Source organism: Mytilus californianus, unplaced genomic scaffold (genome assembly GCF_021869535.1).
Source record: "Mytilus californianus isolate M0D057914Y unplaced genomic scaffold, xbMytCali1.0.p SCAF_3, whole genome shotgun sequence".
Taxonomy (NCBI): domain Eukaryota; kingdom Metazoa; phylum Mollusca; class Bivalvia; order Mytilida; family Mytilidae; genus Mytilus; species Mytilus californianus.
The window spans coordinates 109,160,196-109,220,738 of NW_026262679.1; the positions used below are offsets into that span (position 1 = coordinate 109,160,196).

Below are 60,543 nucleotides of genomic sequence, written 5' to 3' on the forward strand. Positions count from 1 at the left end.
TGTAAAAATGTATGGTTGACTATCAACTTAATTGCCAAAAAATATATCTAGACAAATCAGAGCAAAAAGTTTGGTTTTTATCATGTATATTTTAAAAGGTCTGATGTTTAATTGTACATGCAAAGGTGTTACCAACTTTATAAACTGATAAATAAATTGATGATGCTGTACAAAAGCAATAATACATCTGAACAAAATTTATTTATTTATAATATTACCAAATAAATTGTAAGTACATATTTTATGTATTTTTTACATCACATTTTTATCTTTCTTAGGGTGTAGATATTTAAACACATTTAAAACCTTTTTTTTTAGTACAACTATAGTGATGCTTTTCCAAGGAACCTGCCTTCATCAATATTTATTTAATAAGCTATACAGTATGTACTCTCACTGAAGTCCTCATTTTTAATAGATTAACTGCAATTTGTCAATATGATTCAATTAAGAGAATTTAGGACATCCATACAAAATATGATGCAATCACAGAAATCATACATTAAATATCACAGTCAACAGGTGACGGTTCTTATGTTTTTTTACTTTATTAGGAGAAACATAAACATTTAGATAAAATAGTTTAAGTTTTTTTAAGTAATGGTTTGAGAAAAAGATTGGAAAAATGAGTGACTTGTATGAAATGGTTGAATCTTTTTTTCACGTGTTGTTGAAAAGCCATAACTGGTAAATCTCATATAAGTTTAACTATGCTCTGGGAACATCATAAATTTACTTTTTATAAATTAAGTTAAGATTTTTGAATCCTATAATATTCCAATAAATCATCAACTTCTTCTGTTTCATTAGCTGCTCCATCATTGGTCAGATGCAAACCATCCATTGATTGGTTCAATTCTTCCTCACTTGTACCTCCCTGTGGAGAATCAGGAGAAATATGCTTGGACTTGAAAGCATTTTCATTTTTATCATAGTGTAGGTATTCATTGACTTTCAGTTCACAGCCATCTTCAGCAAGTCTAATGGCAATTCTTGCAATATTTCTAGAGTCGTCCAGTCCTGAATGTAAATGTCCTTCAAATGTCATTCCCAAATTTTCAAGCATATCATTCAGTTTCGTTCTTCTACACTGGTAAAAATTAGAATAGGCTTTACGTAGATTTATCCATTTTCCTCCCCATCGTGGATATGTTATCTTGTTTTGACGACACTGATGGTACATAAATCTACTCATGTCCCATGGCCTGTAATAAGCAGTAATTCTTTACAGAGAGTAATAAAACAGGCTGATGAAGTGTGTTTTAAAGTCTACAAAAGACTTTGAAAGGCTGTTGATTGCTAACCTAAAAATAACTTTAATAAACTGTTAACACAGAGATAGGTCTCGCCTATTTGTCATTTTGATAATGCAAATGTTGAAATTAAAATAGCAATACTTTAACATGTAAGTTATGCAAATATTCAAAGTCAATGAACCATGACTGAAGGTACAGGGCTAAACAATCTCCATGGAAATGAGATGTGCCAATGCTAATACAACTGCAAACCAAATACCATTGACTTTTCATAAGTCGTTCCCTTTAAACAAACCTAAACACAAACAGTAACTTGTAAACTATGTAAAAGTTTCAAAGCCAATGAACCATAATTAGGGGGTGGGGTTATATAATCTCCATGGAAATGAAACTTGCAAATGCCAATACATTTGCATACTGAATATTATTGACTTAACGTTAGTGGTTCATCTTAAACTAACCTAATCACCAACTAATACATGTCAACTAAGCAAAAGTTTCAAAGTCAATAAACCATGACTGAGGGGTAAGGACCAAATATTCTCCATGGAAATGAGATGTGCTAATGCTTATACAACTGCATACCAATTATCATTGACCTACCACTAACAGTTCCCCTTAAACTGACCTAATCACAAACTTATACATGAAAACTAAGCAAAAGTTTCAAAGTCAATAGACCATGAATGAGGGGGCGGGGCCAAATAATCTCCATGGAAATGAGATATACCAATGCTTATACAACTGCATACCAAATATCATTGACCTACCACTAGTGGTTCCCCATAAACTGACCTAATCACAAACTAATACATGTAAACTAAGCAAAAGTTTCAAAGTCAATAGACCATGAATGAGGGGGCGGGGCCAAATAATCTCCATGGTATTCAGATGTGCCAATGCTTATACAACTGCATACCAAATATCATTGACCCCCACTAGTGGTTCCCCATAAACTGATCTAATCACGAACTAATACATGTAAACTAAGCAAAGTTTCAAAGTCAATAGACCTTGACTGAGGGGGTGGGGCCAAATAATCTCCATGGTAATGAGATGTGCCAATGCTAATACAACTGCATACCAAATATCATTGAACTACCACTAGTGGTTCACAATGAACTAGACCTAATCACAAACTAATACATTGTTGATGCCGTCGCCATTGGAAACAGCATACCTATGTCTCGCTTTTTGACTCCGTCAAGGCGAGACAAAAACTGATTTACTGCCATGCATTTCACAAGTCTATGTAAATTAAAGTAGGTCTTAAAAAAAGAGTCAGAGGAACCAAAGGGACAACAAACCAGAGGCTCTAAAGAGCCTGTGATGCTCACCTAGGTTTTATGTGCATCTTCAACAACGGATTCTCTCCAACATTGCGGATAACAATAGAACTGATGAGGGCTATTCCAGAAATAAATATATGGGAGGGTTGGACGGCAGTTGATCTTTTTTTGTATGGGTGGTGGTGGTTGGAGAAAATGTATTAAATTGTGTAGGTAGTTGTTCTTCTCCACAACTTAATAAGTTGGGTGGTTGTACATTAACATATTACGATTTAGAAGCTTTTGCATATTAATAACATTAAATATGTATGACTTTACAAAAGGTGATGAAACAGGAATGAATCTTGGAAAAAAAAATGATGTTTTTTTTATTTTATTATATGGAGTTATTTCCCCTTAAAGTGGATTTTCTTTAAATATGTTTTTACTGATTATTGAAATACACAATAATTTATTTTAATTTTTAACTGCAAAAGAATGTCATTTTAATGAAAGAAGTACAGCTTGATTTTTTTTTGCTTTAAAAAAGTTCATTTTATTAAAAAAAAAAAATAATTTCTTAGTAGACCATTATTTTAGATTTGAACATTGTACTTATAATCAAGTTGTCACATCATTATTCTCATGCTGATGGCTAAAAGCACTCCTATATCATTTGCAGTCTCTTAATTGTTCTTGCTGAAAGCTTAAATCATCTGCAAGTGCTAATTAGCTCTTTTCAATAAATTCTGTTTGCCTAACAACTGGCTGTCTTTATGTGAAGACAAGAAATGAAGCCTGAATGAAGTCAAGTTGAGAATAATGGGCCTATCTATATTTGTCAATTGAAAAGAAAAATCTGTTGTAAAAGTGATAGCCACTCTAAAGTGCCCTTTTTATAGGAATGTGCCCATCTGTCCTCAGTTTCTAGCAGAACACTGTACTACATGTACCTCTGCATCAATCTATACAATGTAGATTCAATATAAAGTATAATATAACATTCATATATTATTGTTGGTCTCATCACTGTTTTGCGTATGGCATCAATAACATTTAAGTTGACAATGGAAATGCACCCTTCACAGCGAGCTGAGATGAGCCCATATCTCACGCTAGCAGAGTGAGATTGATGAATATAAAGGAAAAATGAACAATATAGAAAAAAGGAGGTTTATTATACACATATTTTTATTGGAATTGTATATATAATGATTGACACATACTGTTCCTGCAGTGCCTTTGTAAACTACTTGTTGGATTTTTGTTAATTTGGTGGAGGGGAATTTTTACTTGAAAGTGGAGATTTCTGGATTTCTGGCTTGGAATTTCCTGACCCTATTTACAAAGTTGGAACAGCCATACCCCATTTGGAATTTACCCTTTATATTTTGATATAAATTATATAAAAGTACAAAAGGAGATTAGAAGATTGAAAGTTTTCAGGCTAAGTATCCTAATTCTACAATACATTTATGTGTTGAAAGTCATTAAACATACATACTTAAAAGATATACTAGTATTTAAGTAGATCATATCAATTTCTTACACTGCTTTTATATTGACTTTCATTTTTTTTTTTAATTAGACGGGTGGTGGTATCAAACCTCTATTTAATTGTATGGGTTATGGATCGCCGAAAAATCTAATTGTATGGGTCATGGGCATTAAAAAAGTGCCTTCCAACACCCCCATATATTTATTTCTGAAATAGCCTTGACAAAAAGCTCTTTTTTGTTGATCTTTTATTGCTGATCATTTTTAGTGTTTACAGTTTCTATCTATCTTCTTAGTTTTTGCCCAAAACACAAAAGAGGGTTAAAAAAAATATCAATTAAAAGCAATCACTCCTATAAAAAGAGAGGCGAAGGATACCAAAGGGAATTCAAACTCATAAGTAAAAAAAAAACTGACAATGCCATGGCTAAAAAAGAAAAAGACAAAGAGATAAACAACAGTACACAAAACAACATAGAAAACCAAAGACTGAGCAACAAGAACCATAAACCAAACAAGAGTGCACACGCTGAAATGTCTAGCCTTCGTTACTAACCATTGATTTTATGTTAATAGTCCTAAATATAAAGCTTTACTACAAGTAACACATAAACTTAACATGATCCAAGAAAATGAGGTCAAGCTCAGATAAACCAAACGAGAAATACATGTACACCTTACAATCATTCAATAAAACAAACATAGTTGAGTCAATGACCTATTGCTTATAGTTTCTAAGAAACAGTCTTAGCCAAGAAAACATAACACTGACCAATGAACCATGAAAATGAGGCCAAGGTCAGATGAACCATGCCAGACAGACATGTACACCTTACAATCAATTTATGCATTAAATATAGTTGACCTATTGCTTATAGTATCTAAGAAACAAACTTAACCAGGCGGGGTCATCGAAATTTTTTTTTTAAACTAGATAACCTAATGACTATTGTGGTCAGGTTTCGTTAAATTTTGCCCAGCAGTTTCAGAGAAGAAAATTCTGACAAAGGTTAAGAAAGACAACAATGGATGCCAAGTGATGAGAAAAGCTCATTTGGCACTTTTGGCCAGGTGAGCTAAAAATCAGAAGTCAAAGAAAAAATCATCAATACAATGGGGAAAAATGAACTACAACAAAAAGACAAAAACCAGACTACAAAATACTTAAGACTGATCAACACAAATGCTATCAAAAACCTGGTGATCTATCGTGCTCTGGAAGGGTCGGTTGAATCTGCTGCACATGTGGCACCCGTCAAGTTGCTAATGGCAAGTACATATTAAGTAATGTCACGATTGATATAAATTTCCACAATTCAATCTTATAGATTAATTAATAAATATGATGACTGAATTTAACTTATGATATTGTTATCCAAGGTTATTTACCCATCAGTGAGAACTGCAAATTTATTTTTTGCCCCTAGATCATGTGATTTCATCCAATCCTCCATCCTTTTCAAAACTTTTGGAAATTCCTCAGCACTGTCAACTTTATCCTGAAGAAAGAAAGTATAGACTAGAATGCTGATTATTTTGTCACTCTATTCCAATACAAATTCATGATATGATTGACATTTATTCAAATAGAAACAGCTAGAATTCAGTGATCTAGTGATTACAGATACAACTGTCTTCAAGTATGAAAATTGTAAGGATGCTCCACATCTAATTATAACTAAATGGCATAACTTTTATCAGTCAATGTTAGATCACATAAAATTGTATTTGGAAATCTCATAGACAATCCTACCATATTGCCTTATTTCATATTGACTTACTCTTTATTGTCAATGGGTTTATGTGAAACAAAGATATGGTACATAAAAAATTACACAAATCTAAATTTTTGTACATTAAAGGAGAATAATTATTGATTAGTTAATGTCCAATTAGCCAAAATCTGATTTATTAACCTGTAACTTCTGATAATGCATTAAAAAGCATTTACTATCTGCAAACTGAAAATTCATAGCTCATCCAAACAAGTATTTCTAAAATAGCAAGAAATTAATAGTCACCTGGGTTATACCAGTGAGCTGAACACAGAATTCTGATAACTGTGGATTTATCCTTGGTTTGCAGTATGAATGGAACTCATCAACCTAATATGTATTGTGGAAAAATATTGTTATTATCATTATGTACATGTAATAAATAAATTTGGCAAAAGAATGAAATCAAAGGATGAGAGCACACAATGTATACATTTTGCAAGTCATCTTCAATTATATGGATTTTATTTTGAGTTCCTGTGCAGTTTTTCAATTATATTGTTGATATGCAAAATCATTTCTCCCCCCTCCTAAATATAAAGTTATCTTTTGAAATTACAGAAATTATAACTGGTTTCTGCTTCAAACTCAATTTTAATTTTTTCTCAAGGTTTGAACACCTACTTATCTAAAAAATAATTTTAGGTGAAATTGTTTTGAAGGATCAATATTTCTAAGCAATCTTTACTATGACTAATTTAAATTTATGAAACTTTTTCACAGAATAAGATTTCACATGCTGATGTTTTCCTAAATGAAGTTTAAATAAACAATAATGCATTTCCATTGGACATCAAGAAATCTGGATCAATATCCCTATTTGGCTAACCCTTATTAACATGATCAATTTTCAAGTTCTGATAGAGTAATTGATTGTTGTATAATGCCACTTTCAGCACTGTTGTTCTATTTCGTGGCTGTCATTTTTTTTTGGTGGAGGAAGCCAGAGTGCCAGGAGAGAACCACAACCTTCAGTAGGAAAACTGACAATGCTAGACAAATAAGATTGGTCTCAGCGCACCAGCCATGTGCGGGATTTGAACTCACAACCTCAGTGTTGACTACTTAGATCACTCAGCCACTGAGGCCCCATTTCAAGTTGTGACCACAACTTCATGGTAAAATACTCTAATAATTTGATGAAGCATTGAAGTTAGAAAAGTAAAGGTGAAAAACAAATTTATTGAAATCAAAAGCTGAAAATGTTTTCTTTTGGGTGTTAATGACTTTCTTCTTAATTTTTTGTCTTAAGACTCACCACTTGTTTGCTTTGTAAGCTGACTAGGATGACAGGAAATTCTATAATTTCATGGTCATAGTTATCATTATTCTCCTCACAGGTTGCCTCAAAATCTATTACCATTAAAAATTCTGGTAAACTCTTTTTAGGTGTTGGAACATGGGCTTTTGTCAGCTTCTTCTCTCGATAATGAGTCTTCAATCTTTTCTTTAAAACATCAGTAACACCTCTGAAAACAATATTCTAAATTACAAAATTAGCAGCTTTAACATCAATAACTGGAACATAATATAAAAAAGAAGATGTGGTATGATTGCCAATGAGACAACTCTCCACAAGAGACCAAATGACACAGAAATTAACAACTATAGGTCACCGTACGGCCTTCAACAATGAGCAAAGCCCATACCGCACAGTCAGCTATAAAAGGCCCCGAAATGACAATGTAAAACAATTCAAACGAGAAAACTAACGGTCTAATTTATGTACAAAAAATGAACGAAAAACAAATATTTAACACATAAACAAACGACAACCACTGAATAACAGGCTCCTGACTTGGGACAGGCACATACATACAGAATGTCTGCATTGTATTTCAAAACCATTTTCAGGAGGTTAACATTTCAGAGAAAAATAAGTTTCGTAATAGGCCTATTATTGTGTTATTGTAACAACAGGATGTTGTTATACTGCAGTAATTTTAGGCAGAATCGCAAGAATATCTTTTTGTGTTGTTTATTACAAAATAAAGAGTCATCCCAAGCTTGCTTCTCAAATTATATTTTGTTTGTCAACACTGCAAATATGTCAACATAGAGTTGTGGCATGAGCATGATGAGTATTTTTGTGGAGCAAGTGGGGGTTGACAAAAATAAATTGTTAATTATGATGATTTAATTCACAAATTTACCAACAGTTACAAAAAAAACTTAAGCAGAAAGCTACTGACCTTAAATTCTAATCAATTTAATAATGACATTAAATTGTAAATATGCTAAAAAAAATTAAATCTTTAGAACACGAGGCCTAATACAGAGCTTTTAATCCCTAGCCCCCCCCCATGACAATTGTAAATAGACAGAATTTTTTAAGATAACAAACCAATGAGATTTTCATTATCAATGAAATTGTTATTTAATGAACAGTAAGGAATAATTTGAAAGCTAGACAATCAAACTCTCTATCATGTCTATTAGAGTAATATAGTAAAAGAAATTCAAGAAGAGTTATGACTTTTTTGGTTCAAAAACTTTAAAAGTTTTAAAAAATCTGAAAGACCAAGGGAGATAACTCCACCTCCAAAATTATTTACCTGTACCAGTAAATAAAACATTACCTGTATAAGTATTACCCTTGACTGCATGACGTGAATGTAATTGATTAAATATGTATCATGCTTTTTTGCTTTGTGTTTTGTCAAATGGTTAGAAGTTTTGCTTCATGAAAGAAATACACCATGTCTCTTCATTTCAATTATCCCAATGTATGAAGACCATAGCAATAAACATTATCTCAATGCAAAGAATTGACATGAGTCTTTTTATAAATTCTCCCAATTCTAATATTACTTTACCTTGAATCAAGCTTTAATTTTCCCAATTTTAAAATTAGTTTACCTTGTTCTAAGTTAAATCAAGCTTTAATTTCCAAATTTAACAATACTTTACCTTGAATCTAGCTTTAATTCTCCTAATTTTGATACAAGTTCTTCTCTAGGCATTCTGTTGATTTCTCCATTGATGACAGATAACTTTTTGAATACAGGGTTACTGTACTGGCCGTCTTTGATCCCTTTTAAGCGATGAACTTTGACTGATGTCAACGAGGAGCTTGATCCCTCTGGCTCAACACCCTCATCTACTGACACTCTAGATCCTGATGACATCCTTACATAAATTATTTTTTCTAAAATAAAAATCATAATCATACTTTAAAGAATCATATACAGCATATAATATATATGTCAGTACATACAAAACATGTATCTCATAAACATGATAAAGACATATCTAGCGTTTTGATTCTGTTCATTTTTTCATCTCTTAAATGATGAGGCCTATCCTTTCAATTAAAAGATGCTGATGCAATAGCATTTTTGTTCATTGTTATGATTACCTGAAGGAAACTTTATGGCCAGCCTGAACTGAAAAGCTTAAGTTCAGTTGTTTCAGAAATTCAATGACTGACTTGTTAATTTCAAGACCTTACAGGAAATGCTTATAAACAAATCTTTCTTGACATCTGATTCTATTTCAGAGCTCTTTGTCATTTTTACAGTGCTTGAATCCAGAAATAAATTCAAAGTTAATAATATTTTGATTTCATATGAATAAAATAAGATGCAGTGTATACATCAATGAGACTTTCATATCCCATCAGGTCCCTAATGTGAAATCCTGTTCTAAGTGCACTAAGGAGGTCCTTTGCATTTTACAGACCCCAAAATAATCTTGTATTTGTTTTTCTTTTTGGTATTGCAGCAGATTTCACATTTTCAATATTGTCATAATTTCACTTGTAAATTTTATTCGGCACTTGTTAATTAAAGCAATTTTGTCATATATGACAACTTAATTGAGTTTTCTTTAATTGTAATAATAATGGAAAACAGACGAACCTGGACCTTGAAGAAAACAGCAGTAACAAGACAACTATCATACCATGTGGACAGTAAAGCAGTCTTATTTTTCTGTGTAATAAGTTTACAAATTGATTAGAATATTTTAAGGTTTACAGGCCCTAACCTAGGATTTTGGAGAGGGAGAAGTGATTTTCCTTCCAGGAGAGAGTAGGGGGGAGTGGTCAACTGCTTGGAGAAGTGAAATTCCATTATTGTTTCGGTTGCATTGTGTTTTCATGCTTATCTATGACATATATACATTAAGAAAATTGTTTATTATATGCAATAAAAATATACCTGCAGTGTTTTTATATGATTCTGTATATATATTGAAAACTCTTAATAAAATAGTAATGAAAATGCAGTTGTTATTTATTGAGTCATATCATTTGTACTGTCAATTTGAATTCAAGTTTAAATAAAATTTGTTGCTAGTATCTCACAGTGGAGGATCCAAAAATTTTCATAAGTGGGGGCCCACTGACTGCCTAAGAGGGGGCCCGCTCCGGTCATGCTTCTTGTTGAAGCTACATATATAATCAACCAAAATTTTCCCAGAAAAAGGGGGGCCAGGGCCCCCCTCTAAATCCGCCTCTGTATCATGCATTAGTTTCATGTACATCTACCTCAGTTTATTTCAAAAACTACTTTCAATTTGTATCTGATATCTTTTTTTTTTATCAAGAACTTCTTAAGAATGATTGGGCAATTTAATTTATATCACCACTTGTCATAATTTTGTAAAACATTATTGAATGTCCAGGACATCTTGTCAGTCAGTCAGTTTAATATGAGATTCTCGGGAATGATTGTAGCCCTATAAATGAAGATATCTGCCAATCACATATTAATTAAATGAGCTTATTTTTTTTATTTTTTTTGTTAAATGATATCTCTCTTATTAACAAGTTGGTCATGGAAATAAAACATGCTACTGACCACACGTCATATGTTTGCAAACAAATTATCCATCATCTGTTATTTTTTACTCTTTACATTTCAATTTTTATTCAATGAATAGCAAAAAATCTCCTGTTAATTCTCTGACACCCTTAACCTACCGAATAGTAAAACTAGTCGGCTCGTAATATACAAATATAAAACAAATCAGCAGAGTGCTTACGAACATCCTCATGGTGAAAATAATCATAAAATGATAACTCAATCAGTTGCTCGGATTCCCTTTTAAATAGTTGTGAATGTTAAATCCAAAGATGTTCAAAGTCACGTTGTATTTATTTCATTTAATAATAGACAGCTTACTATTAGTCCTTGGTTGTTTCAAAAATCTTGATTTTCCTTGTCAGTCACCATTTTTGTTTACCTGTGCGACTTGTAAATCACAAGTCGTCTCCCTTGTATAGATTTAGATAGCTACTTCACATTGCTATGAAGTCAGTGGGCTCATGAGTTTAAGCAATTTGCAAAATTTTTTGGGGACTTAAATCAGCATTTCGCCAGCAAATTATGGCCTGGGTTTTAAATTTCTTCCTGTACAAACCCAGTGGTAGGGTGGTGAAAGTACTGGTTACCGTCTCTTACTAAAACCCCTGATCATTTCCAACTTTTGTATTTTAAGCCGATGATTTAATAAGAAAGAATTTAAATTAGTTCATGCTCAAAATAATACAGCACCTTTTACTGAAACATACAATTCACTCGACAAACATTCCAACAAGTCAAGAGACTGATTCCTGACTTCCCATATGACACTTAACATTAAACCTCAATGTTCAATATCTCCTTCTTCCAACGACTGTTTCAATCTTTCTTACCAACTTGTTTAAATGCACTGAAAATGGTGTTAAATGTACAATAAACAAGATATATCTAAATTTAACAGAATAACTCATATGAGTCTGTAATAAACTGCTTCGCTGAGCGCAGCTGGATACAACCACAGAAGTCCAACCCTGAACAGTTGGGGCAAAAATGGACACAATATTCAAGCTTGATACAGGTCTGAATTTGGATTGTAATTAAATTTTTGACACATTAAAGGTTTTTGACACAGAATAAATGTAGTCAAAAAACTTGAAATTAGTTGTATGATTTGAATTTATATTCAATTGAAGATTTCTTGCTGTTGTGCAATACACTGTGCTGTTGCGCAATACTTAGTACATCTGTTTTCAGACTATATACAAAAAATTAGCAAAATAAATTGTGACCCCCAATTTTTTCCTTTGAAAAATTGACAATTTCTTAAATCTTGAGGAAAAAAAAAATTGACCACCCCCTTCCAAAACAAATATTTGAAGAGAATTTTCTTTTGAGGAAAAAAATTGCCCCCCCCCCCCCCAAAAAAAAAACTAGAAAAATGCTTGTTTTAGACCCTTTTTGCCCCTAATTCCTGAACAGTTTGGGCAATTACCCCCAAAATGAATCCCAACCTTCTACTTGTGGTATTGAACCTTGTGGTACAATTTCAGAGCAATCAAAATACTTATACACAAGTTATTATCCTTAAACTAGAAAAATGCTTGTTTTAGCCCCTTTTTGGCCCCTAATTCCTAAACGATAGGGACCATGACCCCCTAAAACAATCCCAACCTTCCTTTTGTGGTATTGAACCTTTTGATTAAATTTCATAGAGATCCATACACTTCAACTAAAGTTATTTTCCGGAAACCAAATGTCTTCGGACGACGCTTACGCCGACATGTGGTACATGTTGACATGGTTAGAGTTTGCAATGGTACCAGTTGACTTGCTTCTGATCTAGGCATGCTTAAGGAAGCTGATGATGAGGGTGGTTTTTAACGACCTTGACTACCCATGAGGGTCTTGCACGGTCAGCCCTGGCTTGAGCCTTTTTGGGCATTTAAATAATTTATTTTTACCATAAGGTAATTGATATAATTTTGAGTAACAAAAATAACTTACTTATATGAATAAATAGTAAAAATGAGCAAAAATTTGAAAAATAAATTAAATGAATAAATAAAAAAAATGATGAATAAAAACAAAAGATGAAAATAAAATTGAACTTAAATTAAATAAAAGAATATAAAAATGATTTTTTTTTATAAGAAATAAAAGAAAATAAAAAATATAAATCAATTGTTTTTAAAACAATTGTTAACGGTCTTTCCCCTCCGATACATAATTGATTAATTAATTGATTGATTGATTGATTGATTGGTTGGTTGGTTGACTGATATAGTAATTAAACACATGCATGGGATAGGGTCTCTTGAAACAAACGAAAAAGAAAAAAATGAGATCTTGGACCTCGTATTTAACAGATTGATTAATTGATTGGTTGGTTGGTTGATTGATTGATTGATTGAAAGTTTGCATTGCATTCTCTCTATCTATGCGAGGCATCAGACTTAACGTTAATATTCTGAGCCAACGTGGCTGCGTATTTGTACATCCCGGACAGCCAAACGGATGGCCAGGATTTCCTTATGAATAAAAATCCTTACATCTTCATTTTTTAAATGTTCTCTTTTTTCGACGGGAACTCTAACTTCATGTTTTTGAAATAGCAGATAACAAACGGTCTAGATCTTTAATGAAATGTGCAAATTTCTAAGAGTAATGTAACTCATGTGTAAGACTTTTCATGTTAACATAGAAAATTAAGTGTTTTATCATATCTTACGGCTGTATTTTAAAAAAACAGAATATTATTGTTTGATTCAATTTTTTTCAACTTTACCACATAAGGGGAGATAACTCAGATATAGTAACTTTTATACTATACAAATAAGGAGATGTGGTATGATTGCCAATGAGACAACTATCCACCAAAGTTCAAAAGAAGTGGATGTAAGCAATTATAGGCAACAGTACAGCCTTCAACAATGAGAAAAACCCATACCATATGGTTGGCTATAAAAGGCCCCGACATGAAAAATATGAAACAATTCAATTGAGAAAAGTAACGGCCTAGTTTATAACGAAACAATTTCAAAAAAACAAATATGACAGACATGAACCAACGACATCCATTGAACTACAGGCTCCTGACTTGGGACAGGCACATAAAGAATTTGGCGGGGTAAAACATGTTTGTGAGCTAGTGTTGTTCTGGTGATCGGAATAAATCGGAAATCAGTTGGTTGGGCTTAGCGATGTCGATAATTGATTGGAATTTTGTTCAATCGATTGTCGTTATACTTTCCAGACTTTTAGCATATCAACTTCCGGTCCGTTTCCGGTTTGCATTTTACATGCATTTTACATGCGCAGTCAAACAAATTGTAAAGAAAAATATCAGTAGATGACAATAACAATGTCAAACATCCTATAATCAAAGCCATAAGCAATTTCTTTCTGTACAAACGTGGTAAAAGCATTGACTTTGCAGATTGGCAATATGTTATTTAAAATAAATAACTTTTTATGAAATACTTTCTTTCACTTCCGGTACTTGAGTGTGAACTTCAAATCATTCTGATTTTCGATAAAATAAATTTTCGATAAAATATATTTGTTGCTACAGTAGAACGTGGTGCAAATTGCCTTTTATTAATGTTTCATCCATTTGTTGTGTTAAAAACGTCATATTCCTTTTCAAATTGCTTGTCAAACATCGTTAATTTTTGTAAATTTTCCCGGTTTGTTCGCCATTGAAATATATACGAATCATGGATCAAATACGGACCAACTATGAAAGAATTCCGTATTCTTACAATTGTATGTACAGACGCACGAATGACACAGCTGACATAAGAATAAAGATCACAAAAGTGAAAAATAGGCATTCCACATGAATTAACAGACATTGGTTGGATCCCCTTAGTTAAATGTATATATTTCAATGCAAATGCATTGTTTTATTTATTGATTAATTTTAAATTGCTCAAAGTTAAATACTTTATATATATATATATCTTTTTTTGAATGAGAAGCATTCAAATTTTGATGAAGCTATGTATTTGAAATTATAATGTGAGTGATACCATTGAAATTTAGAAATTTTAGTGTCATTGTTGGTAATAAAAGTTGTTATCATCAGACAAAATATGTTTAATCTGAATCTATATTCTAATTGATTCACTGTTTTAATTGCTTGATAAAATATGAAAAGGAAACTAAAGATCAAACATGAACATTTAAGACTGCTGAAATGGAATATATGCATTAGACATGTACAATGTGGCTGAATGCATGATTTCATATACAAAAAGAGCAAGGTATAATGATGCGATTATAACCGATAGTCGGTTGGTTGCTGTCAACGGATAATCAGTTGGTAATTTCAACTGATTATCCAACACTATTGTGAGTGCTCAACCCTCCCCCTAACCTAGAATGTATAATGAATTTACCAATTTTATTATGTAGCAAGAAAATGACTCAGGTGACCCCATTTTTTCTTTTTCTTATCTGAAAGCATATTATTAGAGCTATCTTCTCATATTTTATCTTAAAATTCTATGGTTTAGTTTTCTTTTTATCACACAAAATTGGGGTTTCCATGCATAATCTGACAATTTTGCACTACTTGTGGTGTGAAAAAAAGCCTTGTGACCCGAACTTTTTATTATATGAAAAAAGCATGATATAAAATACATTTTGACAATTTAATAAAAAATTCTATGGATTTTAATTTAGACCCCCACCCCCATCTACCTCAAGTTAAGGGGGGATAAAATCAAAAAATGGCTTTTGATTATTTAATTATGGAAAGGGGCATGACAATACTATTTGTATCTTGTTAATAGGGTAAAAGAAAAATGGTAATCACTTTTTGTAAGAGTTGACATGGAGTCGTTTCATTTTATGACAAAATGGACATGACAAATTATGCATGAACCATGCACCATTCCGGTATTCGTTGAATTTGTTTTACACTGTTTAGCTTTTTTTCAACATGATGATTACCATAGTAAAAAGCTGTTTGATACAATTTAAGAACAAAAATATATTATCTGTCTTCAAATATATAAATCAAGACAGAGTTATAATGTAAGTTCAACGTCTTATTGTTTTTGTGATCTTCTGTCTGCTGCTTCTCTTACCGCTTAGCTTCTGGAAAATAATATAATGTCTTCAGAACTTTAGTTTTCAGACATATTTCTAAAATTTAAAAGTCGATTATATAAACATAATAAAACCAGTTATCGAAAAATATAAATTTTTAAAAATATGATGAGAACTTTACATAAAATTTCGCGCTTTATTTTATACCGCTTACAACATTTTCTACTTTCATTTTCAACAGGATGTGATATTAAAAACCACTTGGTAGAACCGAATCAGCATGCTTATTTATCTCACATTAACAGCGTCTCTGTTGGTTGCAGAAGCACTTGCACTAGGGTATGCAAAACACTACATTTGTCTATATATCTAGAATTCGAATAAGAGTAATATTGTACGTGTGTAATTATTCATGTTGTTTGTTTTTCAGAAAATTAACAATTTCAACAATGTTCAAGTAACCTGGAGCTTGGTGTGCATTTTTTTCGAGTCTGCAGAATATATAGCAAAAAAAAATTAACTCATGAGTTTCATTTGGTAGGTCCACTCAGTTACACAGTTTAAATCACCTATTGTTTGCAGATGTCTATTGTCCATTTAAATCAATACAACTCTCAACATTTATTATATGAGGGGAGCTTCTCAAACCTCTTTCCCAACTTAAAAATTAGTTTATTTTGGCACCTTCTGCAGGAATGAAAAAAAATGAAAAACAAAATCCAGTTAAGGTTCATGTGGACCCTTTGGCTAAAATGGCTGCATTTTCACCTCAAAATTTACTCTGAGTACAGACAAACCTGCGCATCTGGAAAAGTTTTAAGGCATAGCATGCCCTAGATAAATAAACTTCTAATGCATTGTATGTTTTAGAAAATTTAAAACTTAACTGGATTTAGCAGTGCACTTTTTTTCGTTCCTGCAGAAGATGATAAAATTAACAAACAGTTGAGTTTCACTTGATATGGTCCACTCAGGTACACAGTTTAAATCACCAATTATTGTCAGGTATCTATTGTCCATCTATTGTCCATGTCAATCAAAACAGTTCACTTCAATTATTACCTGTGGGGAAGTTCTCAAACCACTTTCCCAACTTAGTTTATTTTGGCACCTTCTGGAGGAATGAAAAAAAGTGCACTGCAAAATCCGGTTAAGTTTTTAATTTTCTAAAACATAAAATATATTTGAATTTTATTTATCTAGGGCATGCTATGCCTTAAAACTTTTCCAGATGCACAGGTTTGTCTGTACTCAGAGTAAATTTTGAGGTGAAAATGCAGCCATTTTAGACGAAGGGTCCACATGAACCTTAAGTTTTTAATATTCTAACACTAAAAATGCATTTAATTTTTTTATATCAAGGTCCAGCCATGCTCCAAAACTTTTCCAGGTGCAGAGGTTTGTCTGTACTGTGATGTAAATATGGCCATATTTGCTAAAAGGTTATGATGAACCTTAAGTCTGTCTTTTAAATTTGAATGAATGGTTAATATTGTTTTCAAAAGCTGGAAACATCTGAATGAGTTCCATTATGAAAAAAATAGAAATGGGGAGTAATCTGTTTTGGGGAGGAAATTAAAAAAATTCCAATAATTACACACTATATTAATATTTAAGAATTGAATGCTTCATTTTGTAACTTCATTGGGGTGTAAAAGCGTTGACCGAAGTACATTTTGTATGAAGCGCAAAAGCGCTTCATTCTAAAAATGTGCGCACGGTCAACGCTTTTACAACCCTATAAGGTTACAAAAAGAAGCATTCAATACTTATAATTACATTTTTTAACTAGGATCATGAAAACACGATTTTTATCAAGTTTTTATTTAATTTACCTGTGCACTTTATTGTGGGACCTTGTGTCATCATGAATGATAAATTTCATTGTGTAATGAAGTTGATTAAGGAATAACGCGAGATTGCAGTTAGCCAATCAGAATAACGTATTATAATGAAACATACATCTAATGTAATTATTCTTGACATACCCTTCAAATTTGAATGGCTATTTTACTGATATCAAAACCTTGATTGAATTTGACTATCAGCAAAATAAGAAATGTGAAAAAATTTGTTTTAAGGGGATTTGTTTCTTTTGTTTGATGTGGGGAGGGTGTGTAGTGCTGCAGGGAGTATGTGATCTTTCTTTCTTATAATGCAGATTATTTCATTTTTTAGAAAATCAACAGAATTTGTGTCATCATGTTTTACTGGAAACGATTTAACTAACTTAAAGAATGAGTCTTGTGGTGAAAATGTAACTGATTGTTACTATACAGTGACCATACCCGAAAAGAGTTTAACATACAACATGAAACACAGTAAACCTGATTTAGTCTACAATATGTCGTGTGACTTTTCAAGTATTTGTAACAATACATTTGTAAATCAGTATGTTGAGGTAATCTATTATAATGAAAATTTATATTAAGTTAGTATACTGTGTATAATGTACATGTATTTCAAATGATAGAAGAGGGTCTTGAAAGGGGTTGTTCATTCTGTATTCTTTAATTTTTTAGGCCATTTTTCTCTATTCTTTATACTTTTTGTCCATTATTCTCTATTCTTTATATTTAGCACCTCATTATTCTCTATTCTTTATTTTCTGGGTCTTTTTTTCTCTATTCTTTATATTTTTTGCCCAATATTCTCTATTCTGTAAACCCAAATCCACACCCTCATAGAAGTCAGATTTCGGGAAGATAAAATGATTTCTAACGTTCTCTTTCCTTTTCAATCGGGCTATTAAGTTTAGGATCATTTTTATATGCCCATCTTCAGAGACAGAATGCATTATGGTATACCGTTTTCCGTCCGTCCTTCCTTTGTCAACACTTGTGACAATAACTCCAAAACACTTTCACCAATTTTCATGAAACTTTGATGAATTGTTTATATCTATTGACGTAAGCTCCCTTTCGATTTTTATAATTTTAGATTTTACGTTTCCGAGTTAAGGGATTTAATTCATAAAAAATGGGTGATTTTCCATTTTTGTGACTAGAAATCAAAAATGTCTTCAGCAATTTTAATGAAACTTTGGTGATTTGTTTATATATCATGTATATATTTACATAAGTTCCTGTTCGATTTTGAAAATTTTATGTTTTCGAGTATTAGGACTTTATTCATAAAAAAGGGAGGATTTTCAGTTTTTCAGACAAGAACTTAAAAACACTTTGAGTTGTTTTCTTGCAACTTAATTTGGTGACTTGTTTATATCTATGGAAATATGCTCTATTTCATATTTTTATAAATTTCTGATATGACATTGCAGAGTTATGGAACTTTTATAATGTATATATAAAAGTAAGAAGATGTGGTATGATTGCCAATGAGACAACTCCACCAGAGACTAAATGACATAGAAGTTAACAACTGCAGGTCACCTTACGGCCTTCAACAATGAGCAAAACCCATACTGCATAGCTATAACAGGCCCAAAATGACAAATGTAAAACAATTCAAACGGGAAAACTACGTTACGGCCTGATTTATGTACAAAACAATGAACGAAAAACAAATATGATATACAGCAACAAACAACAACAACCATTGAATTACAGACACATACAGAATGTGGCGTGGTTAAACATGTTTGCAGGTGCCCAACCCTCCCCTAACCTGGGACAGTGGTGTAACAGCATAAGAAAATGCCTTGATAAACATTGAAGATACTTGGTAACATTGTCTTTGATTTTCATAACCAGCAAGTGTGTTGTGAACAAGATCTATTTGAGCAGTGCTCACAGTGTTTCTAGTTGATCACTTAAATTCATTTAAAGCATAAAGACTAGCTAAAAGGGTGACGGGTGTATCATGCAATCATGGCGCAGCTTTTTATTAAACTGTTCTGACCAGATATTGCAATCTTGCCATAAATTTTGCATCTTTTTTTACAGTTGAAAAGCTACTGTATAAGGGTTAAAAGTGGCCAAAACAGCACATTTATATGGTACATGGAAGTAAAAAAAAATGTGTGTTCATCCCATTACTGTATCGACAGTTGATTTTGGTAATCATTTAATCAAAGTTGTATCATGCTGCACTTAGTGATACATTAAGTTTTATTAGGGCCCCTGATTGATTGGTGGAATCAGCTTGTCTGTGTGTGTTTCCGTCACAAATCTTTCCACTCTCTATCTTTTAAACCTCTTGGAGTATAAAATGAAACTTCATGATTATTCATCACTACTAGAAGGTGTGTTGCATACAATGAAGAAAACCTTACAATATAGGTTATGGTCAAAAGTTCAACTTAGTGACCCCTAGGCATATGTAGAAAAATCATTTCTGCTTCACTATTACATAAAGGTGTATTGGGTACAATGATGAAAACTATACATTAAAAGTCATGAACAAAAAATTATAAAAAATATGTAAGGTATTGATAATATATATATATGTGTGTTAACTTTGCCTTATATACATACTTATCCCTGAAATTCACATCTTTTTATTGATGAGCCTGCTACTTCTGTCGCAGAAAGTGAGACATAGGTATAATGATCCAGCTGCAGTGTTTACTAACTACTTTAAAGCTTCATATTTCAGAAGATAGAAGACCTGGATGCTTCATACTTTGTATAAAGATGCCTTATGTTATGAAGTTTCTGTCTGTTATATGTCCTTTGTCCTTCACCTCATTTTCATAGTTCAGTGACTACTTGAAAAAAAGTTAATATTTTTTGCAATGTTTATTTCTGTCTTATTATGAGTAATAGGATAACTATATTTTGTATGTGTGTACCTTGCAAGGGTCCTCATGCCTGTCAGACAGTTTTTCGCTTGACTTCAACCTCATTTCATGGATCAGTGAACAAGGCTAAGTTTTCATGGTCAAGTCCATATCTCAGATACTATAAGCAATAGGTCTACTAGATTTGGTGTATGGAATGATTGTAAGGTGTACATGTCCAACTGGCAGGTGTCATCTGACCTTGACCTCATTTTCATGGTTCAGTGGTTAAAGTTAAGTTTTTGTGATTTAGTCTTTTTTTCTTATACCGTATGCAATAGGTCAACACTATTTGGTGTATGGAAATATTTTTACAATGAACATGTCAGTCTGGCAGGTCTTATTTGACCTTGACCTCATTTTCAGTTCATTGCTCAATGTTAAGTTTTTGTGTTTTGGTCTGTTTCTTGTATATTATAAGCAATAGGTCAACTATATTTGGTGTATGGAATGATTGTAAGGTTTCCATGTATTTCTGGCTTGGTTTATCTGACCTTGACCTCATTTTCTTGTATCATGTTAAGTTTATGTGATAATTGCAGTAAAACTTGATATTTAGGACTATCAACATAAAATCAATGGTCAGTAAAACAGGCGAGGCATTTTAGCGTGTGTGCACTCTTGTTTAGAAAAAATTCTAGAATGGAACATCTATAAATGAGTATTAAAGCGACACAAAATGTGTACTCTTAAGGTCAAGGAACAGTAAATGGGCTATGTCACAGATTTTGTTATAATTTTGCATACAACTTTGGCTCGTTGAACTATAACTGAAAATGGAAAAAATAATGCACTTATCTCTTTTATTGTCTGAAATATTACTGATTGTATTCTTTCAAAATAGGTGAATATTTGTATAGAAAGCACATAAAATAAGCGAAAAACGTTCTTAAATATGTATTAAATCATAAAACCTGAAATTTCTACTCCATAGATTTTTCTTAAAAAACTATATATTGTTGGTACATGAGTTTCCGTTTTTTGATGTAAAATAATCATGGGGTCACCGACTTGGTTTTTATGGTACTTACCAATCCGTTATGTAGTTGGTAGTGAAAAACGTCAAAAATCGACGTTTTACGGCCTATAACGTGATGACGTTACTCTTATTTCGATGTTTTGTGATATTTTTTCACCTAGAACAATACTCTGTAAAAACGAAGTCGGTGACCCCATGATTATTTTACATCATTAAAACAGAAATTCATGTACCAACAACATATAGTTTTTTTAAGAAAAATCTATGGAGTAGAAATTTGAGATTTTATAATTTTAAGACAAATTTAAGAACGTTTTTGCTTATTTTATGTGCTTTCTATACAAATATTCACCTATTTTGAAAGAGTTCAATCAGTTGTATTTCAGAAATTAAAAAAGATAAATGCATTATCTTTTCGATTTTCAGTTATAGTTCAAAGATCCACAGATGTATGCAAAATTTTACCAAAATCTGTGGCATAGCCCATTTACTGTAACTTGACCTTAAATAGTAAAAAACATTTCTCTAATTCTTAGCAGATTTATACTTTCCCCAACCAGTCGATAATCTTTTTATAAACAACTTGTGTTTCATCAGATCTCTGTTTTTCATTGGTCATAATTCAATTATGACATCAAATCATTTTCCTTTCCTATAATTTTGCTATTGTGACATCACAAGAAAAGGCAACCATACCTGCTGATGTCACATAGAAAAAACTTATCATTTTGCAGATCATTGAAAGAGATAGATAAATTTTGCCTGCATATCATCTAAAAATCATTAGAGAAACAGATTCATCTATGGAATCTCGTGTAATACAATATTTCTCCACTCTCGATAGTTAAGCATTAAATATTTCAAACGCAAAGCAAGCCTCTTGTTTAAAATTTGAGATATGATTGGCACTTTTTGTTTTTAGAATGATCTGTTAGCCTCCATTTATTAAAAGGAAAACTGTCAGAGCAAACACATGGGGACTGAAGATTTTGTTCAGATTAAAAAAATGTTCAGTTTACACAGGTTTATGTAGGTACATATTATAAGAGGATTGATTGATTGTTGGTTGCTTAACATCCAGTGGCAAATTACATATTATAAGATACTCACTGTATGTCCTGATATAATTGTTCAGTTTAAACAGGTATAAGTAGGTACATTTTATAAGATACTCACTGTATGTCCTGATATAATTGTTCAGTTTAAACAGGTTTCAGGTTTGTACATGGTTCAATAAAGACAGTTTTCACAAAATTCTGAATTGATATTGGGGCAATTTTATGCATAGCTTTACTGAGATTCTAGTTTGTGCAATGTTTGTACTGGTAGTTTTCCTAGGAATCTGTTAAACAATTAAATGTATAGGAGGGCAAATGTTTACTTGTAAAAATGTTGAAAAAAATTATATATCAAACTCAAAATTTTATATTCTTACAGATTAAAGACAACACGACAAATAGTACCACACATCAATTTTGCTGTAATAGAAACAACTGCAACAAACCAGTCAGAGATGATGTAAAAAGGAAATGTTATAATGCTTATAAAAGGGATAATATATCAGAAGGTACTAGTTAGAATCGTTCTTAGTCTTGTCTTAAATGTTAATATATATGATATAGAAAAAAGAAAAACAAGGCCTCAACATATCAGTTAGGAAGTTAGGAAAAAAGATTTTCTGCATGTTCTGGGCCATATGATTTCCAAATTAACTGGTGCCTGTGAAAATTGGTAAAGGGAATCGTAACACAAATAAAAAAATTCCCAAACCTTACAAGAACACATAATATGTCGGGTATGAATCTGTGGTGAAAATAAATTCAAATATAAATAGGATGGTTTTATTACTATGAAAAATGTGACTGGTGTAGGGTGATTTTACCCCAGATTTAAAACTCATATTTTTAGCTCATCACTTGGGGTTCGTCATTGTACGTCGGCTTCCATTAACTTTTATAAAAATCTTGTCCTCTGAAACTATTGCGCCAATTGGAACCAAACTTAGCCACAATCATCATTAGGATATCTGGTTTAATAAATGTGTCCGATGACCCCCACCTCCTGACCAATATGGCTGACATGGCTAAAAATAGAACAAAGGGGGTCAAATGAAATGTTTGGCTGTTATCTTGAAAATTGTTAAAGATAGAGAAAATCTGACTGGCAAAAATGTTCATAATGATGAGATCTACCTAATGTCTATTGACATCAAAACTGTCAGACGAATGTTTATAGGAGTTATTAACTTATTGCCCTTAAACGACAAATTTTACCATTTTTTTTATTTTTGCCCATTATCTCGAAAGTTATAATAGATAGAAACTTTTTATAACAAAAATGACCAGCAAGGCAAGATCTACATGTAAGTTAAACATGATCGAAATTGTTAGTCGACACTCTATTGAAGTTATTGCCCTAGGCCTTTAATGACGATTTTTACCAATTTTTAGGGTTTTTTCTAATTGTCTTGAAAACTATAATAGATAGATGGAAAATTTAAACAGCAAAAATGATCAGCAAGACAAGATCTACAATTAAGTCATTAGAATGAAGTTGTTGGTCGACTCCTGATTGAAGTTATTGCCCTTTGGTGACGATTTTTCCCAATTTTTCATTTTTGCAATTAGATTCAGAAGAAAATCAGTACAAAGAGAATACTTGCATTATTACAATGACTCTTTTGACAACAATACTTACATTATTACAATGACTCTTTTGACTACAATACTTACATTATCACAATGACTCTTTTGACTACATGTACAGTACTTACATTATTACAAAGACTCTTTTGATTACTATACTTACATTATTACAATGACTCCTTTGACTACAGTACTCACATTATTACAATGACTCTTTTGACTACAAAAAAGATCAACCATAGCATATGAAAGTCCCTATTTAATCAATAAATTAATATTAAGTTATACTCCAACCACCATTTACTAAAATAGTGGGAGCTATATGTCCGTCAATTTGTCTCCCATCCGTCAGCTTATCCAATACATATTTCAGAATACTTTTAACAGAATTACTGAACAGAATGACTTATTATTAGGTCAGCAGCTGAACAATCAATGAATAATGAGTTGTAGTGTCTTACCATTTTTTGGACCTATAAGACATCTTCTTTCTGTTTGCCAATACTTTGAATTAAGACAAATATTTTTGTCACACTTATCTCATGAACTACTGGTACAATGTACTCAACAAAATGGCTTCATATTGGCCTGCAGCTGACAGTGATGAGTAACATATGAGTAACATATGAACACTTTTTTATCTGTACAACACTTACTTCTTGTTTGTTGAAACTTTGAATTACCAGTGGGACATGTTTAGCATGACAGTGTTTACAGCTTCTTATTTCCTTTACAATCTATCTAAATGAATATGCATGAAATATATGGCACTGGATGTGAAACAACAAAAATCAATGTAGTTTATATCATGCCCTCTGTGTAAAGATACAATCAGGATAACTATGGTAGCGCTTGATTCTGGGTAAAACGGCTAGCGGAATGTCGCCAACATACGTGATAGGGTGAGCAATACAAAGAAGTGAACTGGACTAAAACGGTCATGTATTAATGGTTTTTTGCTAGACCTATAGTTTTGTCCAATGTAAATATAGAAAGTTTTTTAGTTAATTCAGATCATGTTATAATCTTGTAACTTGTTTCTTAAAGGTTCAATTGAAGAGTGTTTGTATTCTGATGCTCATTGCTCAAGCTTTATGACACATATAGAAAGTGGTGAGAAACTCCAGTACTATTCTTGTGAACACAACCTTGGATTCTTTAATGTATCATGTGGAAGTAGTCAAAATAGTCATTGTAATAATGTAAGTATTGTAGTGAAAATAGTCATTGTAATAATGTAAGCACTGTAGTCAAAATAGTCATTGTAATAATGTAAGTATTGTAGTCAAAATAGTCATTGTAATAATGTAAGTATTGTATTCAAAAGAATCATTGCAATAATGTAAGCACTGTAGTCAAAAGAGTCATTGTAATAAAAAAGATTCATTGTAATAATGTAAGTATCGTAGTCTAACGTGTCCTTGTAAAAATGCGAGTATTCTCTTTGTACTGATTTTTTTCATATTATCTGAACCTAATTGAATAATGCGTAAGCTATTGGAGTCTACTTGCATCTTTCATCTATCCTAATGCTTTAACTTTCTAATTTTCATTATAAATCTCTTTTAAAACTACTGAGGGAGGATTAGTAAGTCATGATGTTTCTTTAATATAGTACAATTTATGATTAAATTTCATTTAAATTGTTATTTCTAGAAACAAACAAATCTTATGATCACAAATAGGAAAAAATGTTCTCTGAATCCTTAATTTTTTACGTCAAGGTAATATATCAATGTATCAGATTTTTTTTACTTCAAGGTAAATGTATCCAATTTTTTTACTTCAAAGTAAATGTATCAGATTTTTTTACTTCAAGGTTAATGTGTAAAAGTATCAGATTTTTTTTACTTCAAGGTCAATGTATCAGTAGGAGGTGTTGAATTGAAGGCAGAATTGTGTTGTTGTTACGGTGATTTGTGTATGACTCCTCCATTCAATTATACCAATAGTAATACAGCCCTGAATTTGACCTATAATGGTACAATATGGATTGCAGACAACAAAATTGAGCATCCAACACCAAAGAACAAGAAGTATACTGATTGGTTGTTTTATGGCGGACTGATTGCAGCAGCATTGTTAATTGTACTAATAATAGTTGCTGCCATTATTATTGGAGTAAAGTGTCGGAAGAAAAAAGAAACTAATAGACTAATGCTTGCTTACACTCGCATTGCTGCAGATGAAACACCTGACGATGATGCAGATGTTAGAATGCTCCTTGGATAAAGTTATGAATAATAAAACAGAATGTGAGAAGGGGCTTGGATAATGTTGCAGATGGTTTAATACTCTTTAAGATTGAATTTATGAAATCGAAGCTTCAGAAGCAAATTATATCTTAATTAATTAGTGAATAATAAAGATGTGAATCTCATATATACTCAAAATGGAGTAACAATATGAATATAAAACTTTTAATTTTGTGATGTTTTAAACTGTTCTGTTGTACAATTTAATTGTTTATATCATTGATTTGTATTGAATAACATCAAATAATAATCTATTGGCAGATTTACCAAGTTCCCAAAACTTGACAACATTTTTAATCCCCTACCGACGAAGTCGAAGGGGACTTTAGGTTTGCATTCTGTCCGTCTGTCTGTCTGTCTGTCTGTCCGTCCATCTGTCAGTCCGGCAAATCAGTTTTCCAGACTTTTTTTGTTCGTACTTGAAGATAAAGATTTGATATTTGGTTTATTGATTTATCATGACAAGTTACAGGTCAAGTTCAATTTTCACGATTTTAGCTTTTCTCTTTGTTCAGTTAAAGCCCTTTCCCTAGAATTAAATTTTTGATGAAATACTTATTAATTAGTAGATTTCTGTTCAAAGGGAAATAACTCATTTTTTAAAAGACTTTTAAAAGACAAAATGACATTTGGGATTTTTTTCCTTTTCTTTGGTAAATTGTTTGAAGAATTTAGTGGTAGGTTTGTTTGTCATTCTTGAAGATATTGATTTGATAATGAGTATATAGTGCTATCATAACAAGTTACAGATCAAGTTGGAATTTTGTTCCAGTCTGATAATTTTGTGCAGAGTTATGGTCTTTGGACATAGAAAATTCACTTAAATAATCAGTTTTAAACAGTTTTTTTCATCATGCTTGAAGATTTTGACTTGATATTTTTATGTAGTTTACACCATGACAAGTTATAGATCAAGTTAGAATTTCATTCCATTACAATGAATTTGTAACCGGTAGGGGACTATGTATTGCCATGCTATACTCACAGAATGCTTGTTTTTGTATGATATTTATAAATTTAAGAGAAAAATTCTGTCTTTGGTTCCATTAGAATAGAATAGTTGTGCTGTATTCAGATACTTTTGAGTCGTGAATTTACAGTCCCAAATATCTTATTTATATCCAGAAAACTCAATTTGTAACATCAAAACATATGTTGACATTATTGGTTATGTGAATGCTGTGGTTTCATTATTATTGGTTGAATACCATTTTTTTGTGGAATTCATGGCACAGGCACTCGTCTCTGAAAAAAAATTTCCTATATACCTTAATATAACACAAGGTACCTAACTCGTATTATCGGGAAATGACACCCTGTCGCAAACTTCTGTTATATTTCAATTATGCGGTTGCCTTTCCCAATGCACTTATTATGTCGTAAATCTACATTAAATTATCTACAAAATGGTGTATAACACGCCTATTTCCGTTGTCGAAATCATTCATAGCAGTCCTTCCAAGTAGGTAATTCTTAAATTATTTCGACTTCTCACAGCCAAATGGCAATATTAATCTCGCAGTGAGTGATTAATTCTATATATCTCGGTTTCTGATTGGTCAATCTTCTTGATAAAATGAATGTTTTTGGAGTTATCTCAATTGTATTTGTAAAGTTCAGAGAGAGTCTGTCAATGACATTGATGGGATGGGAAAATTTGGGTTTAAAAATAGACACTCATATCTCATTAGACATACTTCAAATAACACTTATTAGATTTTTTATCACGGTATCGTTTACAAATTCACTATCTGGATGATAAGTTATATTCAGAGAAAAACTAACAGGTTTTTGGGAAAGACTTTTTATAATAAATCATTCACTGTGAGATTAACATTACCATTTGGCTGAGAGAAGTCGAAATAATTTAGGGATTATCTCCTGGGAAGGACTGCTATGATTGATTCTGACAACAGAAATAGGTGTGTTATATACCAATTTATAGATTTATGACATAGCAAGTTTCAGTGGGATAGACAACTGCGAAATCGAAATATTAGGGAAGTTTGTGACCAGATGTCATTTCCCAAAAATAAGAGTTAGGTACCTTGTGTTATATTAGGGTATATATATAGGAAATTTATTTTTCAGAGACAAGTGCCTGTGATTCATTGGTAAAGGTGAACAACCAAATTTGAATGTTCAAAGAAGTACAAATTTTCTATGGGCTTGTTTTCAACTTTTGGCAAAACACAAAATAAAATATACACGAAAATAGGTAATCAAGAAAATAAATGAATCCACAGAACATTAAAATTTTCCTTTATTATAGATTGAGAATTGCTAAAGCAAGTTTTAGAGAGCCCTACCAAATATTAGTAGATATCTTGCAATCAGTATATAAGTCTGTCGAAAAAAAAAATTACTCTTATAAAATTGTTTGCAATGAAATACTGTGATTTCCCAGTTAAATAAAAGTCAATAATTTCACATGTGAAATAAGTCTGATAATTTCACTTTCCTGATGTCATACAACAATCTAGTTGTCAAGACATTGTCGATGACTTTACATCAAAACCAATTGGGAATGGGTAGATACAGATATAGTTCCTTGTGTATTATACTTTATTTCAATTAAAAAGCCCATGTCAATGTAATAAAAAAAACAACTAATGTAAAAATTCAAATATCGAAAAATATACAACTTGTGACCGAATAACACTGATGACTTACTCATGCTGCACAGTGCATTTTTGAATTAATGTGTTCCTCAGTCACTTGTTATATTATTATACAGTTATGACCTTGAGCTGATTACAGTGAAACAATGGCTGTATAAGTGTTCATTACCACAAGAAGGTGTGTATTGCATAATCTTTGAATATACATCCAAGGTCACTGCTATAAAATCAATATAACAGACCTTAGGTTTTAGGTTTTATGCTTAGCTTATCTCCCCCACAGCTCTCATATACTTTTCATGCACATGATGCATTCTCTGCAATACTCCACTAAATATTTAGTTAAGAGTTACAAAGTACTGAACAGTACAAGAAGGTGCTAGAGATAAATGTTTAGCCCAGTGTCCAAATTTATATTAATCTAATTTCTGACAGATACTGATGATACTTGATAGCTTCATTCCTATATTACCATGTTGTTCAAATAAAGGGCACCTTTTACAGGTGGGAACCTATGTGTTGTTATAAACAATGCCACTATATCTGTTTCTGTTGGAACATATATTCTATACCCTGTATTATGTAAGAAACAAATACTGTAATATTTGTTTCAGTGGATATAATATTACGGAATATTTCTTCCACTTGGAACTTACATTATGAAGGAACTTCTATTTCTTGTTCCACACTTACATTTTCTAGAATAATTTTATGAGCGATGTTTTGAATCAGTTGATTATTCTATAAGGTTGACAAGTGAAAAGATGTATAAATTTTTTTTATTTGTGTATTTTTGTCCATTCCATTTCATTTTATTTTTATTGCTATGTAGACATTTTTCTTTGAGTTGATATTGTTTTGTTTTTTATTATATGGTGCCATGTGATTTGTTATTTATTATTTACACTCCTTGTGTCATGTTTTATTTGTATATAGTAGTTACTTCTCTTTGTGTTAAATGTATACAGTGATTATATTTCATATTTAAAGATAAAATCTCCAAAGATTATGTATGTTAAGGTTTAAAAGTTTGTCTTGTAGACTTTAAAAGCTGAATTATTTTTTGTTGTTGATATCTTTGGTTTATTTATAAGATATATATCACTGATGATCTTTTGTAGATGAAATGCATAACAATTTTGAAGCCTGGTATATATGATAAGTTTATATATAAATAGGTCATCACTGTTTTAATTGTTCATTTGTAGATGCATTGTTGATGTTTTTATGAGAGTTTTTGTTCTAATTGTCACAAACTGTGGATTCACTATTATTTGTGGGTACAATTTTTTATTGATTTTTGTGGTTATAGGGAAATCACTTTTTTAAATGTTCAACAAAGTATCTATGGACTTGCATACAAACTTTTGAAAAACCACACAATCAAATATCAGTGAAAATATACAGAATTTTTCCTCTATCCACAAACATTGGTCCCCATGACAACTAACGAATCCACAGTATGATATTAATTTTGAAAGTCATGCATGCACCCATTATTGATAGTTTTATTATTAAGAAATATATTTTTCTGTATAGATAAAAATGCAGTAATTCATTCTCATTTTTACTATTCACTATTTCAGAATGTTATGATGTAATCTCATTAAAGAAATGAAAATAAGAACATTTCAACACAAAAGTGAAAATGCTTTTAAAGGTGTTGAATTGAAACAAAATTTCTTTCTCTTGAAAATAAATTCACACAGAAAATAAAAAAAAAATAGTAAGTACTTCCTAGTACATGTAGTACTATTTCCAGATTGTCATATTGGTCTTACGTGGTTATTATTGTAAAAACTTGCATAATTTAAAAATTTGGTTACAATAGAACAATAAACTTCTGAGAGTTGTGGCTCATTAAATTGTGTCAACAGAGTTTAAAATGAACCTAGAGACCTTTTGACTGTTGTGTAATTAATTAAAATTTAAACCTCTTAATCAATTGTTATACCCCGTCTATTCTTATTTAAATTATACACATTTGAAAGCAATTATGGCTTTATAAATTGAGTGTAAACAAAACAAACGTGAGTTTTTTAAATGAGGCACAACTGATGCGACTTGTGACCAGGTTCTCCTCACCCATATGGAGCACCTGAGATCACCCCGGTTTTAGTGTGGTTGTGTTGCTAAGTCTTTTTTTTTTGTAGACTGTTTGTCTTGCCGTTGTTTTTCTTTTTTTGTCTTTGCTTTGTAGTTCTCTCTTTGTCTGATTAGTTACGTCCCTTTGGTATCTTCCTCCTCTTTCCTAGTGTATTTATTTTATTAACCGGATTTCCGAAGGAAAAATCGGTTATTAATTTGGGGATGTACGGTGGGCGTGCGGCTGCCAAACAGTTTCCGTGCACCAACTCATGAACCATTTAACCAAAGCTTTTCAAATTTTAATATGTTGTTACTGATGACAAAATGGAGGTCTAGTTCAATATTGACAATTTTCACTTTCACCATTCAGGAGTTATGGTTCTTGAAAGATTGAAAATGGTGTTTCCAGTCGTGTCAGTGCTTTAACTTATGAACCATTCAACCAAAGCTTTTCAAATTTTAATATGTTATTACTGATGAGAAAATGGAGGTCAAGTTCGATATTGACGATTTTCACTTTCACCGTTCAGGAGTTTTATCTTTGTTAAATTGTACACCTTTATGTAGGGAAAAGTGATACTTAGATTGATTTTGGCCTTTCCATTTCTGAACCCTACAAAAATTCAATTATTTTTTTTTACTTGATCCTGTTTGGGGGTCCAGATTTGCAAATATCATTTTCATGCAGGAAAATCCGGTTTGCTGTCACTCTGACAGCCTCTTGTTATTTATGTAGGTGTATATGAGATACATTTTTTTGTATTTTTTTTTTTTTTATGTTATTTTTGTAATGTGAGATTACTTTTGCTACTTTACCAATGTTTTGTTCATTATAATTACGTTTTTAATTTATGTTTTTAATTGATAATAATTTGCTTGTTTGTGACTATCTGTGTGATCAGAAGCACTAGTACTAAAGTAAGTGATTTTGTGTTGTGAAAGGTAAATGTAACTGTTAAAGGTGAAACAATGAACTTTAATACTAATTAATATGTTTACATACATTTCATGGAATGCTGCCTCCTGAACATTCAGTTTAGATTGATTCTTTTTTGATTCCACAAATTCATTCCAAAAATCTTTGTTTATTCAGCTTTTAAAAAAATAATTCTGGGAAATTGTTTCTGAAGTGTAAATGATTTGATCAATTCAACTTGTCCTCAGTTGTGGAAATATACATCTTATTTTTTTTTTCCATTTTTTTTAGTTGGAAAAAGAAAGAACCTATAGACTTTGGGAATCTGAATGCTTATTTGAAAAAATATAAATTTTCACAGGAGACAATATCATGTATAATAAACATTACATAATTTTGAATTGGGAACAAATTGGATCAGACAAAATACTAAGGTGTTATTATTGTGAGCAGTTGGTGAACGATAACACTAATGACAGTATATCAATGTCCATCAGCATGTAAATTTTCTAGACAATTGTCAAACTGTTGATTTATGTTTATTATAGTTTTATTGTACTGTTCATGATTGATCTAAATAAATTCCTGTCAGTTCTAGGGAATGCATTCAGAGTAAAAACTAAATCAAGGTGTTGTTTTTTGGTTTTGTTCTTCTAAAGTTTCTGGTCCTACTAGTGTAATGACCCTGTCACTAATTTCCAACATTTAATAATAAAATACAACAGTTTATCTTTCTTTGTAAACAGATATTCACAATGGCTGTCATCAGACCTAACTGTGAGATGAAAAACAGCAATAAAATCTGGTTCCTGTCCTTTAGATTTTTGCACGTGTGTGAAGTGATTTTGTGTCATTTATTCAAAATTCAACCCCAGTTTGTTTGGTCAAAAGTAATGACAAAACCTAAATATTATCGCTATTTTACGAATTTTTCCTTTGATCTTGCTGACTGATAATTTCCTTTCTCAGCGGAGTCGAGTGATTCGAAAATTATGGCTAGAAACTAAGGGAACATGTGCCGTTGTCAAGGAAATTAACAACGTCTTCATAGGTAAAATAGCGATAAACAGATTTCCTTTGGTCATCTCAACTTGATTGCTTTTCTCTCTTTAGGCGTACCGGCTCAAGCGAGAAAATCAATCTTGTTGAGATAACCAACGGTAATCTATAATTATCGAAGGATATAGCCACAATATTAAATTTTGTGCAGACAAGACAGAGCAAGATGATTGTATAAACGGATAAACCATTACAACATCATACAAAAAATGAGCCCTGATACAAAGGATTTTTAAAGTGACACAATAAATAAATCCTTGCTGATACGTAGAAAATATCCCTCCATAAACTCTTTGGTTTACATAAATTGTAACTTATTAAAATTATAAGCTGGTGCTGGTGGTTGATATGGTCTGTTGTACTGTCCATCATTTTTGGTGATCCCTATTATTCTTTTTTTTATTTATACATTTCATAATCAAGGAAGGGAGGATTTGCTTGTGACTATGACAAGTACAACATATCCATGGTCATCTTTGACATAGATATTCCAACCAAATCATGATGATGTGTTTAAAACTTTCTAACGAATGACTTCAGATTAACAATTGGCAACCCTTGGTTAAATAGCTTCCTTTCAGTCTGTCAAGGAAATCATAATAAGATTAGGCAACAGTAGTTTTCCAAAGTTTAAATGTCAGAAAGTAAAATCGCGGAACTTCTTATCAACTGTGAGGAATATACTCCCAATGCAGTCACTAACTTTTTCTGCCCAGAATGGAAAGTTTCAACCGACCTCATATTCAATGTCAATGATTTAAGTCATTAATGATTATATGAAGTAAAATCACAAAAATACTGAACTCCGAGGAAAATTCTAAATGGAAAGTCCCTAATCAAATAGCAAAATCAAATGATAAAACACATCAAACGAATGGACAACAACTGTCATATTCCTGACTTGGTACAGGCATTTTCAAATGTAGAAAATGGTAGATTGAACCTGGTTTTATAGCGCTAAACCTCTCACTTGTATGACAGTCGCATCAAATTCCATTATATTTACAACGATGCGTGAACAAAACAGACATAATAGGTAACATTGTCAAAACATGGGTACAGCAGTCATCACTGTGTCACAGTCTCAAAACAAACAAACATTAACAAAGAAGCACAAAAAGCATCTATCAAATTTAAATCTGCCTCATACGAATGAAGAAAGAGGTATACATTTGGTTCCAATTGGTGTGTCGACTGTCTGTTGGAAAACACGTCCACAAAACATAACAAATATTTTCATACAGAACTCAACTATCTTGATATCAGTTTCAGAGAACTTTTTATTTGAATCAGTAATGTTTTTTGTCTCGCCTCGACGAAGTCACAGCGTCGAGACTGAATCATGCTATTTCTGGCGTTGGTGGCATCTGCGGCGTCAGCAATTTGTTCAAGTTTGTGATAAGGTTAGGTTAAGGTGAACCACTAATGGTAATTCAATGATATTGGTATGCAGTTGTATTAGCATTAATATATCTCATATCCATGGAGGTTATTTGTCTCCACCTCTCAGTTTATATTATAATTTTCACCTTTCTAAAAGTTATTTCATTTGAGGCTAAAATGTGCACCAGATTATGCTTGTCTTTTATTGCTTAGTCCCAAACAGTTGAGGCGTATTCTAACCGTGGTACTGCTAGTCCAAAGTAAGCTTGGCTTTTGACTTTTGTTGATGTGCTTCTGATGTTTCTCCGAAGACATCCAAGTGTTTATTGCTTTGTCCGTTATCTGCTGTATGTATTGATCCCATTTCAGGTTGCGTTTCCTCGTGCTTAAGGTGCATGCTCTTATATTATATAAGATAATGGAGTGTGTGTCCGAGCATGAACTTTTCTATGTTATTTACTTTAGGCATATTTATCTAAATCTCATGTTTCATTATTCAGCCCGATTCTTTTTTTAGTCTTGTGTGTTTTTTTTAATTTTGGTTCATTTATATGTTTCGGAGTTTGGTGTGGCGTCCATTTCGTTGAACTAGTATACGTTATTTCTTAAGAGGCCAGCTGAAGCCCGCCTCCGGGTGCTGGATTTTTTCGCTGCATTGAAGACCCATTGGTGGTCTTGGGCTGTTTTCTGCTCTTTGGTCGGGTCATTGTCTCTTTGACACATTTCCCGTTTTCATTCTCTATTCTATTGTATAGGGAGACCTAAATGCTTAGCTGTTTTTACTTCTTTTAAATAATGACCATGGAGATGATATGCTATTTTAATTGGTGTCGTCTTGTTTGTAACCCTACAAGATGTTACATATTTCAGGATGAAGTTGTTTGCTGCACCATATTTGTCCCCATCTGGCTAATATATTCATGTCTAGGAGGAATATTTTCCCATAATTTTCAGATGTTATCGCAAGGACTTAGATGGGCGATGATGTTATATGCAAACAGTTCTTCGACGAGTTGAGTTGAAAATATTTATCACGTTCATCGTTATGTAGACTAAATACAATACCCATATCATCAAAGTTGTTATTATAATCATAGGGCATTTCCCGATTCAAATTATCTTCTTTTTTGCTACGGAAAAGTGTTTCAATGAGAAGGATTGTAAATCCTGGGTATATTTTTTCTATGGCTTGCATAGAAATGATCAAATTATCAGACGGAATAAACAATGTTGATAAACAATGTCATACGCAGTGTTGTGAATGTCTGATGAATGGCTACTCATTTATAAGTGCACCTGGTAATTGAGGAAATGGGGATGGGATGAAGAAATTTAGAACATTCCCGTTTTCATCTGTGACACATTTCATAACGGTCAACCAACTCGAACTGACGACAAACTTTACCATTAGGAATCCTTTCTTCAATAACTTCCTATCAAGGAAACAATGATATAAAACACAAGCTCTCGAATATCGTATCAGCTTGGAGATGTATACTTCATATGCAGGAGCTACTAGATAGTTGTAACATAAAATGGAAATCACAATATGAACGTTGAGATGGAATTTCACTTTTCTCATAAAGGTTAGTTCTTAACATACCCTCATTGTTCATCAAGCAGTTTGTGTAATGTGATTTACAAACACAAATAATATTGTTTGGAACTTTATCAGTGGGGACAACACCATATTTGTCATGGAAGTAGATTGAGTGTTCAGCAATATTAAGGTCTTTGGGGATGGATGTAACGTGAGTGTTCATAGACCCATTAATTGTTTTTTTAATTCTGATTTTTATCATCGACTTCACTTGGAAGGAGTATCGTCGTCTCCTTTTTACGTTTAGTCATGTCTGGCATAATCCTCCCTCTGCTGATTTGATCAATAAGTATTTTAGTGTTGGCTACACCTGTAATTTCATATACTTACACCAAGTCTATTACATCCAAGATTTTCAACCACAAGAGGGTTTTAGAGGCCTTTAACCTCAAAGATGTGAAATCAAAACCTCCGGATTGCTCATGTGCATCGTCATGATACAGCTATAGTCCAGCTGGTCATGTTATTACTGGCGACCTTGGCAGCGTTATCAATGAACCACTGATAGAGTTGTTAGCCAAGGGACCAAAATATAGAATTCCCCAGCCCATCAACTGGAAAAAGAACTTCAGGTTACTGATGGATGCAGTTGAGGACTATGCTAGAAAATGGGTAAAGCGCAAACCAGACGAACCAGAACTGGACACTTTGTCTGAATGGATCAAAGCTATTCGATCATGCATTCAGAAGCGCATTCAGAAACTACCATGTACTATGAGCACAGGGGTTTCTAACCAATTAAAAAACCCGGAGATTGTGGATGCTTTATCCTCTTTGCATGACAAATATGTCGTTATCAAGCAGATAAAGCCTCCAATGATATTGTCTTCGTATGTAAAAAACATTATTTGCAATGTCTCACAAAAGAGCTTGGAATAAACAGCACACCTGGTAATCCTACATATTCTTTAACATCATTTACAAAGGATGAAATTTTACAAAATCACAAATCTGTCCTTCTTTCTTTTGGTATTTACATCAAAGAAAACGAAGAAAATCTTCCGTCATTATACTGGATACCAAAACTTCACAAAATTCCGTATAAAGAACGATACATAGCTAGATCTTCAAGATGTTCGACTAAACATATTTCTAAAGTGCTGACTTATATTCTTTCTACAGTAAAACATGGACTTCAAAAATATAGTGATGAGAGATATTCAACCAGTGGTGTCAATCAGATGTGGATTCTCAAAAATTCTAAAGATCTCCTGCTAAATCTTAGATTACCATCTCGCAACGTTAAGACCTTTGATTTTTCTACGCTTTACATTACTATTCCCCATGCTCAATTAAAAGATTGACTTCACCATCTCATTAAACAAAGCTTTTTCTATAAAAATTGGAATCGTAGATATGAATTTCTTGTTTTGGGTTATACTAATTCTTATTTTGTGAAGAACCACACTGATTCTATCCGAAAATACACTGAAGATGATATTATCAAAAAGCTGGACTTTTTAATCGACAATATATTTGTTGAGTTTGGAGGATTGATATATTTCAACAGACAGTCGGTATTCCAATGGGTACTAATTGTGCACCCCTTCTAGCCGACTTGTTTTTGTACTCGTATGACGCAGAATTCATTCAGAACCTTCTTAAAGACAAAAAGAAAAAGCACCTTGCAAAATTCTTTACTTTTACTTTCAGATATATTGATGATGTCCTATCACTGAAAAACCCATATTTCAGTCAGTACTTGCATCTCATATATTCCAGTGAGCTTGAAATTAATGATACTACTGATACTAGAAGGACTGCTTCATACCTTGATCTTTTCCTCAATATTGACATAGATGGACGAAGTCACACTAAAATCCATGACAAACGGAATGATTTCAACTTCCCAATTATCAATTTCCCACTTCTCAGCAGTAACATACCCTCTGCTCCGTCTTATGGTGTTTACATATCTCAATTGATACGTTATGCACGTGTATGTGCACACTCTACCGACTTCATATACAGGAGTGTGCTCCTTACACAGAAACTGCTCCAACAGAGTTATGAAGAGGAAAGATTAAAAATGACACTCCGTAAATTTTATGGACACCATCACGAATTGGTTGGTCTATACGATGTGTCCGTGTCTAAACTAACTAATGACATTTTTACCACTTCTTAGATTGTGGTTTAACATCTATGTCGTCTGTCTTCTAAGTATCGAACGTGACCTATTCCCGAATATGATTGTTTTGTCGAGTGTAAATTTGCATTGCTATACGACGTGTCTCGGTATTTAACATCCAACATTCATGTATTTATTTATGATGTTTCTGTTGTGGTTTCAGTTATATATTGTGTTATTTCTTATCGTTTGTGGTTTGAATTCTGTATTTTCGGTACATTTCACATATGTCTTATTTGTCAGTATAGTCGAGTTAATTTCCATTTCCCATGGATAAAGTATTGTGTTAGTCCAAATAATTATGACGTCGTCACAGCATTTATTTAGAATAGCCTTTAAATACCGTCATAGTCATGACAATTGTTTGGACTAGTATTGTAAAAATAATTGTATGAATTTTCAGATTATATATTCGTTACAAAAATACGTCACTGTTTGTGATGTCCTGTGCTGTCGTTTATAGAAGATGTTCGTTGTTATGCTGCGGTTTACATGTTGTAACGATTATTTTATTATTTATTTGTGCTTTTCTCTGTGCTGAGTGTTTTTGCGTTTGTGTGTGCTGTATTTCTGTCACGTAGTATTGTCATTTTAGCGATATTTTTTAACATTGCCATATAAGCAGGAGGTTTGGCTAGGCATAAAAACAGGTTCAACCCACCATTTTTTCTTAAAATGTCCTGTACCAAGTCAGGAATATGGCAGTTGTTATCAAATAGTTCTTTTCTATTTATGTTGGTGTTTGTTTTTGTTGCACTTCAGTGTTTCTGTTGTTCCGTTGTTTTCCTCTTATAGTTGATGTGTTTCCCTCGGTTTTAGTTTGTAACCCGGATTTGTTTTCTCTCAATCGATTTGTGGATTTTGAACAGCGGTATACTACTGTTGCCTTTATTTAGATTCAAAAAGAAATGTAGAATACAATCACAGTCAGGATACTTGCTTATTTGCGTCAGAATGATTTATGGATATTTCATTGTACAAGAAATGTTAAACGGTACAATTAAGACAACTATTACACAATTGTAAAGGCAGCCTCAACCAAGTAGTCTATGATTGCTTGGCAGATAGAAAATTTCTCATTGAGAGGTCTACCTTACTCCATTGTGTATACGGTATAAACGATGAGGATATGAATGCAGAGGATAAATGACACTTTATACATTTCGTATGTTTGAAGCGCTTTTCTAGATTAAAAAAGGGACGAAAGATTATAAGAGGTTCGAAAGATTAAAAGAGGGACGAAAGATACCAGAGGGACAGTCAAACTCATAGATCGAAAACAAACTGACAACGCCATGGCCAAAAATAAAAAGACAAACAGACAAATAATAGTACAGATGACACAACATAGAAATCTAAAGACTAAGCAACACGAACCCCACTAAAAACTGGGGGTGATCTCAGGTGCTCCGGAAGGGTAAGCAGATCCTGCTCCACATCCGTTATTTTAGCATGATCTTTATTACAAGGAAATCTTTTTACTCCAAGAAGGGTTTTATCTAGGTATTATTTGATACAGGTGAAATTTTAAAAAAAAGAAATGGAACTCTTTATCAGAGAAGGTAAAATGGTCAAGTTGGTATATTTGAGTTTACGTCTGTTTCTGTGGACTTTAAGTTTAATGTAGGTACATAATTTAGAATTTTTTGCATCTTATATATGTGTTTATACTTAAATCATAGTATGGAGCATTCAGATCTTCGAAAACTTTTAAATTAAATACAAATTTTCAAAAAACAGGCGATTGAAATAGGTGCAAATACGTGGATCTATTTTGTCCATAAGCATACATTTTGCCGAAAAAATTTCCACAGAAAGATAAATTATTTACCTTTGTAAAGCATTCATTTGCATCTCTGCCCCCGGTAATAGTTTTTTTATGATGAAAATCATAAAATGGGGAATAATATCATCGAAAAGACAAAGTGGGGTACACTTTTTTATGTTCAGACGTGGTTGAGTTGACTGTTTTGTCTTAAAAACGTATAAAGCAAAAATTTAAAAGCATCTCGCTTCAGATTCCATTACTTTTTAATTAGGCTACATGTTGATATAATAACATTAAAAATTCACAGTACCATGAAATGAAAAATATGGGTCAAGTGAAATACCTTTCTAATGAGTCATAACAGAGTAGGTGTGTTTGAATAACACATTTTGCTAAATGCACTTGACTACATACTTTACTTGTGGATCTTTTTTGTGCATAACTTTCATTATGTGTGTATGTTATCTATGGTTATTAGTCCTCAACCCTTCCACGAAATATTTGATTAGATTTATTTAGTGTTTTTGAACTTTCGAAAACAGACAACAGATCAGACAATAGTTTTAAGTTGACAAAAGGCATCATTCGTAAATATAAATTAACATGCAGACATCTTATACGTTCAGGTATTTCACATCCAATATTTTATGGTAATATTCTTTACAAAGCGCAAAAATTTCGGTATTCACCTCAAAAGCTAACCAAACCTTTAAACAGACTTATTCGGAAAGGACATAGTTACGATACTGTTGTCAAGTCATTAAGGACTACATATTTTGGTATGAATATTGATTCACTCATAGGGCCTTTGCATCGGAAATAAACACATTTATTCTAAAACCAGTTGTTGGCATGATACGGGTTATGTTCTTTTCATATATTTTATGATGGTATGATCCTAAACCCCTAACGGGAGGGATGTACTTAATTTTCATATGATGAAGACATAATATTTCAATCAGTTTAATTGAGGAAGATGTGGTATGAGTGCCAATGAGACAACTCCCCATCCAAGTTACAATTTATAAAAGTAAACCATTATAGGTCAAGGTACGGCCTTCAACACGGAGCATTGGCTCACACCGAACAGCAAGCTATAAAGGGCCTCAAAAAATTACTAGTGTAAAACCATTCAAACGGAAAAACCAACGGTCTAATCTATATAAAAACGAGAAACGAGAAACACGTATGAACTACATAAACAGACGACAACTACTGTAATCAGATTCCTGACTTAGGACAGGTACAAACATTTGCAGCGGGATTAAACGTTTTAATGGAACCAAACCTTCTCCCTTTTCTGAAACAATAGTATAACATCACAACATAGAAAAACACACTATAAAATATCAATTGGAAGGCTTAACTCAATCAAAAAACGTAAATTAACACACAATGAACGAATAAATTTGAACTGTGACACCTGAATGCAAATACACAGTTAATAAAAAATTACAAGGGATAAATAATTAAAGTCAAAAGTAAATAAACAGGTTTAAACAAAGTTAAAGTATGATATCACTGTGAAATTTCAAACAATTTATAGAAAATCATCACTTTTGAAGAAACCTGCGTCATATTATACACAGGTAAATGAAAATAATTTTGTTGTTAAGTATACTTCTTCTTCTGTGTGTATAAAATCTTCCGTTTAGGAATATCAAGAAATTTCTTTAATATCAATAAAATTAATCTAACACATGGTACATATGGGGTAAATATCAACAATAAAAATATACAATTAGTGCTAAAAACTTCCTGTACAGGTCCAAGAACAGCATCTAAGGAAAAATGAAATAATTTTGATGTTCATAGTACGAAGAAGATTAATTTGTAGTAATTAAATACCAAATAATCAAAGCTGGTATATAGACAAGATCCATGTTAACATTAAATAACAAAAAAGTATTACAAATAGTATCAACAGGTCAAATTAAAAAGAAAGTACGATTTGAGAGTACTCGATTTGAGAGTAGTTCATTTATATGTTTTGGAGTTTAGTGTGACGTCCATTTTCACTGAACTAGTACACACTTTTATTTAGGGGCCAGCTGAGTACCACCTCCGGGTGCGGGATTTTCTCGCTGCATTGAAGGCCCATTGGTGGCCTTCGGCTGTTGTCTGCTCTTTGGTCGGGTTGTTGTCTCTTTGACATATTCCCCATTTCCATTCTCAATTTTATAAAAGAATACTTAATGATGCTTGTTAGCCAGTAGATACATGTGCCTTTAAAAAAAAATACAACAATCACTTAAGGATCACAATGGTGCTATGTGGATACATTTATCGGTTTTCATTAGCTAAATTGACAGCGCGTCATTTTCACGATTAACAAAAATTATTGACGTAATGGAGAGATATATTTTGACGAAGTAGAATCCTGACTGTATCAGATTGAATTGACGAATCGGTCTTTCAGGATATACACAGAGGTTTAGTTTTGCGTGTACTGTTACATTCCCTAATACATTTTCTTATATATGTAAGGAGTTAACAAACAAGTGATGATTTCTATCTTTCACTCTTTACTTTAGAGATTATACATCTTACATCTGAATTCATACGCTGAGTGTTACGCGATATATATCTCGTTCATTTGGGAAAGAGTCGTTTGTTTTGTTTTTTGTCTCCACTCCTTCTCTACGTGTTCCCTGGTCTTTCTTTTGTAGTTCGGCTTCGTAGAAGCTACCTTTAATTGGTTGACCGATCATCTCTGGTAGAACAGTAATATCGTTTGAATTGTTGGTGCTGAAGTATTTTGACAAATTGGTTTTGAACGTTCTGTTTGACCTTTCAACTGCAAAAGACTTGCATTTGTCGAAATTACATTTCAATGTCAGTGTGATGACAAGAACTATTTGAACTTTTGGTTGTAAAGTCCATTTATCGACAAATAACAGTTATGGTGCTCTGTCTTTCTTTGGAATTGTTGAAAACGTTCCCCAAAATCCATTACTTTCTTTCCTATTTTCAGCGGAACGAACCCATGCATATTTCCTCAAGACATTAATTATATTCATCAGTAACTATGTTCTCCCATGGAAGTATATATATACCTCCATGGTTCTCCATACGTCAGTAACAGCTGTGTGGTATTTCCTTGTATTGTACTCAAAAAGAAATTCAAATCCGTCTTAATTTTGATTCTGGAAAATATGCTCCAACATACAAATATAAGATCAGAAACTCAATCAGCAAAGCTGTAAAGGAAGCACATGTACAGGTCACCGACGACATATTTTTTAAAAATCGTCGGTTTGATGAGTCCATTTTACGACGAAGAACAAAAACTAGTCTGTTTACTTTCAGTTTCTATATTTCACTGACTGAGAAATTATACAAGTTATGAAATCCACTTTACGAAGATTCAAAACGCCACGTAAATCACGTGATAGTTACTTATTTGGTGGTTTAATCAGGTGTATATAAGAGCCTTTCGAAATGTTCAATAAGCATTTGACGGATGTTGATAGAACTTTTACATTTGAGATTTTTTTGCGGGGTTTTGTTAAATCAAAACCCTTTAGAGGGTTATAGAGGAGAGTAAAAAATGAGAATATTATACTTAAGATTTACAACAACACAAAATGGACAGATGAAAGTCCCTATACGCAATATCATTTTGCGGAACTCAACTAATATCGCGTTTGACCTCCTCTTCATCTTGGACGCATTGATCCATTCAGTCTATTCATAAAGTTAGGTAGGGTTTTTACATTCCTTCAGACCAGCGATTTTCAACTGTTCAAGCGTTGTCTGTGTGTTCGGACAATTGTGGTCACGTCTTTAAGTTCACCTCACAAATGCTCGACAGGCAATAAAGCTGGTATAAATGGAAGAACATGAATGTGATGCTGATTAAAAAGGTCAATTGATTTGCGGACCATCGTGACATATTGTGTTGTCTGGCTGCAATGACGACTACGGAGTCCAGATAACCTTCCACGAGTTCGCTATCCCTTTCACGTAACCGTGGCATCGCATAATCCGTGTCTTTCACAGATTTCGAAATGGCAAACATTTTCTTTATGAAGACACCACAAATAATGACCTGGAGTGATTTAAAAATTTCTTTGCTTACACAATAGTGTTCCAATTCTAAGCTGAAATTCAAATACTTTAGGTTTTGAATCATATATTAATATCCTTACCTCTATAATCAAATAATTTACAGTTCTCTGTTAGAATGCAGAGCTAGGGGTATGTATTGAACTAGTGACTGTTCGTCCATGTGTCCATCCGATATTGTAAATTTTATCATGATGGTGTTTTTTTATGTAGATTTAAGTAAAAGTAATATGAATACAACTTCATAAATTTCTATGAAAGATTTATACTACGAGTATTTCTGGCAAGTTAAAAAAAATATGCCGGACCATGGCCCGAAAATTCTTCGGACGTTACGCATGTATAAGGATTTAGTCTCATTACTCTTGTAAGGACCCTAAACTACAAACACTGTAGTCATGTTAGTTTTGTAAATACTCTTGTATTGGCATTAATCGAATAAATTCATCAAATTTATATCATTAATGTTGTGTACAGTTAGAAAATGTGTGCCCTCAAAACCAATAGTGAGAAATATTTCCATCTATCCGTATAAAAGTGTTCGTATGAAAGATTTATTGTTACTGAAATGACTTGTATATCTAACTACCATAACAAGATGCCCAATTCTTACAATTAAAGGTACTAAGAACAAAAATATTATACATTTTATTCCTTAACCCTAAGCATTTGGTTAAAACATGAGATTTTCATTTGACACATTGTAGATAAATAAAAACAAAGGTCCATACACAACATGTTTGTCATATTTATGAATGTAGTTTTTCATTAACGTCTAGATACCAGATATTGCAAGTTATAAATTTTCCTGATATCTATTTTTGTAACTTTTAACAATGAGGTTATATCCTCATATATAACCTCCTTGCTTTTAAGTAGACTCGGTGGGTCGTCCGGAATAATGGGCCGGAAATGTTGATTGCCACAGGAAAAGTGAGTATATGGATAGATGTCGACATTTTGCCATGCGATTTATCGTCACTATTGCAACCAGGCGTGAACTTTCTTAAATATAATACAATCAAGAGAGGGAAAGATACCAAAGGGATAATCAAACTCATTAGTCGAAAACGAATGCCATGGCAAAAAACCTACGTGTCATACACAGAGAAAAGTAACCACTAAGCTGTTATGATCTATATGAGAAAAGTCGGATAAATTCCTTCAAAAATTAAGATAAAATTGTCAAAACAAACCAATCATTTTGTTTTCGATACAACTGACATATCTATCTTTATATATGAATAAGTGGAAAATGGTATCAAGTGTTAGATTTTCCCAGTAGGCGTTCAATACTATCTTGATATGGATGATAGCCTGGAACTGAAATCATATCAATATCTTACTTCATGCGATGTTGATAGTTTAGTAATTTATACTATAGAACCGAGAATGAAATAGACAAATTCTGGTTTCTGTGTGGTATAAAACTTTTCATTAGATAAACCAGATTTATTGATTTCAATGAACCCACTTTGTCACAATCTTCGTAAGTTGGTCATCTATTTGTAAACATATATTAAGTAGCACTTTTTATCAAAATAATACATACAAAATTGTCACTTAATAATCATATTGTACTTCTTCTAATTATGCCATAACCATAACAATAATGTATATAAATGTCCAAAATATATAACGTCTTACATTCATAGGATTGCATTGTCTTACAGTCAGAAATATTTTGATGTTATACAGGCATAACACTTCTCAATACAAATAATGAAACAGGCTCCTTAACGCACTATGTTAAAAATTTATCATTAAAGGAGTAGGGCCAACTTTCCCCAAATTTGTTTTGTATTTTCTCCTTTTTTTCTATCAAACTACAATATATTCAAATCTATTTGGATTTATTATTCTTACAATATCACAATTGAAAGAGCAAGTATTCAGAAGATTTTCAGTGCTATGCATTGCTGAATGACAATTTTGCTGAGATATGGAAAATTTCACAGGTTTTTATAAAATTTGGATAAAAGGACTTTCTTAACCAATGTCAATTATTTTAGACAATACATATAATTACTTCTAATATAATTTTAATTGATTTTTGTGAAGAATGTCTTTCCTGTTGATATTTTTGATAAATAATCGAAAGGATACGGTATGATTTGGGGCCAAATTGACCCTAAAATCAAATATATTTCCATCTATCTCGGATTTTCAGAACTACGAGTTTAAATTATGCTCGTTATTAACAAAAATTAAAATGCCAAAATTATGCAAAATCTCGACTATTTGACGTGTACATGCCTAAAAATAATTTAGGTCACAACCGTCTCTCAAAAGACATTAAAACAGTAAGTGTATTTTGTGCAAAAACCCACTGGGGCAAATAAATAAGCTTCAAAATCATGTTCATTGTCCTTTACCAGAATCTTTCAAAATTGCAGTTTTGTGGCATTTTTACGTCTTTAAAATCTGATTATTTTATTTTTCGAAATACCACATAACAAAGTCACGCCTGAAAGACTAATTTGCGTGAAGTGATAATAATTTTCAGAAATAATAGAAAGACAAATCCAGGAATTCGAATGTCGCAAATTGTTCAACCAATGAGTGTTGATTGCATTGGTAAGAGATTAACATATTAGTTTTCCTTTTTATTTGAATGATATCGTATGTCCATCGTGCATGGATTTGGTTCCTGCTCCAGATTTGGTCCTACATGTTGGTCCTTTTGGTTATAACAGCCCTTCAGCATTTGTCTACTGAGGTTTTGGATCTTCAAATAGTTTGGCCTCGATCATCACCGAGATATTCACTTTCGAAATGTGCATCATTGTGTAGTACAATCAGTACCGTTATTATTAAGGAAACCAATTTGCTAAATGTAAATACACATGCGCCAGTATGGTGACAGTTGATTTTTCTTGTTGCAAATTTTCTTGAAAAAAATCCTATTTATTGGATTTATACAACATTTATTATGATTTTGATGGATGTTCTATTTTGACGCAAGTTATGCCAAAACGAAAATATAAGAAACATAAGCGATCGACGCCAGATAAAGGAAATAATTCCCAACTGACCGATTCGTACAACATTCCAAAGACTCATTTTAAATTTAAATTTAAACTATTACAAAATGTTATATCGATTAACAGTTGTCCCCTCTTTATGTAGAAATGAGACTAGAACATACACCTAATCTTTTACTTAAAATATATTGATCAATTTGCTTTAAAATTGACCCTTAGCTTAAAATGAATATACATGTATATATCTAATTTCACAGATAAAATAGTATCCAGCGTAATGTTTTCTTCACACCATGCTTTGAATAGTATCTTGATATGAACGATAGCTTCTCTCTATGAAGTAACAGAAACATTATTTATTTATGCAGTGCAAGATATTTGGTATTTACATTATATATATATATATATACATTTATATCAGAATAATAGAAACCAATAAATTAAATAAATTTCCTCTGCAGTACGTAGACAAAAAACTCTTCGTAATTCAAGAACACACGTGCATAGAGTATTCTTCTGCATGTGGTTTTCATGCTGTAAATAAAGATCCACCAAAGTCTTAAGTCTTTTGTACATAGCATAGCACAAGCTTATTATAAGCAAATTAATGTTGATTGGTATTCGAATTTCCTGATACCGAGTTTGTAACAATAAATGACTTGTATATAAATGCGACGTCTGACCTCGTTTTAACTCAAATTACTAAGTTCTACGTGCCTGCATGGCCATGAGCAAATGTCGGATAAGGCAGCATATAAGGCGGTAGTGTCAACTGAATTGGATTTGGAGGAGGTTGTAAAAGTTTCATTAAATTACATGCTGCAATACTCTCGGAACGTGCATCTTTTACTTCTGCTTCACGTGATACATCCCGTTTATATTTCGTTCGTCTATTTTGGAACCATACTTTTACCTGAAAATATATTGAAACTCCAATTTACAACTAGTTCAATTGTTAACCTTCAATTCGTCTATTTTTATTTTGTTTTGCAAGCCGTACATAAATTACTCTGATTTCATCATTTAAAACTTTTACTCAGAAGTATTTGAATTTTTACTTTAATCATTTTTATAAATCTTATTTGCTGACAATCTCAAATGATATTCATTTTACAAAAAAAAAAACATATGTCAACCTTGAGCTTAACAACAAAATACAAAAATTATGATAAATAACAAATAAATGATTACAAAAACAAATACTGCAATGTTACATTTATACATAAGTGACAAGAATATAACTTGATTGCAAAGTATTTATGACAAATAACATGACAACACATATCTTTATTGTCTGAATGCTGTAATATGCAGTGACTAACAGAATTACGATCATATAGCCCGAGTGTTTGTATCTAATGTTGGGTGATATATAATTTCCATATATATCTTAAAACCGAGCCTCGTTATGAGGTATTCGAAATCACATAGCTGCGAAAATATTAATACTATTAATTACGTACACTTACAAAAAAGTAACATCTCATATTCAAAAATTAAACAAGAATATGTGTCCATAGAACACCCATATAGATTCTATTGAACACCCAATGATATCCCGCTTGTACTATCACATTCCCATGTTCAGTGACCATGAAATTTGGGCCAAATCCTAATGCAAACATATTAAAAACGTTCAAATCATAGTGAACATTTGTACTTAGTTTCAAATTAGCGTTGCCACAACTTACATAGTAAACTACTCTAAACCAAAACTTTAACTTGATATGTGACGGACAAATGGACGGACGGGTTCGTAGGAGTTTCACAAAAAAAAGAAATGTAACAATTCCATTGAAAAGAGTGAATGTTCAATATCAAAAAAAAAAACACAAATAAAAAGGGTTCTAATCACATAAACCTAAATAAGTTACCATTAAAGAAAAGCTACACGAAAAAACATATCATTATACCTGTGTTTCAGATAATCCAAGTTCTCTTGCTAGCTGACTTCGTTCTTTACCCACCATATATTGATTTCGTTGGAACTCTCTTTCAAGATGATATAGTTGTTCTGGAGAAAATGTTGTCCTAGCTCTCTTTGGGCGGTCTAAGTCTAAGGCTTTCGGGAATACCAATTCTTTTATAGAACCATTGGAATCTACAATCAAATCAAATTAATATTCTGTTTTTTATTTCCAATAAAAAAAATAAGAACATGTAAAATTGGGTCTAAATGTATTCAAAAAAGGTCGTTGAAATAAAGTATTCTTCTTTTTTCTAGTTTTCTGATATTTGAAGGGAATTTAGTTTATCTATGATAGAGGTGCAAACACGTGTATCTTTTAGATTGTTAATTTATTTAAGCTGATGTGGATTGCTTAATTCCATACATTTGATTGTTGTACCCAAAGTATACTCGTACCCGTATTGACCTAAAGTCCTTTTTCAACCATTTCAATTTTGTCGAAGCGAGCCTGTATTTGTCTTCACAAAACTCCAATTAAAAAAATTAAAAAATACAACTATGTCACGAATAATGACTAATCAAATTCAGAACCCCTACTTTTATTAAGTGTTTTATTTCCTTAATTAGGAAGATTTCTGTCTCTGCTATGAACTACTGATATGATATATGAATAGGAAACAGTAGAAAAAGACATCCGAACCCCTCATTATAGAATATCAGATTGCCATATTGATAACATTCATATTTCCAACAATATCATTTTATAACTATCCAATTAACTACTGTGTGGTAAATTAATTTAATTTCAATAAATCGAATTGAAGTGCGACTGGTACGCCACAGCATAGTTCTGTTAACAATGAAGTAAAAATTTGATCGGGAAAAGTGATAATTTTATTAATACACCCGAATAAAAAATAAACAAATCTCATTTAAAGGGAAAAAATTTGTATGAAATTATTAATAAATATTTTTTTATATTTCGAAGGTTTATTTTTGGATAATTGATTTGTAACAGTTTAAAAAAATAATAATATTAAAACCTTTTCAATTTACCAATGTGGGTGTCCATTCATACTTTCATTATTGTACATTTAACTGAGCTAGTATTATTTGGTCCTATTAACTTTTAACTATTTTTGAATTCCAGTCAGGGAGTTTTGGGTATGTAAATACATCATATTTCAATTTCAACCATTTCAGGGAATATTTTACAAATTTTGAGTTAAGACCCTCAGATATATGGTCGTGTTGCAAGGAAATACTTCGGCCCCTGTCAAACATACCGTCAATTACCGGTGGCTTAGGAAAGCTTAGGATAATTTTTCCTTGTATTTGTTTTACTCATAGGGTTACAATTTTTTTTGTAAATGTTGTAAAACCCTACTGGAGTCAATATCAAAGAATCCATATAATATGCTTAAAACGATGTTCAACAATTTTATACATTTCCATTAAAAAAAAATAGACGCTGCATGTTGCTGTTGAAGGGAAAAAAATGCCAAATTTACATGTTTTTTTTCAAAATCTTGCTTAGAAAGACGTCTCTGAGCAGAATTAACTAATTCGCACCTAAAAGACAATATACATGTAGCATTACTTCAAACAGAATTTTGGTTTTGGTTAAGAGTATCCTTCTTGTACATTTTTGGACAAACCCTCAAAAATTTGTAAAACGCGTGTTTTTTTGTTGCTGTATTCAGGCGTTTATAATCTGCTCATATGATCTGAAATAAAATAATATTGTAAGAACCTCAAAATGCACATATGGAACTGTGATGCTGCTAGTTTAAGTAATGATTGAAAGACTGTTTGAAAATGGCCCTAGTCGGCAATGAATTCTGGGGAAATTGGCACTACCTCTTTGTCAAATAGACGGAGAAACTTTTGTTCAAATGGAATTCTGCAAAAAAAAGTTATTTTGAAAATGTTTCGATTATTTGTGTATGTGTTCGTGTTTCAAAATTAAAAAGAAATATAATCTTGTACATTTTGGTCAACTTTTTAATTTTTTGAAATATATAGATTCTTTAACAGTTTTATGTCTACAATTTTTTTGTGAATGAAAGGAGATGTACGTCAGACAGCAAAACTAGAGATCTCTTGCCAGTTCCCATTTTTTATAGTTCAGTGGCACTCCCGTACCTGAAAACAAATGAAAAGAGTCACTGCCTCTCCCACCCTAATCAGTCGATTTTAACAACTTTAGTAGTTTGTTGTAATTCGTCGGGCTTTTTTTTTTAAATTAAAATTATTCATATCAAAGTATACGTAATTTAATACTTTAATGTAGATTCTCTCAGATGCGCAGACAATTTAAGACAATACAAGTTTCCAGACTTATTTTTGTGGTTCTTAAAGAAATGAATCGGTTAAATTATAATCACTAAGAAAACGAAATCATATTTATAAAACAAAACTTTAAAAAGTCAATAAAACCCATTCCTCAAAGCACTGAAATGAAATGCTCATGAATTAATAAACTACTCATTTAATAAATTTTAAGTGACTATTATTTTGCACATTTCAACTAATGATTAAGAAAAACTGCCCAAAACTGCGGTTAGCCTTGGATTATTGGGTACAAAGCACTAGATACGGACACAAGTATCCAATTCAATTTACCACATAATAGAACGAGACCTAGTTGAGAAGTACTTGTCAAATTGTAAATGTTTATTTGAAGATTGCGTTTTATTTACTGATGAAATTTGACCAAATGTTTATTTTGTATGCGAGTATATAGATTTCTGTACAGTCACGTAAATATTTAGACAGAGAGCAAATAAAAACACATACAAATGTGTACTGTTAAGATATTATACAATTTTGAATATTCGGTAGAAATTTTGATATACATTTTTTAAAACTCTGACTGGCGATATATCGAATGCTAAAATTTAAGACTAAACATATTATTATTCTTGCTGAAATCATATTTTAAAATACAGCTATAAATATATTGATAGAAATGAAAAATAAAGAAAGACACGTACTTTGACCTATAATTGTTTACTTTTTACACATTGTGACTTGGATGGAGAGTTGTCTCATTGGCACTCATACCACAGCTTCTTATTTCTATTTGTTAAATCTCCATAAAACAATTATAAAAAAAAAGGATATGATATTTCAAGCCTGTAATTTTGTTGATCTACTCTCTTTCTTCATATATAAGATTACCACCGTCAATGTGGGGAGAAACTTGATTAGTAACGAATTTGAAACTATTGGAAAATACTTCCAGACTACTAAAAAGTAATTTAAACTTTCCAAATTTGTTATCATAGATTAAAATATTTCTTTCTTCCTAAGAAAATAAAAACGAAAGAATGGGTAAACGTCAATGACAGCAACCCAGCAAACAAAAGAATTACTTAAATATTTATTTTTCTAAGACATCAAAATATCAAAAGCTATTTTTTGGATAAACTATTGATAACGAATGATTATGGATATAACAATTGATACGAAAAGACAGTAAAATTAAAAACCATATGACATCAATTTCTGTGATTAAATTAAAGAAAATGGTTTGATAATTTATCAGTAATTCGTCTTACCTTAGATATTTAGTAACAGAAATTATTGTTCATTAAGTGTGAATTTATTTTTCAAAGTATGAACAAAAATACCGAACTCCAAGGTAAATTGAAAACGGGGAAGTTTACAAAAACAAAATCAAACGTTAGACTTTATCAATCAACGGAACGAATGGAAAACAACCGTCATATTCCTGATTTGGAACAGACAGTTTCCGAAGAAATTGTGAGTTAAACCTGGTTTTATAGCTAGATAAACCTCCCATATTGAACAACTGTTCACCCGAGATTAAAAATGAATGTTGACTCATTTAAGGAACTTTTGATTTTATTCAAAATGATAAAGGGACGCATATCAGTAACCTCTGGTATGAATTCGTTTATGGGTGGACATGTTCATTTCCATTAAGCATTAAGAATATTTAAGTTTCGAATTATATATTCAGGAAAGATAATAATATGGCATTGTAAAAAATGTTCTTAGATTCTATTTGACTTGTATGCATAATTTCAAATATGCTCAGTGTTTCCCCTTTTTAATGTTTTTCCTAAATATGTATTCGATATTTGCTTTTTTTTGTTTTGTCTCGTCTAGTTTTTACAAAAAAATCTACCTACTTCCTTATTTGTTTTATTAACTTTAAAATATAAAAAAAAATCAAAAAAGTGTCACAATAATACCCTATCTTTTGCCTTTCAAACAACAAAATAACTAGATGTATGTATAAGGTTGCTGACATTCAATTGCATGGAACATAACTTAGAATTATACCATTACGTACCTCTTATTGTGATAGTTCTACAGTAATCGGGATAGCTTTTCATATTTCTGTTACCCAGTGGATCACCATGGAAATAATGGTCCTCGTCAGTCATTCCAAAAGTTCGTTTAGAAACAAATGTGTATTAAAACTTATAAATAACATGTACGCACTTAAATGTAGATATTTTCACACAAGTTAATTTTCATTATGAATAAAACCAATTGACAAAAACTTCAAAATGTTGAAAATAACTGATGACTTGAAATTGTATGACAAGTATTGCAGGATATAATTTGTGACAGAGTGATCTGATACCTAATTAAACATTTTATACGACACTAAAAATTTCAATTTCCCTTTTTGGACAAATCTAAGGACTTTACAGAAAATCAATTGGATAATAAAGATTTACAATTTTCTCTACAATTAATTGACAATTAAGATTAGAATCAGTTCGACAAGGTTGGTAGGAGGTCTTTATAGTTATGTTAAATGTGCCAGTCCTCTAATCCCACCCATTCGAATTAGATACTTTCAATTTTCTTCCTCGCGTAATGAGTGAAAACGCCCACTTTTTGCCTTATATGTTTAACCCTCTTGCTGCCTAGTTTTTTTCTTGCTTTGTCGCGCCAAAAGCATCTTGACGTTTCATATCTGTGACGTTGCAAAACTTGTGCCTCTCTGTAGAACAGCGCTTTCCCGCCGTTCATAATTTTTCCCGCGTCAATGTAGCCGTAATTATGAAAAGCGATGTAAAAGTAATTTTATGAAAACTATGGCTCTAAAATTGTTATAAACGATGTTTTTAATACATGTAATACATTATTATTTAAAAATACAACTTTTAACCTTGAAATATAGTTTTTTTATCTTTCTTGTCTTTAAAAAAAATGAAAATAATATACCCATTGCTACTAGCTTTATAAGCGCTTTTGTTTTATCTTTGTCAAGTGAAATGCATAACTGATTCTTAACCACCTCTAAAATACTAAAATATATTTATCCTTGTTATCCGATTAGCTTAGTAAACCTTGTTATAATTGATAAATACCGTAAAAAAATCTCTCAAATAATTATATAAACAAAACAACGGCACGCAATGAAAATAAAAATAAAAACAATGCCGCGTGTACGAAATAAAAATAAATAAAAACTCTGAGCAGCCGATTCTATGAACTACTTCTTGTTGTAAAGTATCAAAAGTGTCAGATTAAAATTTTCATTCCAAGCCTTATTTCGGTAGGCGAGGAAATAATTTTTATAGACGTTATAATCCATATTCATTTTGTTTATTTTTAATCTTGTTTATTATTATTTTGTTGACCAGTTATTGCTCTAAATTTTAGAGAAATGTTTGAAAATACGAATTAAAAAAAAAACAGAAAAACGAGGGAAGACATTCTCTAAAATTAATTTCTATTGTCTACATGTGAACCTGAATCAATAACAATTCATTTTCATTTTCTATGATGAAGTACACACTGTAATTGGCATACACGAAATATCTTTTAAAATCTGTTGATTGATAAATTGTTCTCTTCTAAATGTTCAGGGGCAAGTATTTCATGCAATATTAAGGACGTCTGAAATTTAATGTACAATAAATCTGTTGCTCAGTGGGTCCTACAAAGTAAAAGATCTGTGATGAATGGCTGAAAATTGAGGTTGCCACTGGGAAAGGATGATGTGTAGGAAGGATAGGGAAAAAATCATTGGGTCACCTACTACATGTACTAATTTAACATCCCCATTTCGAATGAAAATAAATATTTTTAGATTAGTGCTTCAATGATGAAACGGGTATAAAATGTATTGAAATATCGTATGGCAATACAAGTATATCGGGTAACATTTGTGTACTTTTACAACAAAAATCTTCACTGAGAATTCAATCACGGCATTTGAGCCCTAAAGAAATTTTCAAGTTCTCTTAAATAAAGCGTGTATTGTGAATATTAATATTTCGCGTAATCAAGAGTAACAGTTACCTTTTCTATGATTATTAGGAATGCGATTATTATATGAGATATTCTGATTGAAAGATGTATGAAAAAATCGTTAAACAAATTTCTCGAAATCATGCATCATTTTACATGAAAATGACGAGCTAGATAATTAGTAAACACTTTAAATAAGTTGGTAGTATAGTACTAACAAGCTTATGATCCTGTATCATTTTTTGACATCCGTTTTAAGTATATTATTCAGTTTGCTTCATTCCCGCCAAAATCGTACTTTTGGCGCCGTCTTTTGACATTGTAAATGCCCCTCAGTATTGTGATGTTACCATGGACCTTTGACGTTCTACACAATCAACAAGATTTGTGTGTAGAAGCCATAAATGTCCCTTTGGCAGCAAGAGGGTTAACACAGATATTTATTGAAAATAGAAAAATCCATTTTTGAAATTTTTTTTACACATGTAAGATCAACTAAAAGCCGGAATATGTATCCAATTTATTCGAAAATGCACACTGACATACGACCCAAAATATTTTTAAAGTTTAAAAAAAATCTGACCGGATATAGAACTGTTGATTCATACAGCGTATGAAAACAAATACTACAAAAAAAAAATAAAGAAGGAAAAAAAGAATTAAAGACAATACAAAATTGATACCTCAAAACGCCTTGAAAACTAAAACCACTTTAACTTATTTTTGTGATCAAGTGCAAGCGCCTACATTATGTGTATGTGTGTATGGTGACCTCAATATTGCTTCGTAATTAAAACATTTGTATATATATATATATATATATGTAACACTCCCAAACGTGTCCATCCCCCCAAACGTGTCCGATTCCCCCAAACGTGTCTATTCTCCCCAAACGTGTCCGTTATATTCAATATGGCCCAAACGTGTCCGATTTCAAAACCCCCAAACGTGTCCGATAATTGTTATTCGCCATAACGTGTCCACTGTTAAACGCCAGAACGTCTCACGTCTTTTAGCGCCAATACATGTATGTCCTAAATGAAACCAATAACGTTTACGGCAATTCTATGATGGGGGAAACAGTTGATCATGAGGTAGTAATTTATTAGCATTAGTTTGTTCAATGCCGGTTGTTAATGATTATCATAATTGCAAATTTAATATGTAACATATGAATTAACTTTTGACTGAATTTGCTTATTGTCCAGTTGCAAGTATTTCATGCTCATTTAGAGCGAACATACAAATAATTCTAGTGCAGTTGAATTAATCGTTTACTATGTAAATTATGTGTTACTAATAAATTCCGATGATGCCTCTTATATTAATCCGACGGCGGATTTTCAGAAGACTTCCCTTTTTTTTCAACAGTTCTGATATTTTAAAAGTTCTTCAAATCATAAACTGGTTTTCAGGTTTTTTAATAAATTTTAGGTTTCGAGCATCACTAAAGACACACGAACAAGAGAAAAAACGTCCAGTGCCAAATATTTCATGCATTATTTGAACGACATCATGTTAACAATAAATACTGTATATATAGGTTCTATTATCATACCGGGAATTTAGGATTGGGCCTAAATTTTGACGGTTATTCGGGATTAACACTAGTTGGGATTTTAATCTAAAAAGCGTGGCACGCTCTTTAAACGAGGCATCGGATGTAACGTCTTCATTCTGACCGGACGTGGCTGCAAATTTGCATATCCCACACAGCCAAGGCGAGGGTTTTACTGCCGGTCGGAGGAAGATCAATGGTGTTCATACTTCTATTCTTGGGGGTCATTAATTGTTAACATGATGTCGTTCAAATAATGCATGAAATATTTGGCACTGGACGTTATGTCTCTTGTTCGTGTGTCTTTAGTGATGCTCGAAACCTAAAAAAAAACTGAAAACCAGTTAATGATTTGAAGAGCTTTTAAAATATCAGGACTGCAATCTCCGTTTTGTAATAGAGGCCGTTTTAAATAAAAGTTGCAGAAATTTAAAAAAAAATGTTGCCTTCCAAAATACAACTGATGGCACCATGAAAGAGTGAATTGCTACAAAGGTTTTAATGCGCAGAGAATGGGACATTCTCCCTACACGAGATATCTGATTTAAGATCTACAATTTAACTGAGCATGGCTGCTTACATTTACATCCAACATAGCCGAACGGACGCCCCCACTTTTAACCAGGTTATACTGCCGGTTTAAAAAATTTATTTCTATTTTTTAATGAAATAGTAAAATGAGTATACGTTATTGAAAAAAAACAATAACCAAATAACCTACGTATTTATGATACGGACACGAATGATAGTTCCAGTGAATAAAAGAAAAAAAATAAGCTTGATATGGACACGTTTGGGGGATTGGGCACGTTTGGGTGTTCATTAAAAATGGACACGTTTGGGCGTTTAGACAAATGACACGCTTTGGCGCCCTTTTACATTTAGACATGTTTTGCAGTTCAGTGACGTCATGTGGACACGTTTGGGGGAATCGGACACGTTTGGGGGGAAGGACACGTTTCTGAGTGTTACATATATACTAGTATATGCTTTTGCACCCGTATGATTGGTACTTTATGAACAATCAATTTGTCCGCCATCGTGGTAATTAAAGAGTGTATTGCTTCTGTCAGTCTAGCAATCAGTATGACGACAAACAAGGACAGAATTTTACCTTGAAGCCTAACTGGAATTTCATGCAGAACAAACCTCTTGCGAACCGCTTAGATGTGACCGAACGAAGCGGAGTACTGTTTTTATGTTTGAGCCGATCAGTAAGTTAACTTGAATGCAATAAAGGAAGGACTTGCGAAATAATTGAAACCTATGGTGAATATAGAAAAGTTCATGGTACTACTCATGGTGAGATTAGATATAATATGAATATTCCTTGTTAGTTACTTAATTTTGTCACCGTTAGCTTACCGATATGGCCGTCGCAGAAGTAGTTTTACCTTGGAGTATATCAAAATATGAACTTGATTCTTCTTTAGAGTTCATACCATAGTCATGATATCAAATATGGGTTTGAAGATTTATTGCCAGCATAACTTATTTGATTACCATAGAGATTTATTTCGAGACCAAATGACGTAGATAACAAATATAGATCACTGTACGACCTTCAAAAATGAACAAAACCCTTACCGCATAGTTAACAATAAGAGGTACCGAAATGACAAATGTAAACCAATTCAATCGTGAAAACTAACGTCCTGATTTATGTACATAAACAACAAACGACCACCACTGAATTATAGGATCCTGACTTGGGACAGGTATATATATATACAGAATTAGGCGGAGTTAAACATGTTTGCTGGCGACAAATCCTCCCCATAACCTATGGGATATAATATTATATTATATAAGATATCTTATAAAGTTTATAAGATATCATATAAAAACTAGATTATATAAGTCTTAGATATCTTATATATTATATGAGATATCTTGAAGTTAGAATAGATAGTTAAAATAGAGAATGTCTATTAAAGAAACTCACCAAATTACACTGCTTAACATAAACGTGTGCCATGTCCCGGGCCGGAAGTCTGTGTTTGTCTATCATAATTATGTTTCATTTATTTTTGTAGTAACCAGAATTCACCCCTGCACAAATCATTGTCAACATCCCCCCATCAGACAATACAAGTCTGTGTCCTCACTTGTTGTAGTAAAGTTCAAGTCATTGAGATACATGGCAGGCGAGACATATCGCTGTGTCAGAAGTATATAATTTACATGCTCTCAGTGGAGTTTTTTTTGTTGTTGTTCTTTTTATTGTGCGTACATGTAACGTCTAGGGACAAATATTACATACCTGTTCATGACTAAAACTATCAAATAATACATCAATTAAGACGAGGCAAAAACTGGTTGTATGTATTACAGAATAACGTGTCTGCCAAGCTTATATCATTTTTATAAAAGGTAAAGAGTTTTGGCAACTCAGATTGCTTCTATAACATAAGACGTCTACGATGCGTATACAGAATACAAATTTCTTTTGTTTAGAAATAATAGATAATAAACGATACAGTTGCTGACTTGGTGATCGAAATCAGTCCAAAATGAACCTCGACAATCAGGCCAGCTATACAATATATAATGAAAAATCATCAAAAATAATGTCCATGATCCACAGCAGAGAAACCACAAGCGTTGACTGGGGGTAAAGAAGTATGCCAATCCCATAATCTTCTATAGTCTGGTCGTAAAATCCTTGCTTAAAGTGCCATGGGGCGTCCGTTTGACTGTGCGGTATTTATAAATACGCAGCCACATCCAGTTAGAATGTGAATAAAGCGTTAGATCCGATGCCTAATGTGGAAAAAGTGTTGTGTACTCTATGTACGTTGAAGAACCCTAGCTTGTAATAATTCTTTCCGGGATCCGTGAAGGTTGTCTGTTAAAACGCAAAACAAAGACAATCGTTATCGTTCTGAGCATACCAACTCTCGTAATTCCCAATATAAAGAAAAAACAGGAAGTAGGAAGCACACACACGTTACAATTCATCACTGTTAAGCTGCTCACAAAATACAAATTCATACTGTTTTAGTGGTACTGGAGTAGTGAGTCACGGAAAATATTTAGTTCATTTAACATATTGAAAAATTCAAAGTACCGGAAACAGGAAGTAGGCATCTAACAGATCATCACTGCCAAGCTTTCTACCAAATATGAAGCTATTCTGTAAAGCAGGGTCGTCGAAAATCAGATGGAAATACGTGTTGGACAAACGGACGGACGTACGACACGGTGATTTTAAAATAGCCCCCCCCCCCTTCTAGCGTGTGTTTAATTATCTGTGAACCTTTTCTCGTCCTGAATATGCAATAAAATATTTTACCCTTGACGACAATGTATCATTCATTACATCATTGGGGCTGACACCTATTCCTATAACTTTATTCCAGAACGTTTCTGTTGTTTGTATAATATTATCATATATCTAAGATGATAACAACAAATCAGTACTACAAGTATAGTGAACCATCTCACATTAATTCGTGTCTTTGTACTCTCACCTGCAGTATTTGTACTTGTAGTTTCACCTATTGTACTATTTGTTTTTGTACTTTAACAAAGAACTGCTTGTACTCCGCTTTTAGAATTAGTACATCAATGTGTGGTTCTCAATCATGTTGTTCTTAGTTAGGTATATAGCAGTGGTTTGATTTTTTATTACTCTGGACTCGTGGTATCTAATTAAAGAAACAACGTTTATCCATTATATCCCCTTCATTTAATTCGGGTTTAAGAAACATGTTTTAGATAAGTATACAGTTTTACGTGCAGTAGGAAATATTTCATGTATATCATCTGAAATGTCTATTATCTTTAGAACATGCCTGACTTTTGGTAACGAAGTTTTATAATTGAGTATGGATGGGTTCAAAAATTTAGCATTGCATTTTTCAATCTAGACCTCCCGTTCCAAAGTTATCTTGGCCAGGCAAACCAAAGATTTGAAAATTTAATCTCCGATAAGCACGCTTCAGGTATGGATTGAGAGAAAGCTTGTCGGACTTTAGTCAGAGAAGGATGACATGT

General features: G+C 32.2%; 2 protein-coding genes across 3 annotated transcripts; one reads left to right on the forward strand and one right to left on the reverse strand.

The window, feature by feature from the left end:
* Window positions 1-741: 741 nt before the first annotated feature.
* On the reverse strand, window positions 742-15,630 carry LOC127735758 (3'-5' exoribonuclease 1-like). 2 transcript variants are annotated; one of them, XM_052246056.1, is made up of 6 exons: window positions 15,498-15,630; window positions 8,707-8,944; window positions 7,055-7,265; window positions 6,043-6,126; window positions 5,411-5,520; window positions 742-1,205 (listed from the first exon to the last, which is right to left on the reverse strand). In XM_052246056.1, the coding sequence occupies exons 2-6, from the start codon at window positions 8,922-8,924 to the stop codon at window positions 752-754; spliced, it is 1,077 nt and encodes a 358-aa protein (XP_052102016.1). In that variant the 5' UTR covers window positions 8,925-8,944; window positions 15,498-15,630; the 3' UTR covers window positions 742-751. The 2 variants fall into 2 exon arrangements, with proteins under 2 accessions (XP_052102016.1, XP_052102015.1); XM_052246055.1 differs by having other exon boundaries at window positions 15,361-15,498.
* Window positions 15,631-15,823: 193 nt separating this feature from the next.
* On the forward strand, window positions 15,824-32,471 carry LOC127735760 (uncharacterized). The gene is made up of 5 exons (XM_052246057.1): window positions 15,824-15,935; window positions 17,775-17,997; window positions 22,754-22,883; window positions 25,009-25,163; window positions 25,819-32,471. The coding sequence occupies exons 1-5, from the start codon at window positions 15,877-15,879 to the stop codon at window positions 26,191-26,193; spliced, it is 942 nt and encodes a 313-aa protein (XP_052102017.1). The 5' UTR covers window positions 15,824-15,876; the 3' UTR covers window positions 26,194-32,471.
* The last annotated feature ends 28,072 nt before the right edge of the window (window positions 32,472-60,543 follow it).

Excerpts from the sequence above, each read along its gene's own strand:
- LOC127735758 (XM_052246055.1), bottom strand. Across the intron at positions 6,127-7,054 it reads GCTTACAAAGCAAACAAGTG|GTTGATGAGTTCCATTCATA; the intron begins GTGAGTCTTAAG and ends AATACATATTAG. Across the intron at positions 5,521-6,042 it reads AGCTCACTGGTATAACCCAG|GATAAAGTTGACAGTGCTGA; the intron begins GTGACTATTAAT and ends TTCTTTCTTCAG.
- LOC127735760 (XM_052246057.1), top strand. The coding sequence starts at position 15,877 with ATGCTTATTTATCTCACATTAACAGCGTCTCTGTTGGTTGCAGAAGCA. Across the intron at positions 22,884-25,008 it reads AAGGGATAATATATCAGAAG|GTTCAATTGAAGAGTGTTTG; the intron begins GTACTAGTTAGA and ends TGTTTCTTAAAG. Across the intron at positions 25,164-25,818 it reads AAAATAGTCATTGTAATAAT|GTCAATGTATCAGTAGGAGG; the intron begins GTAAGTATTGTA and ends TTTTACTTCAAG.